At 47.6% G+C, this 69,452-nt stretch overlaps 5 protein-coding genes across 14 annotated transcripts in view; 2 read left to right on the plus strand and 3 right to left on the minus strand.

Moving 5' to 3' along the window:
• Nucleotides 1-8,288, plus strand: part of dzank1 (double zinc ribbon and ankyrin repeat domains 1) — a 9,725-nt gene extending 1,437 nt beyond the window's left edge. For 3 of the 5 annotated variants that reach the window (XM_040010032.1, XM_040010029.1, XM_040010028.1), the window contains exons 2-20: nt 1,549-1,669; nt 1,746-1,893; nt 1,976-2,042; nt 2,134-2,173; nt 2,391-2,613; nt 2,849-2,966; nt 3,055-3,168; nt 3,312-3,395; nt 3,472-3,594; nt 3,671-3,832; nt 3,904-4,138; nt 4,219-4,322; nt 4,443-4,526; nt 4,604-4,706; nt 5,232-5,287; nt 5,373-5,450; nt 5,531-5,658; nt 6,736-6,810; nt 7,047-8,288. In XM_040010032.1, the coding sequence (XP_039865966.1) occupies nt 1,561-1,669; nt 1,746-1,893; nt 1,976-2,042; nt 2,134-2,173; nt 2,391-2,613; nt 2,849-2,966; nt 3,055-3,168; nt 3,312-3,395; nt 3,472-3,594; nt 3,671-3,832; nt 3,904-4,138; nt 4,219-4,322; nt 4,443-4,526; nt 4,604-4,706; nt 5,232-5,287; nt 5,373-5,450; nt 5,531-5,658; nt 6,736-6,810; nt 7,047-7,197 (2,202 nt within the window). In that variant the 5' untranslated portion in view covers nt 1,549-1,560 and the 3' untranslated portion in view covers nt 7,198-8,288. Of the gene's footprint in view, nt 1,670-1,745; nt 1,894-1,975; nt 2,043-2,133; nt 2,174-2,390; nt 2,614-2,848; nt 2,967-3,054; nt 3,169-3,311; nt 3,396-3,471; nt 3,595-3,670; nt 3,833-3,903; nt 4,139-4,218; nt 4,323-4,442; nt 4,527-4,603; nt 4,707-5,231; nt 5,288-5,372; nt 5,451-5,530; nt 5,659-6,735; nt 6,811-7,046 lie in introns of all 5 variants that reach the window. The other 2 variants (XM_040010030.1, XM_040010031.1) reach the window with 2 other exon arrangements.
• Nucleotides 8,289-10,777: 2,489 nt separating this feature from the next.
• kat14 (lysine acetyltransferase 14) lies at nt 10,778-15,543 on the minus strand. The gene is made up of 10 exons (XM_040010027.1): nt 15,254-15,543; nt 14,249-14,370; nt 14,044-14,165; nt 13,788-13,960; nt 13,276-13,710; nt 12,608-13,191; nt 12,368-12,501; nt 11,420-11,595; nt 11,156-11,346; nt 10,778-11,077 (listed from the first exon to the last, which is right to left on the minus strand). Exons 1-10 carry the CDS (start codon nt 15,513-15,515, stop codon nt 10,904-10,906), a joined length of 2,373 nt encoding a protein of 790 aa, XP_039865961.1. The 5' UTR covers nt 15,516-15,543; the 3' UTR covers nt 10,778-10,903.
• Nucleotides 15,544-15,642: 99 nt separating this feature from the next.
• On the minus strand, nt 15,643-16,909 carry LOC120720370 (protein PET117 homolog, mitochondrial). The gene is made up of 2 exons (XM_040010035.1): nt 16,687-16,909; nt 15,643-15,798 (listed from the first exon to the last, which is right to left on the minus strand). The coding sequence occupies exons 1-2, from the start codon at nt 16,780-16,782 to the stop codon at nt 15,649-15,651; spliced, it is 246 nt and encodes an 81-aa protein (XP_039865969.1). The 5' UTR covers nt 16,783-16,909; the 3' UTR covers nt 15,643-15,648.
• An 11,305-nt stretch (nt 16,910-28,214) lies between these two features.
• Nucleotides 28,215-56,792, minus strand: LOC120720333 (CSC1-like protein 2). 5 transcript variants are annotated; one of them, XM_040009967.1, is made up of 25 exons: nt 56,475-56,792; nt 56,345-56,428; nt 47,060-47,281; nt 44,708-44,787; nt 42,944-42,982; nt 41,222-41,312; nt 40,569-40,606; nt 40,282-40,424; nt 39,547-39,598; nt 39,314-39,422; nt 39,166-39,236; nt 38,749-38,829; nt 37,473-37,596; nt 36,953-37,086; nt 36,592-36,729; nt 36,352-36,505; nt 36,075-36,181; nt 35,659-35,745; nt 35,510-35,575; nt 35,273-35,435; nt 35,068-35,173; nt 34,676-34,843; nt 33,274-33,389; nt 33,106-33,189; nt 28,215-31,374 (listed from the first exon to the last, which is right to left on the minus strand). In XM_040009967.1, exons 1-25 carry the CDS (start codon nt 56,502-56,504, stop codon nt 31,186-31,188), a joined length of 2,676 nt encoding a protein of 891 aa, XP_039865901.1. In that variant the 5' UTR covers nt 56,505-56,792; the 3' UTR covers nt 28,215-31,185. The 5 variants fall into 5 exon arrangements, with proteins under 5 accessions (XP_039865901.1, XP_039865900.1, XP_039865902.1 ...); XM_040009966.1 differs by having other exon boundaries at nt 28,215-31,377; XM_040009968.1 differs by lacking the exon at nt 42,944-42,982 and having other exon boundaries at nt 28,215-31,377.
• A 10,247-nt stretch (nt 56,793-67,039) lies between these two features.
• LOC120720334 overlaps nt 67,040-69,452 on the plus strand; it is a 5,801-nt gene continuing 3,388 nt past the window's right edge. Inside the window, exons 1-4 of one of the 2 annotated variants that reach the window (XM_040009972.1) lie at nt 67,040-67,357; nt 68,808-68,833; nt 69,143-69,228; nt 69,377-69,409. In XM_040009972.1, the coding sequence (XP_039865906.1) occupies nt 68,827-68,833; nt 69,143-69,228; nt 69,377-69,409 (126 nt within the window). In that variant the 5' untranslated portion in view covers nt 67,040-67,357; nt 68,808-68,826. Of the gene's footprint in view, nt 67,358-68,807; nt 68,834-68,888; nt 69,229-69,376; nt 69,410-69,452 lie in introns of those variants that run through there. The other variant, XM_040009973.1, reaches the window with a different exon arrangement.

Below are 69,452 nucleotides of genomic sequence, written 5' to 3' on the forward strand. Positions count from 1 at the left end.
AAAAAAACAGTGAAAGTAAGAGCAGCTTCAGTCAAACTAACAAAGAGACGGTAAAGACACGGGGACCAATCACAGGCTTTGTTCAGGTAAACCTTCAGGAAAACAGGAAACCCTCCCAGAAACCTGAGATGTTAACACCTCAGTCCTCTCAGAGGACTCACACCAGTAACTTGCATGCCCCACTGGGTCACGGGTGGTGGAGACGAGTGTCAGGCCTGATGTAGAAGGCTGTGAGACCCGCTGTGATGTTTGGAGACGACAGATGAGAAGACAGACAGACGGTCACCGGGAGCAGGGGCGCATCTAAAGACATGTTCTTAGGGTGGCATGGAAATCAGATGAGGTGGCAAAATCAAAGCTGTTTCTGTCCACAAGTGTTTCATTCTGTAATATGTATTAAATGTGGTTAAATACATCAAATGCAGTAAGCATACATGTGGATATATACATAGTCTGTTTAATTGGCTTTACACCAAATAATGAAACATCTCAGTTACTTAAAACGTGAATTTAGATTTTCAGTGTTGTATAGTCTGTATGATAAATAAGTATGTAGCCCAATGAGGATAACATCCAGAAAGCTACACGACATGTTAAAATTAAATTAATGTGGTGGATCAGCTAGAACTTTACACTCTTTTTATCAATGATAGATCATTTTAACAAACAACACAAAGAGTCGGGCAAGCATCTGCTGGGTCTAGCTCAGAGGATGGCGACCAGCCTCCAGGAAAGGCTGCAGCGCCTGGCAGTGGGTCAGCACTGGCTTTGTTCTTCCAAGTAAAGGTTCTGGATCAGGACTGTTCAGTGGGGGAATCACTCCAAAGCAGTTTTATGTGGCCGCACTGAGCTGCTGAGAACTGCAGAGCCTGAAATCTGACGGAGGTGTTTGCAAACCGCCGTAAAGGTTCAAGGTTCTTTATTTGTCACATGCATAGTTATAGAAGTATAACACACGGTGAAATGTAACCTGACACGCTCCTCGACATGTGCAAAAATGGGGGGGCGGGAGAGGAAGAACATTATATATATATAGTTTATACATTAGGTGAATGTGCAGTAATAGCAGCAAGCAGGTGAATTCTGTACTACAGAATAAAGCTACAGGAACATGAGCCACCACCTATGCGGCCCAGGTGCACGTCGATATCCCGCCCTCCTGTCGGACACCGCTCTGGGAGTTCGTATCCATCAGGCTCCTGCCTCGTTTCATGGACCGATGCTAGAGCGACCAACGCGTGCTGCGTGTTGGTCGCCCGGCTTCTGTGTACAGAGGGTTCATTATCGCACCTGTTGTTATGATATGAGGTTCTCTGCTCTGTGCAGCAGGCGGTCGGTTCTTTGCTTTGTTCTCTGTGCTGTGACACAGATTCAGCTCCATCCATGTATTTTACAGATGCATGAGACAGTATGAGGCTACTCAGCAGAAGTAACTGAGTAAAAACATGAATGAGTGAAACTGTATGTTGGGACAAAGCCGGCGAGGACGTCTTACTGTCTGAAAGGGAACCGAACAACTGATTTATTGACTAACTGATTGGTTGGCAGACGGTTGTTGTCATGGCAGCAGGGGCAGTGTCAGCTCCGCTCATCATTCCCATCATCCACCTGCAGACTCATCGAGCCAAGAACCACATCGACACGAGCACACCTGTGTCCATCCAGTCAGGTAGAACACCAACCGTCTGCTCATCCACCCAGCATCCATCCATCCAGCAGGTCATGTGACAGGTGTGTCTGTGCAGATTCTGCAGGTGTTCTGATCTTTTACACTCTGGATGGTTCAAAGCCGGGGGCGGGGCATCATGGAGCAGCAGGCAGCAGCAGGAAGTACAGCCAGCCCATCCTGCTGCCTGCAGGCCGGGTGACAGTCCGAGCGGTGGCTGTCACCAGGTGAGTGGTCACCTGACATCAGTGCGTACCGGAAGCAGATTTTTTCACAGTGTAGATCAATAAAGTTTATGTTTGTCTGCAGTGACGGCAGAGAGAGCTCCATAGTGACCAAGGTTTTCTCTGTGGATCCTTTGGACGACTTCCTGCAGGTAATCGCGCACCTGCCTGCTGCAGACCATATTTCCCAGCTGCCCCTGCACACACCTGATGATTCACAGAAATGCTTCCTTTGCCTTCCAGCCACCGCCTGAAGGAACATCCTTTCTTGCTGAGAGCTCAGGTGTGTTCAGTTAAATTCACCTTTATTCATAATACGGTACATTACAACAGCTACCTCAAGTCTTACCGTACTGACAGGTAAAGACGTACAACATTACAGAGAAAACATACCAATCAGAGGATACTGTGTGGGCAGACAGTCAAAATGAAGAACTCCCCCCTTAACATGGGGCGGTGGGGAGTAAACCTGCTCTTTCTCTTCATCTGACCAATCACAGAGCTTCACACTTCCTGTTTCCTGTGTCCAGAGCCAAGGATGATGGGAAATCACTCCCTTCAGTCAGGCCCTCGTTTTCTGAACGGTCGTCATGGCTCTGAGATCGGCGCCCAGCTCGCCTCATCTCAGCGCTCCCAACCTGCGGTTTTTAGGGAGTCAGGTGACCTGAGGCAGCTGAAGAGCACGGAGACGACACGAGTGCAGCGAGACACCGACTTCCTGTGGTACGAGCACACGGTACAGCCCTCCATCAGAGCCAAAAGTTTGTGGACGGCTCGTCAAACAGAGCCGGTGAACGTCCCAAGAAGAAGGAAAATGAGGAAAACATTTTCTTTCTTTTTTTAAATAAATACATTCAGTTTGATTGATTTCCACTCATTGCCCAGGTGTGCAGGTGTGTCCACATACTTTTGGCTTCACAGTGTAAACCAGATGAAGCAACAGTTTCTGTGCATCCAGGTGTGCTCGCTGTCTGCATCGCCGCCCCTCCGACCCGCTCGCTCAGTTCTGCGCTCAGTGTGGAGCGGCGCTTCCTCTGCTGCCCGGTCACAGGCTGCCACCTGCTGAGGGAGGACAGGTACTGCATGCACTCACCTGTAAGAGCATTGCCACGTCCAGCTGAACACCTGACATTGAATCTGTGTGTGTGTGTGTGTGTGTGTCAGATGTTGCTGTGTGTGTTCTGTGGGGCTCTAGTCCCCGCCAGCACACACAGCTGTTTGGTGTGTGAAGCTGCCATCGATCAACAGCTGCAGCCACGGGCAGGCATCACTCTGCAGGTACACACACAGACACGCAGACACACACAAAGACACACGCACACCCACACACACACGCAGACACGCACACACACAGACAAACACACACACACACAAACACACACACACACACACACCCTGGTGTTTACCTGTGGTGGATGCAGGGTCATGTGATGTGTGTCTGCTGTGGAAGTGGGAATCCGGCCGACGCCTTCAGCTGTCTGACCTGCGAGAGCCGCTTGCAGCAGGTAAGCAGCTGCTGACCACACCTGTATAGCCTCACCTACAGACAGTTTACGCTCTCTTTACTCCTCATGGCTTCAGGTGGGCGGAGCCAGGAGCGCTGTGCCCTCTGACCCAGGAGTGCACACCAGGATGTTGTCCTGCACCAGATGTAAACGTTTAAACCGGAGCGACGCGAGATTCTGCGACTGGTGCGGCTCCAAGGTGAACGCACACCTGACACCTAAAGCAGTGTGGAGTGAGGCATTGTGGGATTTGTAGTGACACTGTGTGTTTTCAGCCCGCCCACGCTGCCCGCTGTGTGACGTGTCAGCGTTGTGGAGCAAGTGCACACCCGTACGCTTCCTACTGCACCGCCTGCGGCATCTTCCTGGAAGCACTGGTCCCACTCGGATCCTGCGGTGACATCACACGATCGGTCAAGGGCTCCGCCAACCGCCAGGTATGTTGACATCACGTCTTCCACGTGTTTCCTTCGATTCCAGCCAGTCAGCTCCCTCCTTTTGTGTGCAGGTGGGAGTGCAGACTGCCTGTGGCGCCACCTGGCGGGCCACTGCCTCTTTGCACCCTCCGCGAAGTGTGAAGATCGCCACACCCACTGTGGATCAGTGCACACAGACTGTAGGACTCTATTACCCATCAGGCACTGAGCTGCAGAGGAAGGAGCAGCACAGAGCGCTACAGCTCCTCAGGAAGCAGGTGCAGAGCGACCGCCACCCACCGCTCACCGCCATCAGCCCGGGACGAGGTAAAACCCAACTCACAGTCTCAGTGTCGGGGGCGGGGTTACAGAGGCGTTGTTCCGTGTGTGACACCTGTCATGTTCAGGTTACTGGAGGAAGCAGCTGGATCACATATGCGCTCACCTGAGGAGCTATGCCCAGAACAACGCCCCCTTCAGGGCACTGCTGGGAGAGCCTCGTCTGGGCCGGGTAAATCACACCTCACACGCCCTTCACCTGTCCAGCAGTGACATCGCCGTGTGTTAAATCAGAAGGTGGTTTTACACGAGCAGGTGCAGGCAGGTCACTTCCTGTGGTGTTTCCTTGCAGATGGTCTCTGCGGTGATTCAGGAGGATCGCCGTGAGGTCAGTCTGACCGTCAGCTTTGCAGCAGCCGAGCTTCAAGAAAAACAGGTGTGTTTGTAACAGGTGGGCTGAGCGTAGAACATCGTGCTTATTTAACGAGTTTAACGAGTGGGGTGTGGTCTCAGGTGGGTGCTGACGATGACAGCATGGGATCTCCAGGTGGAGGATTTGAGCTCGCCAGCTGGAGCAAGACTCTGAGCAGCGTTGCAGAGCGAACAGGGTGGACAGGTGAGAGCCCATGTGACACACAGACATTCAGCTCAACATTTCAGCCAATTAGATTCCTCGGATTTCACCAAAACCGACCTCAGACTTAGACCTGTGTTGGTCCGATTAACCTGCAGGCATGTTATTGGTCAGATACCTGCTGGGGAGTGCTCTGGTGTTGGCCAGTCAGAACAGAGTAGAGTGTGAAAGGGGCGGGACCTCTTTATGTTGTATCATTATACCTGAGCTGAGCTGATAATCAGTACGTCAGTTAGCAACACGAGGAAAGACAAGGAGGAAAAAGACCCCCCCCACACTGAGCTCCAACAGGGAGATCCACCTCAGCACATGAATCATCACATTTCACAACATGGAAGACGTGAGCTTGGAGGGGGGGTGAGTGTAGGTCTGTGTCAGTGTACGTGTGTGTGTGTGTGTGTGTGTGTGTGCCATGTTCAATCGAGAGAAAGTGTGATTGATTTTTCATTTACATCAGCCAATCAGAAGCTGCTGATCGATCTGTGCTTTTATTTTGGTGTCGGACAGGAAGTGACCAGCTCTCGACTCCACCCTCCAAACCTTACCTGACGCCCAAACCGCCGGTGAGAAATTCCGCCCACAGCTGAGTTCACTTCCTCGCTGATTGTACCTGTTCATGCTCCTCTCTGATTGGCTGTCTGGCTGCAGGTGAAGGACGTTCAGCTGCTGACGGAGCTGGGTCCGGGTCGAGGTGAGGTCGGCGTCATCCAGCAGCTCCTGGACCAGGTACCAGCCTCTGCGTGCACCGACAGCCTGCTCAGGGTCACCTGACGCGCTTTACATTTGTGTGTGTGGTTGTTCGCCAGGGGGCGGATCCTTCCTGCTGCCAGAGCGATGGCCTACACGCCTTGGCAGTTGCCGTGGTAAATGGTCACCATGACGTCCTACCTGTTTTGGTGCAGCGAGGCGCCGACGTCGACCAACAGTCTGGACGGTAAGACCAGGTTTGTTTGTTTTTTTTGTTTTTTTTTACAGCTAGAGCAAGGTGACACATGATCCCACAGGTGTGTCTACTGAGGGCCCGCCCCCAGTACCAGAGCAGCAACCCCAAACCGGAAACTGCTGGCTAAGGGTAAACGTAAATTCAGTAAAATCATAATTCACGTCGGCAGTAATGACACCCGGTTACGCCAATCGGAGGTCACTAAAATCAATATTGAATCGGTGTGTAACTTTGCCAAAACAATGTGGGGCTCTGTAGTTTTCTCTGGTCCCCTCCCCAATCAGAGCAGGAGTGACATGTTTAGCCGCATGTTCTCCTTAAACTGCTGGCTGTCTGAGTGGTGTCCCAGAAACGATGTGGGCTTCATAGATAATTGGCAAACCTTCTGGAGGAAACCTGGTCTTGTTAGGAGAGACGGCATCCATCCCACTTTGGATGGAGCAGCTCTCATTTCTAGAAATATGGACAAATTTATTAAACCCCCCAAAATATGACTATCCAGAGTTGGGACCAGGAAGCAGAGTTGCAGTCTTACACGCCTCTCTGCAGCTTCTCTCCTCCTGCTACCCCCCCAAAAACCCATCTCCATAGAGACTGTGTCAGCTGCCAAACAGACAAAAAACAAACTAAAAACCAGCAACAAACAACTTAAACACAAACACAAAGAAAGAACAATACAGTATCCACATCTGAACCAAAGAGTAACACAGTGAAATGTGGATTATTAAATATCAGGTCTCTCTCCTCCAAGTCTCTGTTAGTACATGACTTAATAATTGATCAACAAATCGATTTATTATCAGCTGATTTCATGCATGATTCTGATTGGCTGACAGTTCTCAGACTCGTGGATCGAGCAGATCACCTTCAAGGTCTTCATTCATCATAACAACATCCCATAGACTCCGCCCACTTCACTATACTTACCTGAAACTTGCCCGCACACTGGTTGCTTCAGATTCTGGATGAGGTGCTGATGGAGCCCTCTGATTGGTCCTTGTAGCTACTAGCTTCCATTATTTAGACCCTGTGATGCTCGTGTGTGGTGACACTCCTCCTCCTCCTCAGGATGAAGAACACTGCTCTGCATGAAGCTGCAGCTCTGGGGTCTGCAGGTGTGCCGTGTGCTGAGGTCCTGCTCAGGTGAGTCTGAGTTAAATGCTGCATTCAGTGTCTCTGTGTAAACACGGCCGCCTGCAGGTGTGTTTCAGAGTCAAAGCTTCTTAGATCTTGAACGAGAGACGGTTGGTGTGGCAACAGTGTGCCGGGTCTGACTGAGATTGAAAGTTCCAAGTTGCTACTGAATGCAGCACAGTACCTGCAGTTGTTGCTCCTCCCACTTGTCATAATGACATCATCCTCTCTGTCCCTGGTTTCAGCTGTAAGGCCAACGTGAGGCGGAGGAACGCTGCGGGTCAGACGGCGTATGATGTGGCGGTGAGCTCGGGCTGCGGCAGCATGGCGTCTCTTCTGGCATCTCAGTCTGGACTGGACTTACTGGGCAAACTGGGAATCATGAACTCAAGATGAAGCTGATTTTTTTCTGATTGGTCTGAACGTGAAGTGATGTGTACAGCTCAGAAAGTGACATCACTTCCTGTCAGCGCAGACATGCAGATTACAGATTTTTGACCCTTTCAGTCCGGCTTCCACCGAGACCGGGTCTCTAGGATCTGTTGGTGGGTTCTGATGCAGGAATTATTCTGTGATCGTTTTGCTTTGTCTCAGCGCATCCTTCGATAGCATTGACCATAAAAACGCTAACAAGCTAACAGGTTTTGGCGCATATATCTGGCTCCACCTTACTTGGTTTTCTTCCTACTTATCAGACAGGAGCTTTACTGTTAGGACTGACAGGTTCGCCTCTAACGTCGCCCCCCAACCTGTGGGGTTCCACAGGGTTCAGTTTTGGGTCCATTATTATTTTCATGCTTCCATTAGCTGCATTATTCAGTCATTTCTTATCATTTCTATGCCGATGACATTCAGCTGCATGTGTCAGCCTGCTCAGCTGGAGTCGCTGTCCACCCTAGTCCAGTGCTTAACTCAGGTTTCTGATTGGCTTTCTAACAACTACCTTGTTTTAAACACAAACCAGACCGAGACAACGATCGTAACTCATCCTGGACTACAATCTGAAGTCAGTCAGGTTCTTGCTTCTTTCTGTTAAGTCAAATATCTGATTCGTCTCTGGGCCTCGACTCTGTAAAATCTCTGTCTCGTTCCTGTTTCTTTCATTTAAGGAACATTTCTAAACGGCGACATATGGTCTCCTCAGCTGATCTGGAAAAGTGTTCATGCATTTGTGTCGTTGTGTTTAGATTATTGTCACGTCCTGTTTACCAGCTTGGACAGATCTTCTCTTTCTTGCCTCCAAGCTGTACAAAGGCTGTTTCAGTTTAAACAAGCCTTCTGTTGATCAACGCCTTTAACATTTTTTTTATTTACATTTAACTTTTATATAGTTTATATTGTCTCTTTTATTACTAACGTTCTGTTTATCTTAACCTTCGCGTACAGCGCTTTGTGACTGTCTACGAAAAGCGCTTAATAAATAAACTTTACTTACTTACGTGTCGAGATGTCTGCCAAGGGTCAAGTAATAAAATATTTCGGGATGAGACTTCTCTTTATTTTAGAGTCTGATTTAACAGCTCCGCCCATAAAACAGAAAAACAAGTACCTGATCTCGTTTATGGTGCGCTGCTTCCTGTTCCTCCAAAATAAACTTCAAAACACCTGAAAGCAGCAAGTAAAGAGTTCACGGAGGTCAGAGGTCATCAGGATGTTCATTTTCTCACAGACTTTAATTCGATCAGACCTCTGGGCAGTCGGCCCAGCTGGAAATTACAGAATGGTTTAAGGTTTGAGACCTTTCTGTGTACTGCTGCTGCCTGCAGGGGGCGACCCGGCGCTTCAGACTGACCTTCATCAGGTACAAGGACAGTCCACACTCATCCTCCAGGTTTGTTTCAGTCACAGCTTACTGTCTAACAGTCTGACAAAGCTAACCATGAACACACCACCCATACAACATTTACTGAACACCTGCACAGGTGACACTGGCAGCATGATTCCACAACCACAGACGGTGAAACGGGCTGGTGTGTTGGTAAAGTTTAGTCCTTGTCTAATGAGGCATTGCTGCATTCATGTGGTCTTGGACCTCAGGTGGTTCCTCGCCAGGGGGATCGTACCTGAGCTCCACATGTCCCTGTCAGCCTCAGCAGAGGGAGGGCGGAGCCTTCATCCCCGGGGTTGTGCATCCCATCCGGCCTGTGACCTGTGTGAAGCAGGCTGCTCTGGTTCATGGCACTAACAGATAAGACTGAATGACTTCTTCACCTCTCGATATCTGGAGTTTCTTCTGGTGACACAAACTTGGCTAAATGTGAAGAGTCGAGACGGCTCTCTGAGCCCTCCAGACTGTGACTGCCTCGGCTCGGATAGCCAGCCGGGTGGAGGTTAGCTACTGTTGATAAAAACTGCTCCATCAGCTGTGTGCACCACTGAGGTTTCTACTGCTGCAGGTTTCTTCCTGTTAAAGGGGAGTTTTTCCTTCCCACTGTCACCAAAGTGCTGCTCATAGGGGGTCATATGATTGTTGGGTTTTGTTATTATTAACTAGTTACACTGCATCAACAACATAAACACAATGGCAAATACCCTGCACACAATCACGTGTCAGAGTTAAAGTGTCCAGAAATCTGTTTCCTGCAGCTCCCCCTGCTGGTGGTTCTGGAAATAAACCAGGTGTCACCTTCACATCTGACACCAGGCTGCCTGACCCCGATGAACTGAGCACGTGCAGGATAGAGGTGTTCACATCTTTCTGCATCAGGAGCGATTCTGGTATCAACCCTTCGGGGGGGGGGGGTTGCCAAACAAAGTGCCTCGTAATTAATATGTGTGATATGTATGTAATCCTCCAGTGAGAAAAAGCCTCTTTAAGTAAAATGGATTTAAAGGTAAACTTACAGTAAAGCATGTTATGATTATTTTACATTAAGATGCCAAATTAAATTTAGATTATCTTACGACTGACGTCCAGTGTGCCGGCTCAGATCGGACGATGAGAGCATGAATTCGCTTCAGTAATTCTTTGTTTGTGCACATGTATAAATGCTGGTAAAACCAGGAGCTCATCGTGGATTACCGGAGGGGAGGCCACGCCCCCATCCACATCGAAGGAGCAGAAGTGGAGAGAGTCAGCTGATTCAGATTCCTGGGCATCAACATCAGCGAGGATCTGAGCTGGTCACACCATGTTGGTGTCATCACAAGAGCAGCAAGACAGCGGCTCTTCTTCCTGCGGCGCCTGAGACGGTTCAGCATGAACCCCAGAATACGAACAACCTATCGATGCACCATTAAAAGTATTCTGACTGGCTGCATCACTGCCTGGTACGGCAGCTGTAATGCTCTGCACCGCAAAGCTCTGCAGGGGGCGGTGAGATCAGCACTGCGCATCACCAGGACTGAACTGGCAGCCATGCAGGATCTGTGCAGACAGCGCTGCATGAGGAAGACGCAGCAGATCCCGGCCACAGACTTTTCACACGTCCAGCAGGAGCATCCAGACCCGCACTACCAGATGCAAAGACAGTTTTTACCCACAAGCCATCAGGCTTTTGAACTGCTGACAGTATACACACAATTACACACTATGATTACAGGACTGTCACTTCAACTAATGCCACTTACATGCTCATTGCACAAGTTTTGCACAGCCTGTAAAAACCAACTTGTCGTAAATTCTCTAAATATTGAATCCTTTTCTCTTTTTCATTATAGTTTCTGCTATTTTCTGCACACTCTCCATATGCTCATGTAAAGCTGAGGAGCACGAGCCAAAGAATTTCATTATGGGTAGATGTGGCTGCTCTGTTTATCTGTACATGACAGTAACACTTGAAACTTGGCGCTCTAACTGAAGCGCTGTTAACGTCTGCGTGCACACCGCGTGGCGTGAGAGCGCACCTGGATTTGAAATGTGCAGGGTAACAGTTCCTGCCTGTCCTGCTCGCTCCCAGCAGCGTGCTGATGGCAGACTGCAGCGAGTGGTTAGGATGGAGGGCGATCGAGTGTAAAGCAGGCGAGAGAGCAGGCGGAGCTTCAGCACTTTGGTTTTAATACCTCAGAAACACAAACAGCAGCACACACACAGTCCCAGATGTTCCTCACAGTACTGACAGCTGCACACCTGCCTCAGGTGCAGGTCAGCTGGGGACGGGGCTCAGCGCCGCAGTCGCAGAAAGAAGGCGTGGCGGCACTCTGCGCTGTCCACGGGGTAATATTTATCATAAAAGTCCAGGATGTACTCCTCGGCCTTGAAACCGAACTTCTGGTACAGCAGCATGGCGGGGTTGCTGGCCGACACGTGCAGCGTCACGTCCTTCCCCATACACGTCTGAAACACGCACAAACACACACGTTAGGATGGTCGCAGCAGCACGGACGCCCCTGACCCGCCCACCTGCAGTCGCACCTGGATCAGGTGGTAAATCATGAAGGTCCCGATGCCGGCCCGCCTCCACTCGGGGTGGACGAGCAGGAAGGAGATGTAGGCCTCGTTGTACTTTACGTCCGGCACCATGAAGCCGAAGCCCACCACCACCTTCTTGTAAAGGACGACCACGCTGAAGTCAGGGTACTGCAGGCACTCGGATAGATCCACACCTGTGGGAGGAGCAGACGGAGGTCTGAGCCACGGCTGGACGGCGCCACGGGGCGTAACGGGCAAGCGTGCTACCTGGCCAGAAGCTGTCGTGACACATGGCGTTGACAGAGGGGATGTGGTTTGGACGGACGTAGCAGTAGTCGATGGGAGCGTCGGGTTCAGGTGCCCAGCCCGGCTCCTTCCTGTGCGGGTACGCTCGGATCTCGGCCAGCAGCCGGAGCTTCGGCGGACGGCTCTCGTAGTCCCGCCTAGACAAAAGAAAAGAAAGATGGAGAACGCGGATGTGGACCTCCATAGGGCTGTTCCATATAACGATATAAAAACATCTATCGTTTGTTTCGTGGTGTCGCAAAATAAACTGTTTACGGTAATATTTTTCATGTTCTGATGTCACTGTAGTTATTATTCATTTCTTGAAGTTCTCTTTCTCTTATATTTAATATAACCACCACGGACGCACAAGCGCCTGGTTTTATGCGTTGTCGTTAGCAACAACGACGGCAAAACCATCGCATGTCCGCTTGTTTATTTTCCACATAAACCTTTCACAATAAAGCTCAAGATCCTGTTGAGACTTTTCAAAATAAACTGAATCACGTGAAAGATGCAGAGTGTTTACGGATGAGAAGCAAAAAAGAGCCGCCAGGTGCTAAAAAATAGACCTTAGACTCAAACGTTAGAGCAGGCTTCTCCCCGCAGCACGCCGTGTAATAAATACTCGCAAAGAAACGGCGCCGTTACAACTTATGTCTAAAAATGTATCGTTTCATGCATCTGTTAAAACACTCGACTCCAGCTACATGACGCGCAGCTGGAAACACTTCCTGCAAGTCGAGCTGCCCGAGATTCACAGAACTTACAGGAAATGTTACGTTTTTGTGATTTATATCGTTATCGGACGATAGCTGTCTTATATCGGGACGTGAGATTCTGGTCATATCGCACAGCCCTAGACCTCCACCTCGCAGGAAGCTCAGAGGACACTCCGACCACAGGTGTGGCTCTGACCCGGAGGTTTACCTGATGTAGGGTTTGAGGAGGCGGGAGGTGTACGGGCTCCTGATGGTCTGCTCCAGGCTTCCTTCGGCTCCCATCAGACGATGCCAGAAGGACACGGACGGCTGCTGGACGCCTCGCCTGCCGGAGACGCCGGTCTGTAAAAAACGGACAGGTGAAGCGAACAGTGTGAACGCTGCATCAGCTGCAGTGATTGGTGCACGCGGGCGCGTCACATGGACGGACAGGAAGTGTGTGCGTTACCTGGAAGCGATCGAGAATCCGCAGCTCCTGGCTGCTGGTACAGTACCTCCCTTTCACACCGCCGCCGATTTGTGCTCCCGCCTCCTGGGCGCCATAGATTCCTCCCACCAGGCTGAGGGTGGCGCTGACCACTCGGTCGATGTCCAGCAAGGGGTGCCTCCTCTGTCGTTTTATCTGGCGAACCAGCAACTTCCTGTGGAGGCGTTTAGCCTGCGGCGTGACGGCCAACGCGAGCGGGCAAGCGTCCAGCCTTCGCAGCAGCATCCTCTCCTCGTACAGACTGAGAGCGGCGTAGCGAGGGCTCTGGGCGTTGCCGGCAGTGCCGGCAGCATTCTCCGGATGAGTCGTCCTTCTGCGCTCAGGTCCCCCGCCACCGCCGCCTGCGGACAGCGGGGTGTCTTCACTTTGTCCTACGGGTTCTTCAAAGTCGTGGTCACGGCCTTCGTCTTCCTCGCTCTCTGCTTCACGCTTGATGTGAGGCGGTGGTGGGCGGAGCTTCTTGCGGGTGCCCAGGTTGGCACTGGCAGGCGGGATGTACTCGGTTCCCGGGTCGATCATCCCCTCCGCCTCCATCTCCTCATCATCTGAGTTGGAGGAAGCAGAACACGCCATCAGCGCTTACATCACATAAAACCACATGACCCTGCACCAATCAGGTGTTACCTCACCGTGGAACAACGCCTGTGGTGGCATGGCGTCAGGGATAAGGTCTGCCTCCGACAGCAGGCTGGGCGTCGCCGAATGCGAGGCTGGCGTTCCCGGGGCAGAAAAGTCAGGTGAAGGCGATGGCGTCGGGCTGGTGAGTGGCGTTCTGTCTGAGGAGCTGAGCGAAGAGAAGTCAATGACCTCGCCCTTCTCCAGGACCAGATCTGGGCGCCGCCCACCGCCTGCACCACGGCCTCCACCCAGTTTGACAGGCGTGGAGGCGGCGCTACGGTCCGTGTATCCGCCCGCCGCCTCCTTCTGGGCCCGCCGGATTTCTTTGGCCTCCTGAGTGCGCGAGCGTTTCTCCTTCAGCTGCATGGCGTTCTCCACGGGGTTCCGAGCTCCGCGTTTGCGCAGACCCTCCACGGTGATAATCGGGTCCAGCACAGGTTTGGACGCTGTGGGTAAATGGCGTCCAAGGTCAGAGGTCAACAGACACCGTCCAGTTGGGAGCCAGCATTCGATCGCGGCTTACCTTTAGTCTTTGTCACGGATTTGTCCACTTCTGGTCGCAGGGTCGGAGGTCGGTTGTGGACCAGCTTCCACCAGCCAGGCTCACCAAACTCCTGCGCTCCGGAGCGGAAGAAGGCGGGGCTTCCGACCGACAGGCAGCCCGCTACCGTGCTCCACCAGGTGGACGTCTTCTTCCTGCAAAGAAGAGCGCAACACGAACGTGAGCGCCGGCACGTTAACGATGGAGAGCAAAACTTTATTGTCCGTCTGCGACCGACCTCGAGCCCAGCAGGAAGTTCCAGTGTCGACCAATGAAAGCGCAGATGTCCTCTTTCCACCTGAAATAGCCCTGCCGGCCCGTCCCCTCCAGAGACAGGTTGTACATGGCCAACATCACCACCTGTCGCAGGAAGAAGCCGCCGTCAGCACGCCGCGTATCTGAGGTGTGTGTCTGTGTGTGTGTGGGCGGGGCTAAAGTCCTACCTGCTGCCAGGTGAGCCTCATCCTCTCAAAGCTCTCCTTGCCATCTTCGGAGCAGTCGGAGCAGACGAATTTGAAGAAGTTGTCTCCCTTCAGGTAGCTCGGCTGCTCGCCGCGGAGCTGAGCTGGGGACGATCACAGGTACAGAGTCAGCTGCTGCCGCACACCTGCTGGGGGTCTCCTAGGTTACCACCAGTGCCTGCTCTCAACTGATGAAGCTGCAGACGAGCTGGACTAACAGCTTCCTGTCTGGCTCCACCCACACCACATCAGACCTCACCTTTACTCTCATACCTGCTTACAGCACGGTCAGAGGTCACATTAGGGCTCATATCATGTGATTGTCCATCGCGTCATGTGACACTTAACCGAGAGCACGCTCACGCCGTGTTCTGGAGCTGGGCTAAACGGCGTTTGTGCACACGCGAGGAGGAGCTCGTGCCTGAAGGTGGGGCCACGTGGAGGAAGCTACCGCGCGCAGAGGTGCAGATTGCGCTTCAGAGTTCAGCGGGTACGACCGTTGATTCGCGTGACAGCTTTAATGAGCGCCATGTGAGACGGACCGGCCAGCACGCGGTGGGAGCACGAACGCAGCGGAGCGTCTGGATCACTTTTGTTCCCGCCATAACGCTCTCAGCATATCGTCCTACCCCGTAGCTACAACTGTGGTGTCGCCGGGAACCCACAGACTTGATTGCGTTGGGTTGTTATAGCAACAAGGCCGAGCATCCTGTGACATCGCTTGTGCGCGACATGAACGAGAACGAAGCAGGACGCCGAGGCGATGGCGTGCCTCCTGCTCGGTCTGCGGCGTTTTGTCAGACTCGTGGACTCCCGAAAGACTCGCTCTCATGACTCACAGAATGACACACCTGACCAGCCAATCGGTGGCATGCGGTCTGCTGATGTCACATTTTCAGATTGCTCGGCAGCAGGTAGCGCCACCTACTGGAGAAGGTAGTGACGTCGGTCACGTCAGAAACGGAGCGCTGCGATTGGCCAGCTCACCTGCGGGGATCCACTTGTGGCAGCGGTCGCAGTAGAAGGACATGTCCTCGCAGGCCCACCCCCCGTCGGTGTCCTCACCCACGTCACTGGTCAGGGAGTCGCCGCTCTGGTCATGTGACAGGTCCACAGAGCCCTGGTCCTCCGACTCAACAATCAGCAGCGTCTCGCCCTCCACCTCCCCCTCTTCCAGACCGTCCGACGCCGACGTGCAGGCTGCCTCGTCCTCCCCTCCCACCAGCTGCTCGCCACTGCTGTCCATCATCCTGCTTCAGGTACAGCACACCTGGGCAGGTGACCGCTGCAATCTACGCAAGAGCAGAAACATTACAGGTGACCCAGTCATAAGGAGACTCGGGAACGCGATAGCGTAGGTCCACGAGAGTGTTTACCTTTTCTCAGGTGTCCTGTGGGTGGAGCCTGGCCTCCCTGCGGCGTCTCTCCTCCTCCAGCTGTCGGGTCAGCAGCCGCTGCTCCTCCAGCATCCGCAGGTTCTCTTTCCTGCGCTCGAGCCGTTCCAGATCCCTGACCACGCCCTCACGCAGGCGCTGCACGACAAACACAAAGACCACTCATCGTTGATCAAGCTCTGGGGACATGTGAGCCCCGCCCTCATGAATCTCCACTGGTTCACTTACAGATCCTGCTTCTCACTCATTAATCCCTCAGTGCTCCGCCCCTCAGCACCTGTACACAGTCCGGTCTGCTTTCTGTCCCTTGCAACAGAACCCTCAAAGGTGGAGTCTCTCCCATAGGAGGAGTCGTCGTTCAACTTAAACACACAAACTTAAACCTTTGACCTTTTTGACTTGTGTTGCGAAGCATTCTTGGGTTTCTTGTAAGGTGCTGGAGAAAGTGATTATTATTGATCACCGATTACTGAAACAGGTGTCACAGGTGAGATGCCTCCAGCAGCTTCCAAGCTTTGTTCTCATGGTGCAAACACCTTAAACCCAGGTGTGGGATTTTCTGTTTCTTTGTTATTTAAGAGCAGGACTCGAGACCTCACAGAGGTCACACGACAGAAAACGCACCTCCAAAATAAAGGCACACCTGTAAGCGTCACAGAATCAGAAATGAAAAATCTGACCCCACTGCAGTTCTGTCAGTCACGTGTTCTGCACTCACCTGAGCTAAAGTTAACTCAGATAACGCCTGATTAGCTAACTGAGCCATAAATGTAAGGACTCATTGTTTACCTGCCAACTGAGTCTTTTATTTTGAAAAGCGTTGGAGGAAGCGGTTGTTGGCTGCTGTTTATCGTCATTATCGTGTTTATTTATTATTACTCTTTTAACGTCTGTGTGACGTCACCTGTGTCCGTTCAATTGAGTTTAACCACCACCTGTGCTTTAGCGTTAGCCTCGTTAGCCCCCGTGACCCGTTCCGGCACACGCAGGCTAGATGTTAGCCCGGCTTGCCCCGGCCCGGCTTACCTCTCTGTCCCAGGCCTGTTTGAGGTGCACCGCAGCCACGGTGCTCACGGTCAGAACCACGGACACTCCCAGGACCACCTTAGAGACCGCAGACATCACGCTGTCTCAGCTCCGGCTAACGGCGGGTAGCAGCGGGTAAGGTCTTCTTCTTCTTCTACGCTCACCTGAGCTACACCGCCCCCACCGGCCGGAGTGTGTGACACACACGCAGGCTGTGTCCCAATTCAGGGTCTGCACGCTTGAAGTACGCATTTTTTTTTTTTTTACTTTTTTTTTTTTGACACTGTAATTTTTATTGATAGTTTTGTCACAGTTTAAACATAGACATGTATTGCATTACAGGAGAAATAACCATGCAAGCACACAGTCAAAACAAACAGAACTAGTCAAGTCAAGTCAAGTCAAGTCAACTTTATTTGTCAATTCTGCCACATGTACAGGACATACAGAGAATAGAAATTTCGTTACTCTCAAACCCTAGTGATTAAAAAATGCAAATAAAATAATTAAAAAGTAAAAATTTAAATAAATACAATATAATTTTACGTATAACAAAAAAAAGCTATGCAATATACAATATTCAAGTAAGGAGGCATAGTAGTGCAAATAGGCAGATAGTGCAAATGGAGATTTAGTAGTATGCGGTAAGAGATAGTGTAACAACAAAGTCTTATGAGGTAATGGCAGTCCAATGCTCCACAAAGTGAACTAAAGCGAACAAAAGGTGTGGGTGCCAATTCTAATCAACTACCGCAGGGGTGTCAAACTCAAATACACAGTGGGCCAAAATTCAAAACTGGAACAAAGTTGCGGGCTAACACTAATATTTATTGAAAAAAAAAAAAAATCTTCCTCTAGATATAAGAATGAATCTTTTCTTATGGACTCAAACAAGTTTTGCTGAAAAACTGAATATGGAACAAGCAAAGCTTAATACTAAACAATATATATATTAGCTGTATAATACCAGTAGGCCAGCTCTAATAGTAATTTGGTATGGCTTCGCGGGCCAAATGTAATTAGGCTGCAGGCCAAATTTGGCCCGCGGGCCAGAGTTTGACACCTATGAACTACCGTATGCATGCCTGCCTTTACTCCGCAGCATACATACTCCAGCTTAGATACGTACTTTTATACGGGCATGCATCAATAGATATACAGAGTTATAGACCTTAAATGTTTTGTTCGTTCATTAATTTTCCTTGGTGCCATATAATGTCCACTTCTCCCACTTAGCAACGAAAATATCTTCCTTTAATCTGAGAATGTAAGTCATTTTTTCCATTGCATAGATTTCTCCAACAATATTTAACCAGTCTTTTGAAGAAGGCGGATCCAGTTTGTACCAGTTTCTTGTTATAGCTTTCTTTGCAGCTATCAATAGGATTTTTGTCAAATACAAGTCGTCGTACAGAACATACTCTTTAATATTTCCAAGATATACAGTTTTAAAATTGTGTGGTAATTGATAGCCCAAGATATTGCCTATTACAAGAGTCACGTTCTTCCAAAAATTATGCAGTTTCAGGCACTCCCAAAACACGTGCGTATGGTGTGCTTCCATGTTACCACATCTTCTCCAGCATGGCAAACTGTCTTGAGTCTGTTTACTTTTGATTTTTGGTGTAATATAGAATCGAGTAAGGTGTTTCCATCCAAATTCTCTCCAGCATCTTGAGTTAGTCGTTGTGTTCTGGGTTTCACACATATCTAACCATTCCTCAGTTGAGATATCAGTTTTTATTTCCTGCTCCCATTTCTTTTTTATGTATTCAGTTGATGTTGCCGTGTTCTCTCTTAGATTTTTATATAGTACAGAAATTTCCTTGAATTGGAGGCCCCTGTATGATTTAATTATACAATTCAGGATGCCATAAGACTTACGCGAACTTCGTAATTGAAGTACGCATTTTAAGTGCGGTTACGTCACCGCCACGCGACGACGGCTGTCCCAATTCGAAGTGTACTTCAAATGCATACTCCAAATGCGCCCTCGATTTCCCCAAATACCAAGCGTGGTCCGGTGCCAAGGCTGGACTGGGACAAAAAATCGGCCCGGGCATTTTGACTAGAGACCGGCCCACCAGGATAAAGATTGAAAATGTGACGTCATTCAGGGGTAAAACCGCAAAGGATTCTGGGAACTTGTGGCAAGCGGTACTAGCGCATGCAGGCTTTCAATTGAACTCAGTTACACAGCGATAAAAAGAAACACAAAAAATGGCAAGAAGCTGTTGTATTATTAACTGCAATAGCCGGTCGCATGACAGCCACGGGAAGCCGACGGGTAAAGAGATCGTTTTTTTTATCGGATTATGTCTTGAAGAGAATTTTTTTAAGCCATGTTTCCAAGTAAGAACCGACGGATGGTCTGGATATACCAAATATAACGTCCCAGAACACTCCAGCTCACATGTTAGTCTGCTCCGAGCATTCCCACAAAGGTCAGTGTTTTGTAGTAGTTAATATGTCATTTTTCTTAACATAATTGGTGATATAGGTTACAAGCAAGTCTGGCGCTGAACAGAAATTGTGGCGCTATGCTCCTTTGTTTATTGTGCATAAATAGTGAATTGTCCTGACACAATATTGCGTTTCGCTTCTGTTATTACCATGGTACACTGACAAAAACATATACTTTTATTCACAGGATAAAACAGTTGTTTTGTATCACTAATTGTCCAGTACGATTACAGCATACAATATTATTGTCACTGCTACATTTCTGTGATGCTACCAGAAATTATTTCCACTACTAATTAATTACCGTTGAGCTCAAAGGTTATATTAATAAACGGTTAACGAATGTGTATTTATGACGACGATTTGTGAGACTGGTAAACTTACCTTTGTTCGTACGATGGTCTTTCGTTCTACACGGTGCATTTCAAGGTCCTGCACCCATCCGTCGGTAAACTGTACCTGGGCTTGTTGCAGTGACCTGAAGTTACTAAACTTCATGAGTGTATGCACTCACTCCAAGAACCGTATGATTATAAATATGAGTGTGGTGAAAGTTGGGCAGCACGCTAACGTCTTTTGTCCACTCTGTGTGCTCGTAAGGGTCTGACCCTTTCACTCCTTTGATTTTTCCTCGTATCTTTTCTTTGTCTTTTCGTCGAGTCTGTCTTTGTACGGACCGGCATTGTTCTCCTTTTGTTTTGTACATTCCTTTTTTGTGCGGCAAAGAAAAAACAAGAAGGTATTGGAACCGGAGAATGAACGTTTTGCGGTGCTGCAAATGCTTGCATTTGATGCGGTACTTGGATTGTTTTGCCACTAATTCCCGGCATGCAATGCGCGAAAATCACGTGATTGCTAAACAAGGGGGAGGGTGCATCCGGCCTCCTCGGCTGTAATTGGTCCAGCCCAGAGTCGATCATGACCAATTGGCCAATCCAACACCTTTCATTATATATACCCTTCCTAAAAATAAATAAATAAATCCATCGGCCCATAAAACCAAAAAATCGCCAGCGGCCCACCGGGCAAATGCCCGGTATGCCCGATGGCCAGTCCAGCTATGTCCGGTGCACGCTTCGTGGTCCCATATATCCCACAATTCATAGCGCGGCGGTGGGTGTGGATAATTTTGCCGCAAAATACGGCAGAAGGGAGCGGCCGAAGAGGTTTTTTCTTTTTTTTTCCCAAAACTTTATTGAAATTATAAAGCGAACAGTCAGTCATTCCAGTTCAGTTTGTACAGTAGAAATACAAGGCAAATAAGAGTAACAATATACAGTACAATGAAATAAGAAGGATAAATAAATAAAGGATAAAAAAAGAAAAAAAAGGGGGGAATGTGACAGACTTCATAACAACTTTGTACTTGAAAGTTGTGACAGCTCATTCCTTAAACATGTCTGAATGAATTTCAATCAATGATAAACCTTTTTTATTGGAAGTTAATTTAAGAGAGTTTAAGTAATATTCAATTTAAATCAAAAACAAATTAAATGATGGGGTTGAGTCTTGAAATTTACATTTATGTATGTGGAATTTCCCTAATAAGATGGAGCGGCCGAAGAGTGAACTGTCAAAAGTACTGAATATGACGTCACTTATTTATGTGCGAATGTTTAATAATTAAAGTCAGTCATATATCCACAAACACAACAAGCTGAAAGTCAGTGATATATATATATCTCATAATAATCTGACAATACTATAATATTGGCCATATTATATTTACATTACCACAGTGAGATGGCTTTAGTCTCATGAACAACATCAGCTAATTGTTATTTACTAGCTAATCTTAAATGACTGTTCAGCACAGAAATGAAGCCCAACAATCATGTTTTACAGTCCCGTGGTCTCAGCCTCAGATACTCAACTAAAGTGATGTCATGACAAAAATGAATGACCAACAAAACATTTTTCTCCTTCATTTCTGTCACACAAAGCTGTATGTAACGTGTCTCGCGGTTAGTATCATGGTTGCTAGGCAACCTGAACAGCGCGACGAAGCGTATACCGTCCCATTTCACAAGCCTCTCACTTCCGCACTTCTCGTACTTATAGTACGCACCGTACTTCAAGCGTGCAGACCCTGAATTGGGACACAGCTACTGACTCGCGTCAAAGAACCAAAGAAAAATAGCCAAAAATGTTCGTTTGTTTCTATTTTAGGTGAGAACCAGGACCTCACCTGTCCTCCCTGTGTCACACTTGCAAGGTGTGTTAGTGTGTTGTGAAGTACCTCCTGTCTCCTTTCCTCACCTCCTGCTGAGGACTTAGGAAAAGAGAAGTGGAACGACCTCACACTCTCTCCTTGGCGGTGTGAGGATGTCCGCCGTGTTGAAACTACAACGAGCAGATGGACTACAAAGGCGTTGGTGTGGTGTTAGGGAAACATGTATTTCTTAACTGCAGAGGCATGATAACCACAGGAGAATGATGAGGGTAGAATTGGGAATCAGGGGGAACTCAGGTTTGAAAAGGTGGTTGACTGGCTAGGATGTCATGAACGGAAAGGAGTGGTTCTTCGGTTTCTGAGAAGAACGGGGTTGTTTAAGAGGATTTAAAGAGCTAAGTGCAGTCTAAGTAACACCAGAGGGTGGCAGTAATGCAACTCCGATGGATGCAAGCTGCCGTTAAACTGGAGGAAGAAGAAGAAGACTACAAACACGCATCGTCCTCTGTCTCAGCGTGTTCTGTTGTTTGGTGGCGGTCATATAAACAAGAACAGCCGGTGTAAATGTCCTGCACCGCAGAGGCGGGAATTTTAAAGCCGGAGGAACATTTAGGGTCCGATTTACTGGCTCACAGAGACAAACAGAGTCTGTGCTGACAGCTGTGAACAGCAGCACTTTGGGCCTTATGCATGTGTTTGCTTCACTCCCAGGAGAGAATTTTAAACGTCGCTTCAAACTCTGTCACACACAGGTTACCTGATGGTTTGGTTCACGTAGGTTCCACAGGTGAGCCACCTGCTGCTCCTTGGCAGGTGAGGTGCAGTATTCCGGTGTTGGTCAAAGGAGCTTGGAAAGAAAAACGTCTGGACTTCTTCAAGTTGCTTGAAGACGTTTCACCTCTCATCCGAGAAGCTTCTTCAGTTCTAAGGTCAAATGGTGGAGAGTCCCAGATATAAACCTAGTGGGAGTTTCCCCCCACAGAGGGACAAAGGACCCCCTGATGATCCTCTAATCGCCTGAGCCAAGGTGGGAAACTGGGTGTGGGTCCCAATCAGCCAGGGTTTCGGGTGAGCTCATTGTGAAACCTGGCCCCACCTTATCATGTGATGTCCTGAGGTCAGATGGCCCAGGATGTGAGTGGGCGTTAAGGCGTCTGGGAAGGATCTCAAAACTGGATTATAGATGGCAGACAGTTGGTGTCGTAAACCCCGCCTCTGTTCAAAGATGGTCGCTCACAGTGGACATAGATGCTTCTTTCACTCCTCTTTCAAACCATCTGTCCTCTCTGTCCAAAATGTGAACATTGGCATCCTCAAAGAGTGACCTTTGACCTTCAGACGCAGATGGACTGCTGAGTCTTGTCCTGTGGAGGTGGCTCTTCTGTGTTGTGCCATGCGCTTGTGAAGTGGCTGTTTGGTCTCTCCGATGTAGAGGTCTGGGCATTCCTCGCTGCACTGTACAGCAAACACCACATTGTTAAGTTTGTGTTTTGGAGTTTTGTCTTTGTGATGAACCAGTTTGTGTCTGAGTGTGTTGCTGGGTCTGAAATGCACCAGGATGTCATGCTTGGAGAAAACTCTCCTGAGTTTCTCTGATACACCGGCTACATAGGGGATGACAATGTTGTTGCGTCTGTCTTTCTTATCCTCCCTCGCTGGTGTCTGATCTTCTTTTCTGTGCCTCTTTGCTGACTTTAAGAACGCCCATTTAGGATAGCCGCACGTTTTGAGTGCTTCCTTTACATGTGTGTGTTCCTTCTTTTTCCCTTCAGGCTTAGAGGGAACATGTTCTGCCCAGTGGTGTAGGGTCCTGATTACTCCAAGTTTGTGTTCCAGAGGGTGATGGGAGTCAAACAGGAGGTACTGGTCCGTGTGTGTGGGCTTCTGGTAAACTTGCCGTTCTCTTCAATGTGCACAGCGCAGTCCAGGAAATGCAAACAGTCGTCCTCTGTGTCTTCCTGGTGAACTTTTTTATCCACAGCGTTAATGTGCGCAGTGAAGGATTCCACTTCTTGTGTTTTGATTTTGACCCAGGTGTCGTCTACGTACAGTGGCCTGCAAAAGTATTCGGCCCACTTGAACTTTTCCACATTTTGTCACATTACAGACACAAACATGAATCAATTTTATTGTGGAATGGAATCATGTATGATTTTCATTCCACTTCTCACGTGTGCACCACTTTGTGTTGGTCTTTCACGTGGAATTCCAATAAAATTGATTCATGTTTGTGGCTGTAATGTGACAAAATGTGGAAAAGTTCAAGTGGGCCGAATACTTTTGCAGGCCACTGTATCTGTACCAGTGGCTGGGTACTCTCCCTTTAAAAGAGCCAAGAGCCTTTCTTTCCACTTCTTCCATGCAAAGGTTGGCCACAATAGGTGACACGGGGGAGCCCATGGCACAGCCATGCTTTTGTCTGTAGAAACCCTCGTTGTATTTGAAATATGTAGTGGTGAGGCAGGGGGGTCATCAGGGGGTCCTTTATCCCTCTTTGGGGGGAAACTCCCACTAGGTTTAAATCTGGGACTCGCCACCATTTGACCTTAGAACTGAAGAAGCTTCTTGAATGAGAGGTGAAACGTCTTCAAGCAACTTAAAGAAGTCCAGACGCTTTTCTTTCCAAGCTCCTTAGACTACAGGGAGTGCAGAATTATTAGGCAAGTTGTATTTTTGAGGAATAATGTTATTATTGAACAACAACCATGTTCTCAATGAACCCAAAAAACTCATTAATATCAAAGCTGAATGTTTGTGGAAGTAGTTTTTAGTTTGTTTTTAGTTTTAGCTATTTTAGGGGGATATCTGTGTGTGCAGGTGACTATTACTGTGCATAATTATTAGGCAACTTAACAAAAAACAAATATATACCCATTTCAATTATTTCTTTTTACCAGTGAAACCAATATAACATCTCCACATTCACAAATATACATTTCTGACATTCAAAAACAAAACAAAAACAAATCAGCGACCAATATAGCCACCTTTCTTTGCAAGGACACTCAAAAGCCTGCCATCCATGGATTCTGTCAGTGTTTTGATCTGTTCACCATCAACATTGCGTGCAGCAGCAACCACAGCCTCCCAGACACTGTTCAGAGAGGTGTACTGTTTTCCCTCCTTGTAAATCTCACATTTGATGATGGACCACAGGTTCTCAATGGGGTTCAGATCAGGTGAACAAGGAGGCCATGTCATTAGTTTTTCTTCTTTTATACCCTTTCTTGCCAGCCACGCTGTGGAGTACTTGGACGCGTGTGATGGAGCATTGTCCTGCATGAAAATCATGTTTTTCTTGAAGGATGCAGACTTCTTCCTGTACCACTGCTTGAAGAAGGTGTCTTCCAGAAACTGGCAGTAGGACTGGGAGTTGAGCTTGACTCCATCCTCAACCCGAAAAGGCCCCACAAGCTCATCTTTGATGATACCAGCCCAAACCAGTACTCCACCTCCACCTTGCTGGCGTCTGAGTCGGACTGGAGCTCTCTGCCCTTTACCAATCCAGCCACGGGCCCATCAAGACTCACTCTCATTTCATCAGTCCATAAAACCTTAGAAAAATCAGTCTTGAGATATTTCTTGGCCCAGTCTTGACGTTTCAGCTTGTGTGTCTTGTTCAGTGGTGGTCGTCTTTCAGCCTTTCTTACCTTGGCCATGTCTCTGAGTATTGCACACCTTATGCTTTTGGGCACTCCAGTGATGTTGCAGCTCTGAAATATGGCCAAACTGGTGGCAAGTGGCATCTTGGCAGCTGCACGCTTGACTTTTCTCAGTTCATGGGCAGTTATTTGGCGCCTTGGTTTTTCCACACGCTTCTTGCGACCCTGTTGACTATTTTGAATGAAACGCTTGATTGTTCGATGATCACGCTTCAAAAGCTTTGCAATTTTGAGACTGCTGCATCCCTCTGCAAGATATCTCACTATTTTTGACTTTTCTGAGCCTGTCAAGTCCTTCTTTTGACCCATTTTGCCAAAGGAAAGGACGTTGCCTAATAATTATGCACACCTGATATAGGGTGTTGATGTCATTAGACCACACCCCTTCTCATTACAGAGATGCACATCACCTAATATGCTTAATTGGTAGTAGGCTTTCGAACCTATACAGCTTGGAGTAAGACAACATGCATGAAGAGGATGATGTGGACAAAATACTCATTTGCCTAATAATTCTGCACTCCCTGTACGATGACCTGGATGACTGAGAACCTTCACAGACATTCTGGTGTTGGAGGTGATGGTTACAGACGGGTGAGAGCAGCACTGAGCCGTACGTTCATTAAGTATGAATAGAAAAGCTGCTGCTTCTATTTATTATAGTAGAAACCAGCTCAGATTACAGAGAGAAAATGAACCAGGCCCAGGTTTCAGTGACCGCTGCCCCCACCTGAGCTGGATAACCTTTGAACCTCACTGCCACAAAATCAAAACTGTCACCTTCATCTCTGGAATATTTATTATTTTAATATTGTGCATCTATTAATAGAAACGCGGAAGCTGCACACATCCGTTCCCTCGGAGTTTAATGTGCTCCACAAATTGCACACCGGACGGTTTGTCAGGCATACGTGTGATATCAGCACAGCTCCACAGCACCCCCTAGTGACCGCCAGCCGCGGGCTGCCCTCAACACCCGCTGAACCGTGACGTGCTGCTCAGGTGTGGCACGGAGTGAAACGGGCTGATGTGATTGGTCAGAATCAGCCGGAGTTCAGCTAAATCTCAGCGCAGGCCGCTGCCAGCACTAGCAGCCCAATATGAATAGTGATCGTTTATTAACCCTTTATCTGTCTGGGAATCACAGCTGACCTTTGGCTCCGCCCTGACACAGGTGCGTGAACCGGAAACGTGTAATGAGACAGGATGCGTGACGCACAGCAGCGTGTGAACTGCAGCGCTGTGAGGGAACCCTGTGATCACGGAGCTGAACCTGCTAAAGCTGCGGTCCTGAACTACGTATAAACTGTATAAAAGGGGTCACAGCACGAACATGCAAACATGGAGGGAGCATGCTCTTTGAACAGCTCCTCCTCCTCCACCATGCCTCAAAAGATGTGAAAGTGGTCACATGACCACGCCGGGCACTTAGAACTTGAGCTGTCACACCTGAGGCCACCTTTATCTAACATTACCACGTCCTCCTCCTGCCTGTGGGTGGAGGGAGGCCCAGATGCTTCACCTTGCATCCAACTCAGGGGGAGTCCCTGGTACGTGCCACTTAGTGAGGTCGTGACCTTTGAGGCGGTCCTGAGAGTCGTTGACTCGACTGTCATGTGACTCTTTGGAGTAGAAATGGCAGTTTATTCCACCTCTGAGGTGGAGGCCTACACAACCAACCATCGGCAGGTGATTAACGCTCACTCACACCACCTGTGAAACAACTGAATTCAGCTCAGATCTTCTCACGCCTGATTGGCCGATCAAGTCGGGCCAGTCATATCTGAGCATGCTCACCACGGGTATTATAGCTTTTACCCCTCAGCTGTAGAAGACGTCATCCACAGAGAGGTGAGGCAGGGTGGAGCGGGTGGAGATGAGTGTGACAGGAGAGCAGCAGGAGTCAAACTGAAGGTTTGGAGGTGGAGGCAGATGGAGTAAAATCTAAACTTCATATTTAACGTTTAGGCGGCTCCGATTTCAAAGTCCAACATCTGTAAACATCTGTAAACATGAATGTGATTAAAATAACAACAGACTGGAATCAGCAGATGGAGCTCGATCCATGACGGTCACTCAGCCGGTTCAGGTGCAGCAGGAGGGGAGGAGTCTGTGTCCCAAAACGGCGGCCGCATCCTCCAGAGGACCCGGCCTTCGTGGTCTATGTGGGCCGGGTCCTTTGAAGACCGAGAAGGTCAGAAGTGCGAGGCTGTGAAATGGGACAGTCTCGCCTTCAGATGAGCGTCACCGCGGTCTCGGTGGAGTTTAATAAACTCGGCCGTCTGCTCCTTGCTGTCTAAAATATAACAGGACACTGGAGTAAACTCTCGACCGTCTCACACTGCTGTTTAATCAGTTTTCTGTTCGACGTTATTGTGAAAACCACCCGGGGGATTAATAAAGTTTTATTTAATCTAATCTAAGCTAATAACTTTAATCTCAGCCAAACCGATTTACTCACGAACAAATAAAACACCGAAAAAAGCCAAACAATAACATTTTTAAGTTATCTGAGTGGCTCATATATCATGTTTAACCTGAGTAGCGAAAGACAGCGGGGGTCTGAAAAGGATGAAGCCGGGTGTCCGCTGCTCTCACCGGGTTGAGTGACCATTGAAACCCCCGGTCAGCTATCGAGCGGGTGGTCTAACAGACGTCTCCGAAAACGTCGGCGCACTTTTGCAAATATGTGATGTCTTGATAAAAACAAGCAGATATTTGATGTTTACGCAGCTACGTTCTCACCTGAAAATATGTTCAAAGTTTATTTTGTGACCCAGAAAGATTAATAAGAGTAATATTAAAAACTTAGTAGCGGCCGCCATTGTTGGAAACTGGAATTGGCTGGGCCGCGCTATGAATCCTGGGATATGGTGGGCCACGAAGGACACACCCGACCCATCCTTCAAATTCAGGGAAATGAAGGACGCATTTGTCGGCCACATTTGAAGGAGTTGACGAATTGGGGACAGCCTTCGTCGCCTGGCTGTGACGTAATTGGCCTTCAAATGCGGCCTCCGAAGGATTCAGCCGACGTTTTGGGACACAGCTCCAGAGACAACAGCTGACGTCCACGGTCTGTTACCATGGTAACTGACTCAGAGTTTCAGTTAACCCTAAAAGTGTTTATGAGACGCGCTCGCTTCATACCTGCCATGCGCTCACTTCTCCTGCCTCAGGTGTTTCAGGGCAGATCCATGTTCAGGTGTGACAAACAGAGAGCACGAGAGCACGGATGAAATCAGTTTTATTGATCAGGAACATAAATAAGACGAAGGTGTCACTGTACACAAACCAAAGTCCAAATAAATAAGAGTCACAGCAATAAATTAAAGCAGGACGTGGACGACAGACTGCAGTTCGATGGCTATTTACACTTGTTTTTACACAGTTTGTCGCTTGCTTCACGCCTCGCTTCACGCCTCGCTTCACATTTTTCTTCTTCACATTTCAGGAATTTTATTTTTAAAAAAAGAAAAAACAAACAGCACGAAGCAGCGGCTCGCTTCCAGAAACCTTCGAGTCCCATTTTTCCACACAAACAGTCCCAGGGCTCCCGCAGGCTGTGACCGCCGAAGCCCCCGAGCTCGCGTTTGGTTCTGCCGGGTCTGTGCGGCTCCGGTCGAACTTCAGCCTCTCTTTCTGAAAATGATTCTACGCCGGTGCCCTTACACAGACAGGAACAGGAAGCAGGTCGTTTCCTGCGAGCTGCCGAGCTGAACCTTGAGGATCAGGCTCGACTCCACCTTCAGGTTCATCTGTGTACAATCATGGGCGGAGCGGCGGGGAACATCAAACAGAACACGACACCCAGACACGAACGCTGCAGAGCTCCAGCATGCAGCCGCCCGCCAACGCCAGCGAGCCAGCGGCTGCAGCTTTCATAGTCCAGCTCCGTGTCCGCACACGCACACACACACACACACACCTGGCAAACAAAATCTGATGTAAACATTGTTTTAGAAAAAAAGGAACAAAACAAAACACACCTGAGACTAGCTCCTCCCCATTCTGTCGCTAAGCACTTATGTTACTCTGCAGAAGCCACACCCCTTGACCTGTCTTTGTGATGATGTCACCACCAGCCAAGTCAGTTGCAACTTGATGTTTTCTACATCCCTCCACCGGGAGGCAGATCGGCACCACGACCACATGGAGCGTGAGCTACGAGCCTGCTCACCTCTGACAGCCGAAGACACAATCAGGTGTAAATCAACTGGTTAACCAGACGACTGGTTAACCAGACCACTGGTTTCACCACTGCGTCCCTGTGGCGTGGCCCTGCTAGCATCACATGCAAAACAGGGGAAAGTGCTAGCTTAACTAAACCATCACCTCTTCATTGTTGTGCGGTTTCAGACCATTTAGTCTTCATTTAACAGAATGCGAACCCCGGGCTAGCAGGCTAGCGCTGTGTTAGCCTGCGTGCTAACAATTAACAGTGCATCATTCCTATGTGTCTGAGTTGTGTGCTTGAAGCTAACAATGACTCAGCAGTTCTGTCCTGGTTCTAAACCAGCCGTCGGTGTGAACTAGAAGCTAGGAGTAAGTTCAACTTTACACAGCTTCATCCCTGCTAACGAGCTAATCAGGTGAGTTTTATTAACTGGAGCCAGAGCTAGGCTAACACTGCACTATCGGGACGACAAACTAAGTTATTAGCTTTAAAGACACGAGCTAACAGGACAAAGGGTCAGTATCTTTTTTCATGGACTGAAACATCCTGATTATTAGTCGCTTGCTCTAGCTAGCCGAGGGTTAGCTTCAGTCAGATAAACCCAGCTAATTAGCTAAAAACAGTCATTATAATATGATCATTAGCATGAAATAAACAGTGATTATTTGTTTGATGGACCAGCGGCACATCTAGGAAGCTGTGGCTCATTATTGGATGGAGGGAGCTCGTTGTACCGCGGCAGAGATGAAACCATCGATTCGCACCAGTCGGACTCTATCTAAAACTTTATTGATGCGCGTAGAGACCGAGACGGCATGATTATATGTTTCTAAACTTTTGTACGAAAGTGAAAGAAAAAAAATGCTGAACTGATTCTACAGTAGATGGATGGCATTTTCATCAACGCCTGGTGAACCCTTTGTGATGTAGTCTGTTTATAAGGAGCTAACACAGACAGACGGACAGCACACATCCTTCAGTACCTCCAACTTCAGGTGTTCAGGTAAAAACATCCCGACGAAAAGCGCTGCTCTTCTTCATCTACCCGAAGTCGAACTACCTGCTGCTGAAAGTCATCACAAAGTTCATCCCACCTCTGAAAAGAGTTCAGATTGCTAAACCTACACAGACACAAACATCCCTGTTCCCTTTGTCAGGTGTTCATGATTTAAGGTAGTTCAGGTGAACTCAAACCAGAAAAGAAAGCATTGTTGCATGGAGAGTTGTAGTCCGACGGCGAGGAGCGGTCCAACTGAAGCCAGCAGGCGAGAGGAAGTTTAACATGTTCGCTCGGCAGCACAATCCGGCAATGAATGACATCGTCCAAAGGTGCGACGGTTTAATCCAGACTGCACTCCTAACAGCATGCAGGTACAAAAACTAAAAAAACAAAAGCCCCACACTCCAAGGTGATTCGCTGAATGTACTGGCATTCAGAGCCACAGAACGGAGGCGAGGACGGGCCAGCAGAGAAGAGGGATGACGATGCGTCTGCGTAAGCGAGGTTTCTAACACTATGAGAACTGGCGGTTGGCGAGTTGTTTAACGCTCTGATTCTGGAGTACGGTGATGACGCAACAGGCGCTCACTATGCGGAGAAAAAAAGACAGCGTCAGCATCAGCTTGGACCCCTGGAGGGGTCGGGTTCAGGTGACCCGTAGTGGGATCAGAAATCAAGACACGAGTGCGAACAAAGAATCCAGCCCAGGCACAAGTTTTTAAAACCCACCCACCCAACCCAAGAAAAAGAACTTTTGGCTTTGTGGTTATATACAGTGATTTCCTGTGGACACAGTTTGATGTCCATTAAGGATCCACAGGCGTGCAGGACTGGATGTTGGCGACCCGGCGCCGGCATCAAAGGTCAGGGTCAAGTCTTCAGGCCAAGAGGGGGTGGAGCTAACCGTGAATCTACTGTACAAGTGTTTATGGGTGTAGTGATTTTCCAGTCAGCTTTATCTGTAACTGTTGTGTGGGTATGACCCTCTACTAGCTCCGCCCCCTTCCTCTAGCACCACCCCCAGCTACTGGTGCACTTCGTTGGCGATCAGACTGTCCTCCCCTGACTGGAAATCCGCCTCATTGATGCTGTTCCCTCCATTCAGCATCTCCTCATCCTGCGATGACCCTCGGTCCTCCTCGCTGCTCCCTCCGCCAGGCTCGTCCGAGTTGGGGTCCTGGAGGACCTGGGCGATGTACATCTGCTGCTGCTGCTGCTGGAAGGAACATAAAAACAGGTCAACCACCAGGAAGAGACACGACCACAAAGAACTGTGACGTGATCCGATTTCTATAAAAACGTGTTGTTTGCTATCTTCTTGATGCATGCTCAATCATCCAGGTGAGTAAATCTCCAAAAGTCAATTCTGATTGATTGTTGATTCTCAACAACCACTGATCAAAGACCATGGGTACCATTCACAGAGAGTTGGGGAATGGCAGGTTAGCCTTCTTAGACTGTGAGATTTCCATCAGTAATGGGGGACATCTACAAGCTGACGTGTACAGTAAACCTACACATACAGATCAGTATTTAAGGTTTGACTCCCATCATCCACTGGAGCATAAACTGGGCGTCATCAGGATGCTACAACACAGAGCGAACACCATCCCCACTGACACAGCAGCCAGGGAGGCAGAAGAACATCAAGAAGGCCCTGAGTAAATGTGGTTATCCCAGCTGGACTTTTGTCAAAGCTGGGAAGGCGCCAAAAGAAAGCTCCAGCCGATCCAGGAGAGAAGGACAACCGCTGCCCAAGTGAAAACCTGTAGTGATCCCGTACGTGTCAGGAGTATCAGAGCAGCTGAGACGCATTTTTTCTAAACACCGCGTCTCTGTGGCTTTTAAACCCCAAAACACGCTGCGCCAAAAATTGGTCCACCCCAAAGATCGGGTCCCCCGACACAAACAGAGTAACATAGTGTACGCTGTTAAGTGCAGGAGGATTGGCAGGATTTATACATCAGGGAAACCAAACAACCTCTGGCTACAACACAGAAGAGCCACCTCGTCAGGCCAGGACTCTGCAGTATATTCACACCTACAGGCCAGTGGACACTCTTTCAATGATGAGGATGTAACATCCTGGACAGGGAGGAACGCTGGTTTGAGGGCGGAGTCAAGGAGGGAAAGACCATCTCTGAATCAAGGAGGGGCCTAAGGGTACATCTGTCACCATCTTACAATGCTGTGATTGCAGCCATTCCCCAACTCTCTGTGAATGGGACTCATGGACATTGATCAATGGTCATGAGAATTTGCATAATTAAGATTAAGGAGCTGACCTCCCAGCCCATTGTTCCTTCAGTGGGCTGGTTTCAGTCATTATGCAAATGTCCTGTTTATGAGATTGAAACCTGCAGTCAGCTGAGACTGAAGAAGTCACCTGATGAGTGACGAAACGTTTCTCTCACTGAAAACGTCCAGATGAACAGAATCAACTTTTGGAGTGTTGTTTGCTAGTTGTGATTCATAAAACTTGTGTATCTCAACAAGTAGGGAACCATCGGTAACTTAGGTTCAAGGTTTTCTAGAGAACTAGAAAGAATGTTTTATTAGCTTATGGATAAAATCAAGAACTACAAATCTGTTCTCCCTTCAGTGCAATGATTGAGAGACAAGTTAAATAAGGTAAGAGCAGATCTTTGAATTTGAGCTTGGTGCTTTTTGAACCTTTCAGTGTTTTATGAGCTGTACAGGAGGATCAGTCCAGGAAAGGCATTCTGATAAAATCTCACACCATCTCCTAGTTTGTCTTAGTTTTGGTTTGCTTTGGTGAGTCTGCCTGACTTTCTGGGCCCACAGACTCAAACAGCTGTGAGTGTGTCTAAGGCGGACTAACCGAAGGCCTCAGCGGCCCCGATCTCCGGCGGTACTGAGACCCGTTTGATGAAAACCTGGGGGAGTGGTTTGTTGCAATCCCAATAAAGACAACATGCGTCACCTGAGATTTGGTGGTGGGTGAGGACGAGGGACGAGCTGGACGTCCGTTCTCGACAGCGTCCACGTCGTTCTCCTTTGTGTCGATCTGAAATGGAGATGCTCGGAATAAGACGCTGGCGTTCACACACTGCACACTAACCTTCACTGCTTCACTGCACTGCTGTCGTACCTTGTAGTTGTGAGCGCTGAGGTACTTGAAGTGTCCGAAGCAGACGTGAGACAGACAGACCACAATGGTGACGATCAGCACCACGAGCGTGAACATGGAGGTCGGCGTGTCGAAGCCTGAGAGCACATTAGCAGTTAGCTATGGTCAGCAAATAACAACTTCCTGTCGCAAATACTAACACATCGTTTTTTTAGTTCTGCTGGATTTAAAACAGCTCATCCTTTCACCGAGGGTGTGGTTAACTTCACTAAAGGAGTCACCTCAGAAAACTGCCTCACGTTACCCCGGATTTATCGCCTATTTGTATCCGACCAGGTGAGAGTGAGGTTGAACCATGACCCACAAATGTCCTCTGAAAACACCGGGCAATCAGATGTGAGGACAAGTATGGTTAACCACATTTACTCGGCGATGCTATCGAACGCCATCCACGGAGACGACATCTTGTTATCAGGGTGATAATAGCCAGTACCCACTGGCAGGACTGTCAGACCCCCCCCAAAACGATAGAAACATTTAAAAAAATCCCCCCCCGCCAGAGTTTTACTTGGTCTTGGTCTCGACCTCGACGGACTTTGGTCTTGGTCCCGCTGTCTCCCTCTTGCTGTCTGAGATCGACATAGTGGTCGGAGATTTGGAGTCAACAGTATCCATGACACACAACGAGAGTGCTTAGAGAGCGCTTTGCAGTGAATCAGAAGAGTCGACTCCCATTGAGCGAGAGCCGGCAACTCAATTAATTTCCCTCCATATTGTGGCCAATCACATGCGAGGATATAGGATAATATCATTATGTGAAAAACAGAGAGGGTGATGGACGTGACGGTCACGTGGAGCGTGCGTCTGTCCTCTCAGTGAGTGAGACAGTGGACGGTGGTGAGGAGGGCTGTGCATCGCAAAAACACATAAATGTGCCCGAGACCCGTAAACGAAGCAGCATCTGGCTGCAGTTTAAAGACTTTTTTGTCTCGGTCTCGTCTTGACTTCGTCTTGGTCTCGATACCCACTGGTCTTGGTATTGTCTTGTTATAGTCTACCCCCCCCAAAAAAAGCAACATGTCAGAAACTGCCTTTCACTGTCAGCACTTGTTATCAGTGACAAACGACCAGAACTGTTCAACCTTCTCATTGATCCACTAATAATGAAAACTACAATTAACTAGATAAAAGAGAAATTCAGGGATTCAGAGGGTCAGGAGACTCGTGGTGTCCCAGACACTCAGGGATGCTACTGAGCTCTGCAGCTTCTTTCAGAAACATCCTGCAGTCATGAAGGGCGTCTCTGCAGAACAGCTACTTGCACCACTCGCATTACTTTATTGGACTCATCAAACGGTCTAAGCGGCCGTCCTAGGCGGCGCGGCAAGGAAGGTCTGACACAGCTGTGGTGGGCGGGGCTTACCTGTGCGTACAGTGGAGAAGAACAGCAGCCAGAAAAGGCAGAGGATGGGTGCTGCCACCACTTGGGTGACGGCTCCAGAGTGGATCTTCTTGTCCAGTTTGGAGGGCAGGTAAGCGTAGTACATGTTGTATCGGTCCACCAAGTGTTTCAGCAGCATGTACATCAGACCTGCGGGTGAACAGGTGAGCTGAATACCCCTGACGTCATGCTGGACCTGCTTTTATTCTGACTTGAGACTTTACGGGAACAGGAACTAGACTATTTTCAGCCACCGTCACACTTTACACTGACTTGTATGACTTCACCTGGATGCTAGTACTACTACTACTTCAACACCTGTACTGTTACTCTAAACATGTACTGACTAACAGTTACTGCAGTGCTGGACTGACCGAAGGGCACGATGATGGGGCAGGTGATGCTGTAGGCCATCACCACTGTGAAGACGTTCATCATCCAGGCATACGCTGCTCCGAACTGAAACTCGTAGGCCTGATGCTGTAGGGACGACAGACAGGGTTACAGTCAGAGCAGCGCCCCCTGTGGGCTGAAAGCTTTACCGCACCACCATAAACTTCTCAGTGAGTGTGTCCTCACCCTCTTGACGTTGCGGCGGTCGGCAGCAGAGCGAGCCAGGCACAGCCGGATCATGTACATGAGCAGGCCGGGGATCCTCAGCAGGTCCATGGCATTTCCGATGAATGCGGAGGCGATAACGTAGTTGACGAAGAAGGCGCCGTTATCTGGCAGAAAGACGCACCTGCAGAAACACAGTGGTTTTCAGTGAGCGGTAACAACCGTCAAACTGTAGGCTGGAAACAAAACATAACTCACTCAAATCGGACTTTAGCATCAGCCAGGAACTTCCTGTCAAAGAGCCAGCGGAAGAAAACGTCCAGACTGGAAAGCACAGACAGAAACGCTTTAGTAGAGGTCAAAGGTCAGTCAGGTTTCACACTCTTTAGAGCCACAAGATCTGTTACCTGCTGAGGCCGAGAGATGGCAGCAACAGAACCATGAAGATCAGGAAGGTGTAACACTTATGCATGGTTGTCCTGTTTTCTCCAGACCTGCACACACCGACAGGTGAAACAGAAACTGTGAGATGGACGGAACCAGGAGCAAACCACGGGCAAACGGGGACAAAGCGTGGGCAAACGGGGACAAAAAAAAAAAAGAAAAGAAAAATGGGATGAAGCGTGCCCAATAACGCAGGGGATAAAAAACAAAACATGGCAAACACTGAGGTCAGATACAAGCGTCACTCGACTTTAATCATCACTGGGACTCTACAGGAAATGACTTTAAATGGGACCTTTGACTTATTTATTTCTAGTTTCACAGTGTGTGCTACTCTCAGAAATAAAGTGATGAAGAGCAGCAGTGGAAGCAGCTGTACCTGGTCCAGTGAGCCTCGAAGAAAGCAGAGTAGTAGACGATGGTTGGCAGCAGAGCAGAGAAAGCCCAGAGCAGCAGGGTGGGGAAGAACTGAGTGACGATGGGGTTCTGTTCAAGAAACCAAGAAAAACAATTCATCCAACCAAACATCCACCCAATCAACCCAAACCATTCACCAACAAAGCATTGATCCAAGCACCCAACAGACAGAGAGCACAGAGTCAGAGCTGAAGGAATCGGCCTGAAGCCGGACTATACACCTGCTTCACGCTTCTTACATTCAGATACTCGACGGGCTTGGTGACGTTGAACTTGTCCATGGTGGAAATGATGATTGCGGGCGTGGTGAGGAAGAAGAGCAGAATGAAGAGGATGCAGTTGATGACAAAACAACGGATCCACCAGGAGATCCCGCCCAGTGAAAGGTGTTCCCTACAGGAAGGAACACAGAGTCAGCTGATCTCAAAGGGCGCATTTATTTGTCCAAAGTTTCAGGTGGGCGGAGCGTGCGGACATACCAGCGGACATTCTGTGGGTCGGGTGCGTACGAAACACTCCAGTTATGAACGTGAAGAACCTCGCTGAACTGAGAGGAACGTGGCTCCTGGCGACATCGACACCCCTGAACCTGACAGGCGTTAAAGTCCTTCAAAATGCTGAGAAAAGAAGAGCCGTGAGCAGAGGTGAGGTCAAAGACATGACAAGGATTCGAATGTGAGGGGTGTGGCTAATGTGAGGTGGAGGCAGGTGAGACATTTCGTTAGAGAAAACTATAAAAACCATAAAATATTTAACGATCGCCAAATGAGAAGTTTTTGAGGAGAAAAATAGGGGGAGGAGTCTGAGACAGATAAAGAGGAAGTGAAGCGAGTGGCTTACATGGCAGTCATGGCCTCATTCTGGAAGGTGACAAAGGCCATGCCCAGAGGCTTGGTGTGGACCTTTTCCTTCTCCTTCCTGTACTCCTCCTTGAGTTTGGCCTCCCTCTTTGTGTAGTAGCTGACCGCCTCCTCCTGCAGACCACAGAAAAGCGTCAACAAACCGCCACCTGACATGCTAACATTAGCACGTTAGCATTTGAATTATGTAAAGTAAAGCTTGGCGATGTCGTGACGACTTGCAGGACAGGTGAAGTAACCCTGAAGTCCAGCTTGCTGCTCCTGGACTCATCATTCTGAGTACCAGCTCGCCATTTTCTGTATTGGCGGCATTTTAACAACGGAAACACCACAACATAACGCAGAGACACGCGACGCAGGACAAAATCATTGCGCAGTCGATGAACTGAAGGGAATGTGCAGAAACGTCGCTGTATAATGAGCCCAGCTAGCTAGTTAGCAGCTGCTGATGTGACCGCGCGCGCACGGTTCTGCCATGGGGGCGATGTCTTTGTTTTTACCTCCTCACAGCCAGCGATGGCGCAACAGCAGAGGTGTCCGCAGGGCTTGGGGTTGATCATGGTGGGAACGTGTTCTTTAGCCATCAGGTCGGTAAAAAACTTCTTGCTGCGCTCAGTCTTCTTCCTGCAAAACACGAATGGAGTCATCAGGTGACGACGTGGAGCACTTTCCTGCTCGTGTCAGATGCTTACTCCTCGGCGCCCTTTAGCAACAACGATATTTGGAATGAATGTAGCTTGTTTGCAGCTCTGGAGGCCAGGATCACTGAATTGGAGACTGGGCTTCACACCCTCATAAAAACCCGTAGTAAGCCAGGCTCCTGTAGCCGGGGCAGCTGAAGGTAACGTAGGCCATGCTAGCAGACCAGACTTGAATTTCACATAAGGAGCAGGTTAGTTAATCAGAAGACAAACAGGTCTGGATAAACCTGCTAAAAGAAAATTAAAAAAAAAAGCTGTGTAGCGACAACAAGCAATGTGAATAAAAACAAACCTGGGTTAAAGTTGTCAGCAATGATTCAACTAAAGTCTGCAATTTGTTTTTCATTGGCTGTGGCTCTGCAGCACAGATCAAATCATCAGTCTTCATGTAAACACCTGTGATTGGTTGTGCAAAAGGTCAAAGGTCTGCTTGAATCAGTTTAGAGCAGCAAAAAATTTCCTTGGAAAACTTAAAAGAAAAAAGCTCCTATTTACAGTATTTTATTTTTCTGATCTCTGTCTCTCTTCCACAGCATGTCTTTATCCTGTCTTCCTTCTCTCACCCCAACCAATCACAGCAGATGGCCCCGCCCCTCCCTGAGCCTGGTTCTGCTGGAGGTTTCTTCCTGTTAAAAGGGAGTTTTTCCTTCCCACTGTCGCCAAAGTGCTGCTCATAGGGGGTCATATGATTGTTGGGTTTTTCTCTGCATCTATTATTGTAGGGTCTCCCTTACAATATAAAGCATGTTGGTGCTCTATAAATAAAATTGAATTGAAATGATTTGACTGCTGGAAATTTATCGGGTCCAACTGGTCGATGTGGAGTCAGAAACAAGGCTTCTGGAGCGGAGCTGAACATGACAGCAGTAATCTGTATTTAGATTACTGCAAGGTGGAAAAGACAGAACGCTTGTGAAGAGCTTGGAGATGTTCACACAGCTCAGGGGTCAAAACCAGCTGATCGATGCATTTCTACTTATAAATGTGATGCGTTCAGAGTCTCACATTTTCATGCATATGAATGATTACTGTGTGGGTGTGTGAGATTTTACTCCCAGCATGCACTGGGCCTCACCTTTCAGCGTTCAGAGCCATCAGTTTGGCCACGTTATAGCAGATCCGAGCCTCAAGGACCGTGCAGTTCTCGTACGCCTGCCTGCAGGACACAGAGGAGGCACACCACCATCAGAACAAGCGTTCGATTCCTGCACCCTCCCACAGCAGCGCTGCAGGACTCACAGCTCATAATCATCCTTCTTTATCTGATGCTGGGCCTCGTGCAGTGTCTGAAACAAGCTGCTTTAGCCCTGCCCCCTTTCACTTTCATCTGACTGGCCATGTGCCCCAGATGACCATATTAGGGACATCCCTTCTGAATGAAACTGTGATAAGCTGAGTGTTCAGGGCAGACTCATGGGGGTTACTCGTCATCAGAAACTCTGAACAGAAGAACAGCTCCGTGCAGTCACTGACAGGAGAGCGTGGAACTTACTCAAAGTGCTGTTTGATCTGACTCTCCTCGGCGTACTTGGAGATGCCGTTGATGAACAGAGTGCGTTTCACCTGCAAGACACAAAACTGGGATTACCGCACGGCTCAGCGCACAAATGCCGCGTCCTCAGAGTTCACGGACTTCCTACCAGGTCGTCCTCCTTGTAGTGCATCTTAGACGTGTGCCTCCTCATGCTGTAGACGGTCAGCAGCAGATACATGAAGGCAAACGTGGTGTGCAGCCAGAGCAGGTTCGTCCTGCAATGTAGCAAACCCCCAGATTACACCTCTCAACAGGAAGGTTCACAAGCTTTTACTCTGAAACATCTGCAGGAAACAACGCCGTGATTAACAAAGCAAAGAAGAAGATATGAAATCTCACCCAGACTTCAGGTTGGCTATCGTCGTGCGTCCGAAGCTGTAGGCGTTGTTTTCTGGAAGAAAGCAAAGGTCACATGAAGCCCGAGTGTGCACGAGTGCTTTTCCTAACATCAGCCATCGCATCACCAGATGTGTGCTGGTGGACTTCCAGTAGTCACGGTGTTTATAGTGGGAAAGCTTGGAGTGGAGTTTTATTGGCTTAAATGTCGTTGTGTTGCAAAGACAGAAATAAAACGCAGCGTCTGAGTCACTGAGCGACGTGTTTATTGATGGTTTTATATGCCCGACTCAGCGTGACTTCTTTAAAGCTTCGTCCACGGGTGTTTCTGAATCCTCGAAGGCCATTTCGCCGAGCGGACGCCCTCCATGTGCGTCTGACAGGAAGAGCTTTTATTGTTGACACCCCGCCCCTGGGTCAGCACAGGAAGTCATCATAGCCGCTTTCCCCTCCTTACCTACCGCCTGTCACTATGACAAAACCACAGCACGTTTCTAACACGGCACTTGTACTACAGACCAGATGGGACCGAGTCTACCATTAGCCACAGTCTACAGGGCGCAGGGCGCCTACGCCTCTGACCCCACCCACTTTACCTTCTTTGGAGGGTGGTCCAGGTGTTCCTCGGCTGAGGAAAGCATCTTTACTGATAATTCGGACTAAAACATTCAGACAGAAGGCGAGAAGGCGGTGAGTGACACATCAAGACCCGAGACCCTCAGACCGAGTTGCTCTTACCCAGAAGGTCTCCAGAGAAGTTCACGGGCAGGACGATGCCGACCGAGAGGACGCCGACCACGACCAGAAGGCCGATGATGTGACGCTGGAAGGACAAGTAGTGAACGGCGTCTTCGCCACACTTCTCACGAATCTCCTCGTCTCTGCGGCAGAAACAGGAGGAGTCACGGTCTGTTCTTACACGGGAAATCTGAGCGTCTGTGATGAGTTCACAGTCTGTGGTAACGATGGGACAGTGGAGCTTTCGGTCTGACCGTGAAAGCGAGAAGCCGTTTCCTCATACTCACTTTATTCTGAAGATGGCCGTCAGCCACGAGCAGAAACCCTGAAACACAAACAGGAAGAAGACGACAGCTTTACAGCAAGCGAAACGACAGTGAAAGCCCCGACTGTGCCTGGGATTCCTCATCCTCACAAGCAGCAGGTGTGCAGGCGAGGCCAGTGGGCGGGGCCTCAGCTAACCGTTAGCGGTCGCAGCTCAAAGTACCCAGAGCTGCCGAGCTGAACAATGGCCGATGGATTAGGAACACAGATCACAGACGTACTCTGAGTGTCCTGCTTTAACCCTGCATGAATTAAATCCTGACTGAGGTTGTCATAATTCATCCGTGACAAGGTTAAATAACAATAATTACAAAGAAACACGTCAAACATCTGTAGTAACATTAAATGACCAGCAGGTGGCAGGTATGGAGGGACACATCAGTGTCCAACGTAGTGGTTTATGTGCAGGTACACCATCAACACTGACACAGATACGACAACAGCCTTTGAATAGCTGTCCACTGTGGTGGCCGCTATGATGACGCCAGATGATGATGATGATGATGTGTGTGCGTTTTGTGAGTTCTGCCCAGTTTGGATGAACTTTGACCCTCTGTCAGCTAACGGCTAACTGTGGCGGAGCAGGAAGAGGAGGGAGTGATGAAGGTGTTCTTACGTTGTCTCTCTGGTCGAAGTCAACAGAGCTGGAAACCGAGGTGAGGCGTTCATAGCGGTCGGGCGTCTCCGAGTGCATCGCCGAGGCAACACTGTGGACACAAACAGGAATGTTAGTATGGGGCCCTCTGACCTTTGACCTCTGTGTGTGACAGCTGGTAAGACTCCAGAGTTCCTTTGAAAATGAGTTTCGAGCCACTAAACACAGACGACGGTTCACCAAGCACAAACCTGGATCGGCACGCCCGCTCGATCGCAGTGACCCCGCGCGCTCGACTGAGCGGCGACCCCGCTGTGGTGGCGACCCCGCTCGCTCGATCGCGGCGACCCTTCACTGGGTTCAAATTGACGGATTTGGGAGAAACTGCTTAGAGCCAAACCGTCGGCTCAGCTGGAAACGCAAATAAAGATCTGAGTCACGTTTATCCAACAAAAGCTCTGTGGCGGTCGGTACAGCAGGAACTTCAAGCTTCAAACCGCTCAGGAACCGGACTTGATCCACCGGACCTGCTGCCTCACGTCTTTAACGGTTTCTACGTGTTTCTGCCTCTACTGTCACAGTTTGCAGGTTAAGGACTAAACAGCAGAGTCGGGGGGGAAAGTTCAGCGATCTGAAGTCTGTAAACGGCGTTACAAAAATCCAGCCGACAGGAGGAAACGCACAGAGGACGACGGCGCCATTTATACTAGGACAGGAAGTAAAACTGAATACAGAACAGGGACAACTAACAAAGTAAAACAGGAAGTAAGCGACAATAACTCGGGAACGTCAGACACAAAAACCTGACACGGGGAAACACACAGGAGGAATGTGAGGGAACTAACGCACTCGAACACGACAACAACACGAAACTAAGAGCCAAACGGAGAACAGCTGACATCACAACACACAAGAACTTCAGAGAGTCGGGGTCCAGAACCGCAGGACCACCACGTTTACACAAAGGTGGGAATCACCATGGCAACCAGTGACCCCAATAATGATCGGCTGTTCTGTAGTGCTGACATCTTTAACGTCGACTACGTTTGCTCTTACGTCTTCAGTTATTATCGTTTTAGCTGCCGACTCTGAGCGTGGGCGTGGCTACGGCACGTTGGGCTACTGAGTCATCTAGCTAGCACGTCACAGGGGTCCACATACGCGGGTAGCCGTTACCTTTTCACCGGCTCATAGTTATCTCTGTCGCGCCTTCGGCTGAGTTTGACACAAACATGGAGAGAAGCGTGGAGTGGTGTTAGCATCACAGCAGGTAGCATAATTAGCCATTTCAATGCTGTAAAAACACAGTGTTCATGTGCTGCGGAGGGCGATTAGTGCCTCACTGACACAGTTCAATGTGCCCCCCCCCCCCGTGGGAGAAATCTGATCCATCTCTTCTTAATAATATAGCGCATGGCAATGAACCATTTTGCCTAAATAGGAAGCCCACTTTGAGCCAAACAAACACAAACACAACAGGAGGATTAAAGTGTTGCAGTTCAACCAAGTGCCAAGCAGTTCAAATGTTATGTTTTTATAATTAAGCGCTTAAATGTAGCGAGCAGGCTGCTGCGGATAGATCTGTGCAGTCTGTTGGCACTAATAACCTTCCATACAGAAACCCAAACAAGTACAGACTGAAATGCAGAAAAGAGGTGTTAGTGCACCAACCAGAGAGCCCGTTAATCAAACCAGAGGAGGTTAGCAGACAAACCAAACAGGAAGGAAGCAACAACAACATACTATTCCCGCTCCTCCAGGTCGCTGAAACGCTTCTTCAGTCTTCAGGAGAGGAAACAGAAAATAACAAGGAGGTGATGCCAGTGAGAGGGAAACAACCCTGATCAGGTCACACAGCAGGAGCGCATCACGCCCACCACCGCGTTTACACATGGACGCTCAAAGATAGACGCAGCCGCCATGATGTCACTGCGAAGCCTCGGGCTGAAGCTTTCTGCTAACGCCGCCTAATCTTACTGCTAAAACACGCTGTTAACCAATGAGCATCGAGTCAACCAATCAAGGAAGAGTCCCGCTGAGTCGGAGGCTCAGTTTCTTCTATATAGTCAGACTTTTTCCCCAACCAGCGTCGCCACCTGCTGGATATTAGTGAGAACGCAGATTTAAGGAGGCTTCACCTGTCAGATCTTGGAGGCTACGTCCATCTTTAATACTGTCGGTGTTTGTTGGGGGTAGACATGTTACTTGAACCGTGTTTTTACTTGTTCATTGTTAAGTCAAATTGTGTTTCTTAAATTTGTAAGTCTGAGTGCAAATCTATAGGATCAAGACATTCCTTTGTCTCCGACCACCTCTCCAGCCACTCGGGGAGGTTTTACTGCAGATGCATCCTATCTGACAGATCTGTTTCTTGTGTGGTCGGCTTCCTGCCCTTCTGTGGCTTCACTGTGTTGTGTACGGTGAACCAATACAGGAAGTGAACCATATATTGGGTGTGGGGGAGATTACCATTTTGTGACTAAGGATGTTGTTAGAAACAGTTGGAAGTCATGCACGCACACACACACACACGTTCTTGCACATGCATACAGATGTTTACACACACACACACACACACGTTCTTGCACATGCATACAGATGTTTACACACACACACACACACACACACACACGTTCTTGCACATGCATACAGATGTTTACACACACACACACACGTTCTTGCACATGCATACAGATGTTTACACACACACACGTTCTTGCACATGCATACAGATGTTTACACACACGTTCTTGCACATGCATACAGATGTTTACACACACACACACACACGTTCTTGCACATGCATACAGATGTTTACACACACACACACACACGTTCTTGCACATGCATACAGATGTTTACACACACACACACACACACACACACACACACACACACACACACACACACAGTGCCTTGTCTTAGAACCATCTGGGGGTTTATGGTGGGAGGTGCTTTTGCTGTGATGTGTATTGTGTGAACTGTTTTCCCAATAAAAGGCAGCAAGCGGAGGCCGGATTTGGGGTCAGTCTGGATTCAGAGTGCTTCCTGAGACACCGGCCGGGGCCTCCCTTGCAGCAAGTAAAAGATGTTCGTCTTGTTTTTGTCGTTAACGAGAATACGTTTCTAAACCAGCGGGTCCTGTGGAAGCGCAGACCCAACATTCATATTCAAATGTGGCTTTAAAGCAGCCAAACTGTGTGTGAGCGCCTCCTGTCTGCAGAGCTTCACTGATGCTCGGGTTAATATAACAGCTCACTGATTTCAATGTAGGAAACCTAAAAACAGACAGATTCTAAACTGTCTTTGGTTCACACATCAGAACGATCCATCTCAGCTTCCAGTTCTTCCTGTCTCACCTCAGGCCTGCACATGTTTATTTGTCACACAAAAAAAAGACTCTGCTTCCTGGACGTCTCCGGCGCCCCCTGTGACGGATTAAGCCCGTGAAGCTGTGGTCCAGCTCTGTGATGAAGAACGTTTACAGACTGATTAACGTTCGTTTACCTGTCAGCATCGGTGACCAGCGCCAGGCGGCCATAATCCCACGCAACCTTCCGTAAAATGGAAAAGACGAAGAGGAGCACCTGAGGAGGAAGAGGAAGGAAAAATGGTAAATGGCCTGCATTTGTATAGCGCTTTACTTAGTCCCTAAGGACCCCAAAGGACTTTATACCACATCCACACACACACACTGGTGATGGCAGCTACATTGTAGCCACAGCCGCCCTGTGGCGCACTGACAGAGGCGAGGCTGCCGGACACTGGCGCCACCGGGCCCTCTGACCACCACCAGTAGGCAACGGGTGAAGTGTCTTTTCCAAGGACACAATGATCGAGACTGTCGGAGCCGGGGCTCGAACCGGCAACCTTCCAATTACAAGGCAAACTCCCAACTCTTGAGCCACGAAATTTCCGGGGGAAAAAAAGCCGAAATTTCACATCAGTGAACACAAGGAAAGCGGCGGGGCCAGACGGCATCACCGGCCGTCTGCTGCGCTGCTGTGCTGACCAGCTAGCAGGTGTGTTCACTTACATCTTCAACGAGTCCCTGGCGAAGTCTGTGGTCCCCACATGCTTCAAAAGATCCACCATCATCCCTGTGCCCAAGAACAGCAAACCCTCATCCCTGAACGATTACCGGCCAGTTGCACTGACCTCGGTAGTAATGAAGGTGTTTGAGAGGCTGCTGAAGAACATCATCTCCTCCTCCATCCCAGACACCACAGATCCGCTGCAGTTCGCCTACAGATCCAACAGATCCACAGAGGATGCCATCGCCCACGTCCTACACACCACCCTCAGCCACGTGGACAAGAAACAGGGTAACTATGTGCGAGTGCTGTTTGTTGATTACAGTTCAGCATTTAACACAATAGTGCCCTGCAGACTGTTCACAAAGCTCAGGGATCTGGGACTTAACAGCCGTCTGTGTGCATGGGTGTTGGACTTCCTCACTGGCAGAACTCAGGTGGTGAGGGTGGGCAGGTGCTTCTCCAACAGCATCACCATCAACACAGGAGCACCTCAGGGATGTGTCCTCTCGCCACTGCTCTACTCCCTCTACACTTCAGACTGTGTGGCCACCCATGGCTCCAACACCATTGTGAAGTTTGCTGACGACACAGTGGTGTTGGGTGCCATCTCCAACAACGATGAGACGGCCTACATGGATGAAGTGAAGAATCTGGCATCGTGGTGCCAGGACAACCACCTCCAGCTGAACGTCAGCAAGACCAAGGAGCTGGTGGTGGACTTCAGAAGGGGTCAGCACAGAGACTACAAGCCCATTATCATCAATGGAGCTCCAGTGGAGAGGGTGCAGTCCTTCAAGTATCTCGGTGTCCACATCTCCTCAGACCTGACATGGGCTGCCCACATTCAGGTCCAGACCAAAAAGGCTAGGCAGCGCCTGTATCACCTACGACAACTGAGGAAGTTCAGGGTCTCTCCAAAGATCCTCAGGATTTTCTATACAGGCGCTGTGGAGAGCATCCTCACACAGAACATGACATCGTGGTTCGGGAACAGCTGTGTGAAGGACCAAAAAGCTCTCCAGAGAGTGATCCGTACAGCAGAACGCTGCTGCAGGATTGCTCTCCCCCCGCTTCAGGACACCTACACCAGGAGATGCCGGACTAGAGCAGCGCAGATACTGAAGGACCCGTCCCATCCTGGCAACAAACTGTTCCAACTTCTGCAATCTGGTAGAAGGTTCCGCATCTTCCGGGCAAGGACAGAGAGACTCAAGAGGAGCTTCTATCCCCAAGCCATCCGTGCCCTAAACACACACACCCGCCCTCTCACATCATCTATAATTGACTGAGACAGGACTCTTCCAGACACTAAACCAAGGCACAATGTACATTTTAATTCCTTTAATTTTAAATATGTTTATATTGTCTATCCTGTAAAATAGTCAGATGTCTATTCATATTAATGTACAGAATTCACCTGCTTGCTGCTACTACTGCACATTCACCCAATGTGTGAGATATATATATATATATATATATATATATATATATATATATATATATGTCACATTTTTGCACATGTCGAGGAGCGTGTCAGGCTACATTTCACTGTGTGTTATACTTGTATAACTATGCATGTGACAAATAAAGAACCTTGAACATCAGACATCTAACGGAAAAATCCTGCATGCTGCTCTCAGTTAGAGTTCAAAGGTCACTGACATCAACATGTCAGGAAGCCCTCCAGCTGATCTGTGATGTTCACACACTTTGGATGACAGTGTTCTGTCACGTGTGAACGTGTGTGTTCACGCCTAACGCCAGTGATGCGAGGACAAAAAGGGAGGCGTGTTTATCCTCCGTGTCTGCGGCGGCAACTCACCAGGAAGCACATGAAGTCGAGGGCGAGCACGGTGGGCACGCCGCCGAAGGGCAGCCCCTGCAGCACGGTGCTGCGGATGCGGGCCGAGTAACAGTAGTCTTTGGACTCGCCGTCGCCATCGGCCGAGCAGTTCTCCTGACCGCTGCACGCGTGGCTGCTGGTAATCGCCATGGTAACGATCAGGGCTCTGAGCATGCTCACTGCCGCATCCTCGCAGAGAACCTGAGGGAGAAAAGAGAAGAGATGTGAAACGCTTGCTCTCATGAGGGAGGAGGAGCCACACGACCGCCTGAGATGAGACAGTTGACCTGCATGCGAGCATGCTCAGTACGGACCGTCAGATCTAACAGCTGTTTTAACACACGGTAAACAAATCTGACCTCTGGTAAACTCGGTGGGATTTTATTCATTCAGCTTTCAGAGGACCGCCTCACGCCACCACCAGGGGACCGCCCTCTCCCCTTCCTCGGCACCCTCTGCACACAGACCTCCATCTTCAGAGGTTTTCAGGTTACTCTGTGGTGGTTGGATGAGTCAGAGTACCCGTGATGTCACGTGATGCAACGACTCAGACTGATCACAAGCTCAGTAATGTTGTGGGGGCGGAGCTGGAAACCCTTAGGGTGGTGTCAGAGAGGCGGATGTTGTCCAAGATAAGTACAATGGTGGACAACACCTCACCCCCACTCCGTGAGGTGCTGGCCAGTCACAGACATTACCCATAATGCACCTCTGAACGACACAGGAAGCCTTTCCTGCCTGTACGCCTCCACTCGATGCACAGCACACGGTGCAGCGGTTACAGCCTGTTTGATATTTCGTGTGTGTGATGTACTCGGACTTTTATAACGAGCTGTCCGTTATAATTTGTATTATTTACAGTAGTTTGGTTGTTACCGTTGTTACCGTGACCACAGAAGGTTAAAGTATCAGGAGCTCTCTGCAGGCCGACCTCATGATGGAGTCCTCCTCCGTCACTTCACCTGCACTGATCCTGGACCAGCTAATGGGATTTTAAGCTTTTATCCGTCGGGCCTCGTTTCGACACGTGCACAAACGTTTCTGTGAAAGGTTCACACGAGTCTCTGCTGATCACAGTTAAGTCACTGAGCCAGCGACGGCCCGAGATCGGAAATCTGCTCTGTTACCGTGTCCCGATGAGATCAGCAGCAGTGGTTCAACGGGCTGAACACACACACACGTTTAAACTCATTAAAGCTTCAAACGGAGGAAGTGACACGGCTCGGTGTCCTCCTTCACACATTGACTCTGCTCCAACAGCTGTAGACACTGGGAACAAAAAACATTTCAGCCAGAAAAATCAAGAAGTGATGCTGCAGGTGACCGCAGGTGTGTGTCGCTCACACCCACCCACACACACTCACACACACCCACTCGTATTTACTCATCATTACCTTCAGCACACTGACGAGAGAAGCTGGCAGAGCTCACTACATTTCCCAGCATGCCCCAGCAGCGTCACAGCTTAGCCTACTGATCCCGTTGCTATGGTTACCTTGACTGCAGTCCTGGCCTAGATTTTACGGCTCAATGAGGGCGCTGTCGCTGATGATGTCACAGTTACATCACAGAGCTGGGAAACAAAGGCGGGCCAGCGTGATTTCACTGCTGACCTGGAAACTGTCTGCTGTGAGGGGCGGGACGAGTCACATCCAATCAGAGGCCCCAGTACAAACAGCGAGCTCCAGCAGAGACGCGTCAAGGTCCTCGGACACGACTGAAACTCGTTTCATCCAGTACCCCTCACTCAGACCCGGGCCAGGGCTGACCCAGGGGCGGGGTGTCGACAATAAAAGCTCTTCCTGTCAGGTGACCTGGGTCAGAGGAAGCCGGGTCTGACCGGGCGACCTCAGACACGCTCAGGTCAAAGTGAAGTAAAAGCAGACGAGTCTAAATGAGCGTTAGTGCCACTGAACCGGGAATCTGAACGTGCTTCACGCACACATGAGAGCACCTGATGAGTCAGAGCAGCTTTTCCCCTCAGCGGCTCCTGATGCTCCCGAACAGGATGTAACAGGAAGTCCTCAGAAAAGACAAACAGGAGGAACTCTGAGTCGACTTTCCAGGAGAAAGACTTAAAATCGAGTCCCCGCCCTAAAAGTGCACCTCTGAGAACATTTTCATGACAATTCATCCAGAAAGTTCTGAAATAAACTGAACCAATCACACGGCATCTTTTCCAGAGCTTTCCAACTTCCTGTCCACCGCGCCTGACGTTTACAACCCCAAAGACGGGCGTAGAACAACAACACGTTAAAGGCAGTAAAACGCTCCACACTGCTGCGCTCCCAGCCTGAGTAACGCACGCCGCTTCAGTCCGAAGAGCTGAGCACGCACGGATGTGTCTGCAGCGTGATCGGCTGTGAATGTGTTTTTAGTGCACACTCTGCTTCCAGGACGAGTTTCCGAGTTTTCCCTGAGACCCTCCGCTCCGGCTTGGATCAGATCCAGAACCTGCAGTGACATCTGCAGCCTGCAGGAGGCGCTGGCTGCTCTGAGCGCGTGCGGTGACGGTCTGATCTGGAAAATTCCTCCGGTGCAGCGTCACTCAGAGACCCCCTCCCTCCCTCCCTCCCTCCTCTCTGTTGCCATGGTGATGCAGCAGCAGCATGACTCATCTGAAGCCTCCATCAGAGCTGCAGTGCAGAAGACATCCACCCAAAAACACCACCTCTGCCTCCACCCGCCGGGGTAAAACAGCTCCTGCATCAGACCTGATTACAGCCAATCCTGTGGGTCTGTCCCCCCACCATCCTCCTCCAGCTGTGTGTGTGTGTGGGGGGGGGGTCGACTCTGGTCTCTCACTCACACACACACACACACACACACACACACACACACGTACGTTGGTTTTCTATCCTCACAGGTGCGCTGTCACGTTCTGTCTCCTGTTTAGTTTCAGTCTGACGGCGTCCTCGCGCTCACATTTCACCCTCAGGTGCACCAGGCGTGCTCTGATGCTTTTTTACAGAGCTACAAAAACAAGGAGAGCACGAATATTATGGGCTGCATCATAGCTTCAATAACACAAAGGGATTCTGTGTCATTGAAGCTGTGATGGTCCACTCGTGTGAGCTCAGGCTGACGATGATGAAGGATGTGCGGCAGGTTCGGAGGTGCAGACACACACTGACCTCCAGCATCAGCTTCACACACACTCAGAGAGCGTTCCTGTTCATGTTATTCTGTCCACCCTCATTTCCCCTCACAGAGCCACAGGAGCAGACATGTAGCTGCAGACGTCTCCATGATGGAGAAAGGAAAGAAACATCTCCACCTTCAGGTGACACGCTCAGGTGATAACGATATAAATCACAAAAATTTAACATTTTCTGTAAATTCCTGGAGTCGAGTGTTTTAACGATGCATGAAACGATACATTTTTAGACATAAGTTGTAACGGCGCCGTTTCTTTGTGAGTATTTATCACACGGCGTGCTGCGGGGAAAAGCCTGTTCTAACGTTTGAGTCTAAGGTTTATTTTTTAGCACCTGATGGCTCTTTTTTTGCTTCTCATCCGTAAACACTCTGCATCTTTCACGTGATTCAGTTTATTTTGAAAAGTCTCAACAGGATCTTGAGCTTTATTGTGAAAGGTTTATGTGGAAAATAAACAAGCGGACACGCGATGGTCTTATCATCGTTGTTGCTAATGATGACGCATAAAAACAGGCGCTTGTGCGTCCGTAGTGGTTATATTAAATATAAGAGAAAGAGAACTTCAAGAAATTAATGATAACTACAGGGACATCAGAACATAAAAAATATTACCGTAAACAGTTTATTTTGCGACACCACGAAACAAACGATAGATGTTTTTATATCGTTACATCGAACAGCCCTACAGTCTCTCATGTTTATTCTTTATTTCTGTGTGAACCTGCCCGCTCCACCTGCCCGCTCCACCTGCCCGTCACTGTGCTCCCACTCATTGACAATATAGGATACTTCTATTCTATTCTAAAGAGGACCCGACCTCTGAGGAGGCGCTGCAGTTTTAACAGCGACGGTACGATTTTCACCTGCAGACAGGTGTGTGATGACGTCAGCGAGCAGACATTCCCGTGAGGCGCCGCAGAGCTGGAGCCACACGTTACCGAAGCACACGGCGGTCTGGTTCTCCAAAGGCGCCTCAGACTGGCGGGCAGCTCTGGTTTTACCCGGATCACAGTAACAGGTCCGAGTGGGTCACGGCCTCTGTCTTTAAACAGGAAGTCAGGCCTGGACAGGAAATATCAGTCAGCTGATTTTTGACCACGTCCTTTCTTCAAACTGTCCACAGGCAGGAAGTGACACGTTTTCCCTGACGTGATGCTTACGATTCATGAATTATTCCCTTTCATTCCAGTGTGCTTAGGCATAATCCTGCTTCTCTCCAACTCAACAACATCCACCCGACCATCCCGCCGGGCCGTAAAACAGCCGCCACGTCCTGGCGAGGCCCACAGACGGCCGTGAGTATCCCACAGACTGCACAACACTGTGATGTCACCCGCTAGCTTGTAGACTTGTGGCAGCCATGATCCCCGCCCACCCCATCCAATTAAAATCAGAATTAAATAGAAGCCATATTATTGGTCAGATGATGTCATTAACATGCTCCGGCAGCTACAGCCACCTGTGTCACCATCCACCTGTCAGGCAGAGGCCCCGCCCCTGACAGAGCAAGCTTTAACATCATTTAAACAGCTTGAGTATCAGGATGTAAACGTGTTTATTTTAACATGGAGTCTGAGGACGGACTCACTGCTGCCTCTGCTGGACGTCAGAGGAACTGCAGGTCACTGAGAGCTTCCTGCAGCTGAGACTTCAGAGGAACGCCCTGTGACCCCCACCTCACGGCCTCTGACTCGTCTATCAGGGCGAGATCAGAACTCGCCGGCGTCTGCGGCCCTCAGATAACAGCTGAGCACGTGCGTGGTTCAGATTAAGCTCCTATGGTTCAGAGGCTGACAGGAAGTGTGGCGCTCTCAGAGATCCTGCACTGGTGTCGTCTGTCGGGAGGTCGTCCACGCAGCAAAACAAGCGGCCCCACTGATCATGTGACGGCGTCTGGAAGCAGATGTTTTTCTGGGTGATAAAAGTGAGCACGGTGAACCTGGAGGTATCAGGCTGCCGCAGAGCCCTCGGACCCCTGCGTGACATCACGGCGAGGCCCATCGGACCTGTCGACAACATCAACGGCCACCAGCAGAGCGCCCGACCTGGGAACCAATCAGCTGCAAGCTGAGCGCACAGCAGCCCGTGACACCTGTGTGCTCCTCCCCTGTTCTGCCTGACCCTTCACAATAAGAGCAGGTGGGAAAAAAAGCATGCAGCAGAGCAGACAGGTGATGTTTCCACGGTAACCTGCTAACAGCCTGTGAAGTGCACTGCTGTAAAGTGTGACCTTCACTTTCTGCACACGTACGCCAAAACATTAAACACAGTTTCTGAGGACGCCTGAATGCCTCACAGCTGCAACTGAGCAACAAACACCTCCTCCTGCTCCTCCTCTGGCCTCCTCCTGCTCCTCCAAAGTTTGTGGAGTCTGAACGCTGCAGCATCGTCTCCATTAGGGACGCGCCTACTCGTCGCTGTCACTGCTCGGTCCCAGACTCACTGGTCGTTTAACCTCATCGGTAACATTTTAATCGATCCCCAAAGACTGTAAATTATTGTCGTAGATGCTACGCAGCCATCTGCCACCAGGTGGCGCATCATTGTTGAGAAACGCCATAAATCTGTGATCTAGTCCTGATTAGAACGAGATCGCAGGTACAAGTGGTGGAAATGAGCTTTCTTTGAACAAAGGACGAGCTCCTCCTTAGCGATAGGCCGAGGAGTCCTTATGGAGGTGCTCGGAGCAGAGCCGCTGCTCCTCCACATCGGAAGGAGACGGCTAAGGCTGCCGCCTCCTGGGTGAGGCGACAGGGAGGTCCGGGCTCACTGCTGCTGCCCCCGCCGCCTGACTTCAGACCAGCAGGAGGAAATAACTGGATGATTTATTGTTTAGTTATTTTAGCGCGCATCATTCATAACTCAGCATTCATCAGTCTAACGTGTGATGTTGGTAACACAGCATCGTTACTGCAGGATGTGATTAAAATGCCTTTTTGATCTTTTAAGTTAACCTTTCTCAGATTGAACGTCGTATCTGAGTGTTTCTGAGTTTCAGACTCGTCGTTAGTCTAGTTTATGTTCCTCCCCTGACCTCCGTCCCTCAGCAGGAGGACTGTGGAGGGGTCCACGTTCTCTACAGTCAGCTCGCCAAGACCCGGCTGCTCCAGTCTGATGAACCACAAACACACGTGTTTCTGGAACTTTGGTTTCACCGCCGCTTGTTCCTGAGCTGCTCAAACGCGCATGTTTCCTGAAACCTCACCAACTCCCCATCACTCTCCTCGGGAAGAAACAAGGAGAGGGGTTTATTCTTCCTGTCAGTCTGAAGAACACCTGGAACATCTGCACGGCCAACACTGAAGGCTGAAGTATTACCACATCAACGCTGTAGTAACACTCAGGTCTGAAGGTTCAGACCAAACTGGGGATTTTATTATTTGTGTTTGACTGTGAGGAGCAGGAGGAGCAGGAGGAGGTGCTCTCAGCACTTCATCAAACCTCTGCAGGCTGTGTTCAAGCTCCTCTCTGCTTTCATAAAATGGGAGAAAATTCTGGAAGAGATGCCCCCGCAGCTTCCTCATCGAGCGGCCCATCATCCTCCTCCTCCCGATCAGCACAAAGAGCCGGGCCTGCCCGATCGTCCGGAGGCTGATCGATTACCACATTTATTGATTGGTGGATATCGGGCCGTTGGCAGCAGCTCCTCCGGCGGACTGCGGCTCTCTGACCTCGTTTGTCTCCGGTTTGCGGCCCGGATGGAGCAGCGGGCCCGGTGCACCTGCAGTCCGGCCTCAGAGCCCCGCAGCTCCCGGACACAAAGCCCGAAACCAGGCTCGGAGCTCCGCCAGGGCCCCACCGGGACCGACGCCCGGCGTCCTCTGCGCACACGTTATATAACCACCTCCACCACCTCCACCAGCACCACCCACCCCACCCCCAGACACCGAGCCGGATGGATGCTGTCCGGGCAGCAGCGGCCTGCGCGAGCCGCCCAGCACATCAAACAAAGCCGCCTCATGATCAATTATCCCGATTAGAACAAAGCCGGTACCTGCAGCTCGGCCTCCTCCTCCTGCTCCTCCTCTCCGCTCCTCTCAGGGTAGATTTCTCCGCAGGAAGCAGCACAGCCGTTAAATCCTCACAGATCCGCCGCTCCGGCCCTCCGCCGAGCCTTCATCCCGCAAACAGCTCAAAGCAGCCGAAGGAGCGGCTCCTCTCGCCGGGTCACAGCCACAGTCCCACCGCAGCAGCGCGTCTCTCCGCTGGCCTCACGGTCCGCTGACAGCCGCTGCTGCTCCGCCGGCTGTCGGTGCTAAAATGGAGGCGGTCTGTCCGGGAATAGAAACGGGAGGAGGAGGAGGAGGAGGGGCGGCGCTTCCACTCGGCGCCGACAGAGGGCGACAACACCCGCCCTTCAAAATAAGAGCGCTCGCTGCTTTTATTTTTCAGACTTTTCTCTGGTTTCACTCACAGATAAAGACGAGAAACAAAACCTCAGCACAGCAAATATTACATTTATGAGACAGTGCAAGCAGATGTGTGAAGGAAAGAGAAACACCGACTCACAGCAGACCTCAGACCAGGGGCGACTCTAGGATCAGAGCTTTGGGGGTGCTGAGCACCCAGAGAGCTGCCCAGCCAGGCAAGATAAACCCGTCTCTGTCAGTCCCTGCATCCTTAAAGCAGCGAGCGCTCTTATTGTCCCGAGTTCCCTCTGACTGTCTCCTTGGTGCATTTACGCCCCTGTTCCTCTCTGTCCTCATCATATGTTGTCTTCATCTCTGTTATCAGTCATCATAATTTTACCATCTCTGTGTAAGTCTGCAAATTTCTTTATTAAATCATACGACTCTTAAATTCATCAAGTCTCTCTGTGCCTGGGTCCTCGTCTCAAAACATGACATCACTGTTTTGCACATATTAACACAATTTAATCCCACATGTGTGAAAGAAAAGCAAAACACTTTTTTGAAAAGTCTGTAACAAAACCATCAAATCTGATCAAGGTTATTTAAATGCTGCAAAAGAAGAATGGATTGGAATAAAAATACATATCCTAACCTGAATTACTGTGAGAATAATGAATGATGCTCACAGTGAGTAAAAAGTGAACTGAGAGCATTTTTTGGACAGAGATTCACTTTTAAAGTGTGTGTATAATATAATACAGACACATAAAAAACACTCCCAAAACAGAATAAATTATTACAAAATATTAATAAAAACTATAAAAATGGAGGCAACTTTGCCTGTGGTAGAATGTATACAATGTATGAAAAAACCTTTACTGCAGATACTAATTTTGTGTTGTAAGATTTATGACTTTCATGCTTTCATAGTGGTCCTTGGGAGAGTTTGACCTTTTCTCAGGTGGTAACACTGTAACAAGTGTGAGAAACACTGATAAGTGTGTGTGTGCTTTTGGAAAACATTTAAAGCTGCTGTACAGAATCTTTGAAACAAGCTTAAAACATTTTTAGAAACAGAGCATCTGCTTCTCTTTACAGCTCCTCACTCCACCAGGGCTGTTTGGCTCTTTCTGATAGTGAGCAAATGTGATGCACGTACTGCGGCAGTCATACAGACAACTGGACGGTCCAAAGGTTGGCTGACCTATTACTGGCTGAGGTTTCAGTAGAGCTGTGGCTGAACCACATAAAAATATATCATTAATTTTAATCTCCCTGATCAATGATAATGTTATGTTGGAATGTTGTTAAAGAGGGTCAAAATGTTTCAGCCCAGTTTGTTTTGCAGACTCTGTACAGCAGCTTTAATACAGGGAGGACACAACTTCCAGACTGTGAGTAAAATCAGGTTTTTTCTCTTTGTCAGTTTAACAGTTTCTGCCTGTCACTGCTCCCTGTCTGTTTCCTTACCTGGTTCTTCCTGACCTTGTACTTTCTCCTCACGTTCCCTCTTTCCTCTCTCCCTCTTTGGACTCACAATCATACACAAATAGATTCAATTAGATAAAAAATTACATTAATATGAAAAAAACTACTATTAAGATCACCAATAAAAAAAAAGTCCTCTCTCAGTGTCCTTTCAACCAAAAGGCAAATAACTAAACCACGTGTACATCTGATAAAGGACATAAACATTGAAACACTGATCCAACATTATCCTTTATTGACAGATGATTTGATTTTACACTTTTACCTGATGTGGCTCCTTTTTTTGATAAAACGTCCTCATATCCATTATGAACCTGGTTGTCTCTGTACACACACACACACACACACACACACACACACACACACACACACACACACACACACACACACACACACACAACAGGTGTTCTAAGGTTAATGGGCATTCAGTCAGTTAGCTAGTTAGTATTTCTAACAGGACAGTGGAAACAACAGCAGGCTACGGAGAATTTAAAGTCTTAGATTTTAAATAGGCTGTATACATTTCAATGGGAGCAACAGGACAGTCAAATATGGCTGATTTTACTACAGAGCAGGACGGATTGTAGGGCAGCAAACACCGTCAGGAAACACGTTTCCAACACTGCAGGTTACCTGGTGTAATGTTTTTCAGCTAAACAGAAACATGGTCTGACTCCTACCAACTATATAAAGAGTAACTGAAGGTTAAATGCAGCTAATATGTCCTGTTTTAAGCCAGACACTTCCACCTCCGCTCCGCTGCGTCTCAGCCACCATCGCTCTGGCAGAAAGGGCGCTAGAGCCAGAGCAGGGGAGAGCTGGAACAAACCATTTTGGGAGGGGGGGGAGTTATCTATACCTTTGTTGTTAAAATGTTCCATCTCAATTAAGTACTGTATGTTTTTATATTTTTAGTAGTGTGTCACACAAACAGCAAATATTGTCAAAAAAGAAAGAAATCTTTGGGGGTGCTGTGATTCATTTTCAAAAATGGGCTAAAATCGCCCCTGCCTCAGACATATTTGTCACCATAAACATGAAATGGATAAAATCAAATCTTTATCTATTCGAACAATCATTAGTTAAGGATTAAATATGCTTTAAATAACAGTAAATTCTAGGAGATCTTCACATTTGACAGCAGAAGCATCCTGTACGACGCAGAGAGTCCTGGGCGTCCTTCTCTTTATGCACCCCAGTATCTCCAGGGTCAAACTGACACTAGAAGGTGTCTGTATGAGTAACACTGAGCACTGCTGATTTTCTAGAAATCAGAATCAGAAAGACTTTATTTATCTCCAAGGGACACTTAAGGAAATAGCTAAAAATGCTAGAAACATTACAGTGTTGTTGTTGTTTTTTTTGTTTGTTTGTTTGTTTGCAAATCTTTGAACTTCACATATTCCTGATATTTACATCCATAACTGAGGAGCAAGTAGTATTGAATAAGATGGTAAGGTCTTCAGTACTGAGATAATGTGTGTGTGTGCTGGGGGGACAAGTTATGGTCAGATTATAAACTTGAACACCGGATGACAACCGCAGGTCGAATGTACGGCCCAGTCTGTGAGATTATAGTCTTCCTTAAATATTGCTCCTGTGCCAGCCGCTCAAACAGGTCTCAGCTTTGATCAGGGCTGGACTGGGGCAAAAAATCGTCCCGGGCATTTTGACTAGAGACCGGCCCACCAGGTATTATAGGAAAAACCATGAAGCCTTTGAATGAAAACAAACGCTGTTGTCACAGGCAGGGCCGTGCAGAGAGGTTTAAAGGGGCGGGTGCTCAAAGTTAAAAAGGGGCACATTGAACCAGGCTGAATAACAACAACACACATTCATCAAGAATCTAATATGGGATCGCATCATACTATATCACTGCTGTGAGGCGAAGCAAACGGAGCCTGATGGGTACAATGTTGCTGTTGAGGGGCTTCTGCTGCTCCTGCTGCTGATGGTGCTGGAGGGCTGTGCTGATCTGAGACTGTAGACATTAAAAAGTCCACAGGAGAGATGGTAGCTGATTAAACAAGTGTCATGAGATAATAACAAAATGCAAAGATTGGTGACAGCGCTTAGGCTCTGCCTGTGAATCACTCTTTGCTTCTCTTCTTCCTTCCATCCCATCTTTTCATATATCACTCTCCACTTGCTGTCCATCTGAGAACAAGGCACAACTTGCTATTGCAATAAACTATAATCTAATTATCCACACCAAACAACTCCAGCACTTAATCTAAATGATGACAGAAAAATGTTATAGCCCTGCCTTTAGTAGCCTCACACAGCTCCTACTGTTTCCTCCTCATGTCCTTACCAGGCATGTCTGGACAATGTTATATCATCAGTAATAATTTAAAATAATCCATCTAAATAAAACACACACATGCACGCACACACAGTGACATTTTAGACCTTCTTCAGAATACTGTATATACTATGGGCATCATGGTGCTGATCCAGAATCCTTACATTATTATTTATTACTAGAGCTACAATAATAAAGCAATGAGGAGGGGGAAGTAATAAATATGAAATAATGTATTTATGATGATTCCATTTGTTTCACTATCCACTCTGTGCAGGGGCAAAGCTTATTACATGTTTAAACTGTAGAGATACAATCATCTTACTGCTGTAAAATCCAACTTTTGTCTTATTTAAAATATAAATCTAATATAATCTGCTTCTTAATGTATGTTCTTTAAAATACAGCGTGTGTTTTTAATATATTATAATTATAATAATGCATAATTATGTGGACATGCATATTAGATCGTTTTTTAGTGAAATATAATCCCTCCAGAAAGGCAGGAAAAGCCCGGAAACTTACTTTAAAACTAAATATGTTCCCTAAAACGGTGACAGAGCTACAGACCCATGACAGCCTTACACAGGAGCAGAGTGAAGCTGACCCCCCACCCACTTGAAACGTAAAGGCAAATAGACGGAGCAGTTAGTGCTACGTTTGTGCAGATTTGTGCAGGTAAAATTAGCGTTTGTGCTGCTACGGTTTTTGAGATATTAAACTTTATTTTATAGGTCATTCAAAGGTCACCATCCCCCCAGACTGCTCCAAAACAAACCAAAATGGTCGACTTTTTTAGTGCTACGTTTGTGCTGATTTGTGCAGGTAAAATTAGCGTTTGTGCTGCTACAGTATCTGAGATATAATGATTTTAATTATTACGGCCTACACTGTATAACACCAGTGTCTGTGGCAGTGAGTTTCAGCAGCTGTGGAGTTTTGCACTTTTTCTAGGCTTGCTGCATATTAACTTTTATTAGTTTACACTTTAGTAACACAATTTATTCAGCGGAAAGGTCGATATTTCTTTTGTTACTAGTGCAGAAACGTACACAAGGTAGGCTAAAGTTTTTATTTTTTCTGTGGCAAAACTGAGTTTCATGTGAAGTGATTCACGTATACCTAAATTTTTTTTTTTTTTTACATACCCAGTTGGCCTCTATGATTTTGTTTTGAATTATATATGTTCATTATTATTAATGTAGCTGTCTCAGAAAAAATGAAGTGTTTGCTTTGATAGGTTGTTACCTACGTGTAGAAAACTGAATATTCCACAGCACCTAGGCAAGGGATCTTCAACCTGCGGCTCTAAAGCAACATGTGGCTCTCCGGCCCCTCCACTGTGGCTCTTATAAGACCAAGTAAGTCATTTTTTTATTATAAAGACAACAAGAAAGGGTTCTGTTAACAGTTTGTCTTTTTTATGAAATATCTGCATTGACTATTCACTGAATGTACAAGGCTTTTAAAAGTGATTTAATGTTTCTTAGGTTCAAATCTGTTTACTGTAATTTTCAAGTTGGTTGCCCATCTTTCCTAATTTTCAATTATTATGGAAAGGACTCACGTAGCTGGCTTCATTTTAACAAATACTTTTTTCCGTTATAAAGCTTTGATGATTCATTGTCTTATCAAATCTAAAAATAAGCATTTTTATTTACATTTCCATAGCTTACACGATACAACAACTCATTTTCTAGATATTTATAGGCTCTTTCTTTTTTTAGGCTCTAGACAGGTTTTGTAGCAGCAGGGGGGAAAGGGGCCCTTTGAAATGAAAAGGATGCTGACCCCTGACTTAAGCCACCAGGTAAACACAAAACAAATACAGAAAAATTATTGACAGAAAAATGGAACGGTTACTTTCAAGGCTACGGGTGAAGGTGACTGGGTGTGTAAAAGCAAATATGCATCAGACTGACAAAGAAAAGAGTGTTAAAAGATTTTTAATTTAGAACTTTAACTTTATGTGCAAAACTGAACTTACTGATAACACACACTATGAACACTTTGAACACATGTAACTGTAATGAACCAAATAAAACAGAAAAATGCAGGCAGCACTCATTATACTGTGTATAACACAGCATGGGGTTGTATTTTTTTCTTTTCAGATGCTCCTGTCACTCCATTTCCCAGGTCATCATAGCACTCCCACACACATGGAGCTCTCCTGCAGTATGCAGTGTAATGCCCCAAACCATCAGTGGTCATCTTTCCATGGAAAGCATTAATGCCCTCAAAGTGAACGACTTTCCTTGGAGAACCAGGTTGGAGGGAAATTCATTCAGTGGAAATTCTGTTTGGTTTGCAAGGTCAGTATCAATCCACACGATATCTCCAATGTTGTAGCTGTGAGTAACTGTCCCTGCACAGAGCTCATTTCCTGTGGTGCTGTCTTCTGTTTTGAATTCTGATGGACACAGAGATGGATTGGAGAGTGGCCTGAGGCAGGTAGACTCAGGTAGGCCAAGTCCTGCTTCCACAGCCGTGCCAAGATGAGCCATACCAGACTCTTTGAGGACAGAGATGGCAGGAGAAACAAATGGCACTTCCCTTGTCATCCCTGTCATCCCACCATAGTATGTCTGTAGCAGTGCTGTGAAGAGCAGTGTTTGGTTAAATAAACACTTGAGATGTTCCTCATTGTCTTAGCAATTACAGCGGAGATATTGCACTGAGCATCGATTTGGATCGCAGCAGACCTTAACGAGACAGCTTCAAACATTACACTAAGCAGCTCTGCTCTCCTTCTGTAGGTTTGTTGGGTCACACCATCTGTGGCAATGGCTTTCACCAGCTGCAGGACTGGGTTTTCACTGTCTTTCAGAACAGCATTTTGAAATGTGGAGCTGTCACAGAAGGCAAAACATAAGCACTGAAAAAATGCATCAAATGCACAGGTATTGAGCACAGAGATTGTCGATTCCCCTAATCTAATAGGCTTATGGAGGTTTCCATTTTTTAATAATCCCACTTTCACTCTTTTGGCCCCAAAAGTTTCATCTGCATGGAGCCATTCGGTACATGAAGAGAGGTAGGAAGTCCTCTTCCTTTTTTTGGGTGGAACAGCTAGGCCCCTCCAGTTCTCAACTGCATCCCCATCAGCCGGAAGAATGTTTGTGGCAGCATCAGATCCCACAAACGGGTGAGCATCCATTTTTATTTTGTCTTCTGCATTGTGAGTCGTCATGGATCCAGAATTGGCATCTGTGACTTTCAGTGATCCCACTGTTGCCTCATCTTTGACCTTTTCTTTTGCAGAACAAATCCGCATATTTCCCTCGATGAATGAAAGATGACGAGCAATGAAGCGATCGACTCGAAGAGGCAAGTTGTCATGTTTGAAAAGGCCATGTTTTATGTTTTTGAACTCAGCTTCAACAGTGGCTGAACTTGCTGTGATGCTGGTGCTTTGGAAGAGAGGGACCATTATTCCTGTCCAGAGTGGCAAGTAACTTGCCAGTCTTATTATATGAGGAATGATCTCAGGGAGAAAGTGAATATTATCTCTATCCCCGTTTGCTGCAGCAAGTGACCTGCTCTCCTCACATATTTCTGTTACCCAATGTCGTAGGTCAGTCTGGATCTCATCCACTGAATCCACTCTCTCACTTTCCTCCGTCTGTTCATCTGGAATGATGATGGAGTCTTGAGCAATTTGGGCTTTCAAGTATTTCTTGCACCTTTCTGAAGGAAGAGGGGCTCCAGAACTGTCATCACCTTCTGCCTCACTGAGGGCCACAACAGTGATAGCATGTAGGAGCTGTTTTGCATGGTCCAAACATTGAGACTGAAGAAGTTTTGCTAATGACCTGACAAAGAAATCTTTAACACGATGTGTTTTCTTCTTCAGGCAGTCCCACTGGCATATCATCTTGATGCAGTGCGCAACATCAACCCTGATATAACAAGGGGGAGTTTGGCAGACTGGGTTCCAAGAAGGACATGAAAGCATTCATTAAGGTAGGACTTCAGATCAGGATGAGGAGTGAAAGCCTTGACCAGAGCTCCCAGAATTGCCAGAGAAAAGTCACTCACAGCTTCCTTTGGCACAGGTGCACCTGCACGAATCCATTCTGTCAACCAGTTTGCGATGGCATTAACATCATGTTTCTCTGACAGCATTTGCACCACTGGGACACTGGGGCAATTGTTTTCTTTCAGAATACCTTGATAAAGGAAGATATGGCCAGATTTGCCATTTGGTCTCAGCAGTTTTTTCACAACTGAACCGGTTGCATCAAAACACACAGTTGGGGGAGATTTTTTTGACAATGTCTTATAAACATGCATCTGTGTTTGACTCCAGTAGTGACAGAAAAACTTGTCCAGTCCAATATCTCGGATGCTACCACTGTGAGGAACACTATATTTTAACAATTGCAGAGATGCAATGGGGTCCTTATCTCCTAATTCCAAGTCTTTTCTCTCTTGTTTGGCTTTTCGCAGTGTGGCCAAATTTGGAAGGTGGCTTGGCTCAGGATCTCCAACATCCATCAGATCTGCTGCCCTCGCTGACCTCCATACAGCTGGTTCCATTCTGCCCTCACACAGCTCTTTAGCGATCTGTTCACACAGGTTTCCAGACATGAACCGCTTGGAGTGGCCAGTGTGCAGAGAAATCTGTATTTCTCATGAAACACTGGAGCACCATTGGACTATTAATTGCTGGCTGTCTGTCACATGACATTTCTAACTGGCCATGACACTCCTTACAGTCGCCTCTGATGTCCAGATAATTATTGTTAACAGTTGGATGGACCTTTGCTCTACGGAACACAAGTGTACATGTATTTTTGATCTTCTTCCATATAAGATCGTTGATGATATGAGTCCAAGTGCCAGGTTTCAAAATTGTGTATTCCCTTTTTTGGGTAGGAGAAAACTTGTCATTGTATTCAACCTTTTCAGGAATAAATTTAACCCAGTCCTCAAAAGGGACTTCTAGTTCAAAAGCTTGACAGTTTTCTTGTCCAGGAGAAATGCAATGTGAATCTAACTCTCCTTCACTATTACTTTCCTGATCACTGATTTCCAAAGCTGACCAGATGTTGTGTCTATTTAGCTTCACAAAAGTGTACAGGGCCTTTGCTGACATCTTGTCTTCTAGCTGCTGACTCAGCTCTTTCCAGGCTGATGCAGCTGGAGTGGCTATTTTGCCATTTTGGACTATGGCCTCTTTTGAATTGCAAAGAACTGCAAAAATGGAAACCTTGTCTACAGATGGCTTTCGAGGCATCTAAAAAAAACAACAACACACTGATTATGATGGAGCAAAATGTGATTTCTGAACTATATATACAGCCAGGAGCAACCCCTCCCCCAAGTTCTCCACCAATCTACACTTTCATATTTTGTGGAATTATTGTTTTTAAGATGGAGCTATTGAATTTGTGAGTTTATTAAACTGAGTCTGAGTATTTAACCCATGTACTGTACAGCACTTTAGTCCAGTGTGCTACATGTTTTAAAGTGCTTTAGAAACTTTTTTCTTGGACATTTTTGAAAATGTTTAACATTGAAAAAAAATCCTTTTGATCCAGACAGTTAGCTATATCATGTATTAACTCAGTAACTAAAACCTCAGTATTTTAAATGTAAGCTTACCTTGTTCAGAAATCAGATGAACGCTGTTCTAAGAATCCTTCAGACACAGTAATGCCAAATAATAGTTTTTTCTGCCAGAAAATGTGTATTTGATGCAAAAGACTGCTAGCTTGTTCGTTTCTCAAAAAGTGTTCATGGGAGTGTAAAATGTTCAAATGTAGTTTTCAATAAAGTTTTTTTAATCCACTCTAAAAAAAATAAATAGCATTTGCATCGTGGTTTCATGAACAAAAAGTGATTGAAGTAAAGAAATTGAAGTTTAAAAAAAAATACACTCATTACAAATTTAGCTGATTAAATACAACAAGAGGGTTTTTTTAACAGAACTTTATTGAACAAGTGAACACACAAAGTGAAAGGTCATTTGAAAAAGACATTTTTCAGCAATAAACCATAACAGGATATCTCAAATCAGAATTACACGTACTGGGTCACAGATCCAGTACCGTGACAGAGGGGATTAAAGTACCAGAGGGCAACATTGCAGACATAGAGGACAGCCACAAGTACCTGGGAATCCCACAGGCAAAGGGGAACCATGAAGAGGTCGCTAGGAAAGCTGCAACCACCAAGTACCTGCAGAGGGTCAGGCAAGTCCTGAGGAGTCAGCTGAACAGGAAGAACAAGATCTGGTGATCAGGCACCCTGCTGGGATAATCAGCTGACCAAAGGAGAAGATAGAAGCCACTGACATCATAACCAGGAAACTCCTTTCACCCGAGGTCCAGCACCCTGAGACTGCACGCTAAGTGGATAGAAGTTGGGCGGAGACGGATGCAGTGCATCAGGAAGATGACCACAACTGACAGTTTAGCAAACAAATGATGAAGGGCTCAAGTGCAGAACCCAGGCAACACAGCGAGACACCGTAATCAGTTCAAGAATCTTTATTCAGTCAGGAGATATCTACACCCGACCTAAAACGAGTAACTCGACTTAAACCAACTAAAACAGAGAAATAAACGTTCCTTGGGCACAAAGGCGGAGCTTAACTAAACACAAGGATCCAGTTACTAGGGAGAGAGACTGGTAGGAGGAGTGGAGACAGGCAGTGAGTGGGCAGAGAATCCAGGAGGTGTGTTTGGTAACGATGTCCACAGAATAATAAACCTTACGTGGAACCCAAGCTAGTCGGGCCTGGGGAGGGTGTAGTGGGAGAAGCCTTGGGTCTGCTAGGAAACCGACGGAGTGCGAGCAGGCAGGTGAGCGTGGGGCGACTCTAAGGCACAGCATCTACAACCAACAGGTGAGCCAAAGCACCTGAAGACGAACGGTCTGAAATGAGTGAATGCACACTGGGGTGAAAGCACTTTGATCAATTTATTTATACAGCACTTTTCACAGGATAACAACCACAAAGTGCTTCACAGTAATATAAAAACAGAAATACATAAAATACATCAAAATTCAAACATACAGCTGTGAAGAATAGATTCCTTCATATAGATCAGAGTTAAAGAGAATATAGTTTGTGATTTCTTTCAACATTATAATATTGTGGTAATGGGTGTAAGGATACAAAATAGGCCTGGGATGGGAACAAAGAACTGGGGTGCAGGGCAGGAGAAGAAGAAGAGAAGAGAAAAGAAAAAAGAAGAAAAAAAGAAGAGAAGAAGGAAAGAAAAAGAAAAGAAGAAGAGAAAGAAAGAGAAAAAGAAAAAAAGAGAGAAGAGAGAAGAAAAAGAAAAAAAAAGAAGCAAGGCAGGAGGACAATCAACCCCCACCCCCAGGGCAGGAAGCAAGAGTTGCTGAGGCTGAGGAGCAGACAAAGGGCAAACGGACACTACCTTAAAAGGAGGTGGGGGTCAGGGTGTCAGCACCCTTGGCCACTGTACTAGTGTATTTCCATTGTGGGGGTGTTTACTGTAGGAGGAGGAGACCAGAGGTTATAACTGTAATTGTTGTGTTCTTTAGGTCAGCCTTCAGCATAGGACTGCAGTGTGCTGATCTCCACATGCATCTGTAAGAATAACGGTAATAAAAGGATTGTGTAAAACATGGAAACATCTCAGCGTGATCTCTACCAGGACCAAAACAATCGCAGAGACCGGCGCTGTCTCAACACAGCACAGATCTAAGTAAAAGCCAATCTCAATAAATGAGTCTTAAATGGTAAATGGCCTGCATTTGTATAGAGATTGACAGACCACGTGACTTTCGCGCATTGCATGCCGGGAACTCGTGGCAAAACAATCCAAGTACCGCATCAAATGCAAGCATTTGCAGCACCGCAAAACGTTCATTCTTCGGTTCCAATAAATTCTTGCTTTTTTTTTGCCCCCCAAAAAGGAATGTACAAAACGAAGGAGAACAATGCCGGTCCGTACAAAGACAGACTTGATGAAAAGTCAAAGAAAAGATACGAGGAAAAAAATCAAAGGAGTGCAAGGGTCAGACCCTTACGAACACACAGAGTGGACAAAAGACGTCAGCGTGCTGCCCAACTTTCACCACACTCATATTTATAATTACACGGTTCTTGGAGTGAGTGCATACACTCGTGAAGTTTAGTAACTTCAGGTCACTGCAACAAGCCCAGGTACAGTTTACCGACGGATGGGTGCAGGACCTTGAAATGCACCGTGTAGAACGAAAGACCATCGTACGAACAAAGGTAAGTTTACCAGTCTCACAAATCGTCGCCATAAATACACATTCGTTAACCGTTTATTAATAGGACCTTTGAGCTCAACGGTAATTAATTAGTAGTGGAAATAATTTCTGGTTCGCATCACAGAAATGTAGCAGTGACAATAATACTGTATGCTGTAATCGCACTGGGCAATTAGTGATACAAAACAACTGTTTTACCCTGTGAATAAAAGTATATGTTTTTGTCAGTGTACCATAATAACAGAAGCGAAACACAATATTGCGTCAGGACAATTCACTATTTATGCACAATAAACAAAGGAGCGACAATTTCTGTTCAGCGCCAGACTTGCTTGTAACCTATATCACCAATTATGTTAAGAAAAATGACGCATTAACTACAACAGCAGACTGACCTTTGTGGAAATGCTTGAGCAGACTAACCTGTGAGCTGGAGTGTTCTGGGACGTTATAATTGGTCTTTGAATGGCTGCAATCCAGGCCACCTGTCGCCTCTTTGTTACTTCGGAAACACGGCTCGAACAATTGGACGATCTGATTTCTTTGTGTCAGAGTTGTTCCCACATCATCATAATTAATGTTGTTCCAGGTTCAACATTGCAAGTGACCAATCACCTTCTTGTGACGTCATTCCTTTGCGACTTCGAAATACCCGCCTTCGAGTATTTCGAAATACAAGTGAAGAAGCGAGAAACGGCCGCCTGTCCGCCGAATTTGAAGTCAATTTAGGATACTTTTCTTTAATAAACGGTAAGCATTACACATAGTGATGGGCAGATGAAGCCTCATGAAGCACTGAAGCTTTTCATCCAATTGGTTCACCCCAACGCGAAGCTTCTTGAAGCTTCATTTGCTCTAGTAGGACACCTACTGGACGTAAAAATATTAGTTGGCATGAATTTGAAGAGTGTGGCATTTTGCACACAGCCTGTAAATGTCAACAACAAAAGGAGTGTGTAAAACATCTATATTGTAGTGATGGCAGTATACTGTGTATATTTATGCTGGCAGTACGGAAAGACAATAAAAACAAAGCACAAATATAAGTATCACACACATAACTTATTACAGCTGTATAATATTGTTATATCATTTAGTAACATTACTGCATGCTATATTATCATTGCATTTGATGGCTCACCTGGTCTTGCTCCACAATCGGTGTTCCCCTTATTCTCATGCAAAGCTCTGTAGTGCCTAAGCATGGATGAGGTGTTGTTGTTATATCCCAGCTCCCTGGCACATAGCAAACACTTCACCTTGTACAAAAGTACAGACAGCTTAACATAGGTTTTATTGCACCATCAGTATTATGAAAATACATCTTCTGTGGAAATTTACATACCTTGTTGGGAGATATAAGCTCAAAATGTTCCCACACAGGGGAGGACATCCTTCTCTTCGTAGCTGGCTCCATTCTCTCCTGACTTTCTCTCCTGACTCTCCTAAACCTCCAAACTCTCTCCAAACTGTCTCTAACTCTCACTAACCGCAACGGTCCACATTTTGAATGGGGTCTGAGGGGTTTATATCGCTGTCATATCTCGCGGCAAAGTTCGAACCGCTTCCTGAACCAGTCACGTGGTACAGCCGGGCAGCGAGGCTTCGGACGTCATCATTTTCAGCTCCTCCCATAAATGAAGCAAGCCTCGATACGCGCTTCGCGGAAACGCCCCCTCCATTACTCGACACACGCTTCGAAGCCTCGATACAGAACGTGACATCACCAATTATACATATGTTCCTCACTTGGCTTGCTGTTTGTTTGCTAGCGATAGGCTACTTGACGACAGCATTAGCTAACCAGTGTTCTCTAGACCAGCGTTCCCCAACTTTTTGGGTGTTTTGTGGCCCAGGTTGTCCCAGGGACATCGTGTAAATGTTGTCCCTGGGACATCGTGTAAATGTTGTCCCTGGGACATCGTGTAAATGTTGTCCCTGGGACAAAGTGTAAATGTTGTCCCTGGGACATCGTGTAAATGTTGTCCCTGGGACAAAGTGTAAATGTTGTCCCTGGGACATCGTGTAAATGTTGTCCCTGGGACATTGTGTAAATGTTGTCCCAGGGACGTCGTATAAATGTTGTCCCTGGGACATCGTGTGATAGCTTGTTAATAATGGAATGAAAATTATTGATTGTTATTAACTTGTGAAAAAGAAGTGTAACAAATCCACATGTTATGTTCTTACACCCTTACAGAAACTGTGACTCCTTCACAATGTCAGGTAAATGTCAACTCAAGTTGAATAATCAACCAATCAAGCCTTTTATTATCACATGCAAAGTTACACGTACAACTGCAATGAAAATTTCACCCTCTTCTGACCATACATATATTGCTTAAACATCACATTGGGAAGACAGGTCAGAAACAGTTAGGAAGGCCAGAAAACAATTTAATTAATAGATGAGGGGAGAGGAGGAGAAAAAACAAGTACAACCAGACAAAGCTCCTACAAGACTGAAATGGATGATGGTTGCAGCATGCAAAAAGAAAATGATATCTGTTGACTACAGCATATGCTTTCTCACAGATTACCTTGTGGGAGTAGCTGGACCAAACTCTATTGGTATTTCAAGTTTGAAATCCCTGTTTGACCAGACTAACATTTCAGATGAGGTACCTCTTGACATAAAAATCCTTTTATGTTGTAATAAAACTAATGTTAAATTCTGCTTTAAATACACTTTATTGTACAATTTACTTAATGAATCATATTCCTTAGTTATGTTTTTATTTATATGTATTTATTTATTTGTTTTATAAGGTAATAGATGGCCTAATCTATTTGCAGTGTGAGGTATGTTGAAAAGCTTGTTTGATCATAATGACATAGCATGTTT

Source organism: Simochromis diagramma, unplaced genomic scaffold (genome assembly GCF_900408965.1).
Source record: "Simochromis diagramma unplaced genomic scaffold, fSimDia1.1 OVJJ01000578.1, whole genome shotgun sequence".
Classification (NCBI taxonomy): Eukaryota; Metazoa; Chordata; class Actinopteri; order Cichliformes; family Cichlidae; genus Simochromis; species Simochromis diagramma.

Excerpts from the sequence above, each read along its gene's own strand:
- LOC120720370 (XM_040010035.1), bottom strand. The coding sequence starts at position 16,782 with ATGTCTGCGGTCTCTAAGGTGGTCCTGGGAGTGTCCGTGGTTCTGACC. Across the intron at positions 15,799-16,686 it reads AACAGGCCTGGGACAGAGAG|CGCCTGCGTGAGGGCGTGGT; the intron begins GTAAGCCGGGCC and ends TTTGTCGTGCAG.
- kat14 (XM_040010027.1), bottom strand. The coding sequence starts at position 15,515 with ATGATGGACAGCAGTGGCGAGCAGCTGGTGGGAGGGGAGGACGAGGCA. Across the intron at positions 12,502-12,607 it reads GGATTCTCGATCGCTTCCAG|ACCGGCGTCTCCGGCAGGCG; the intron begins GTAACGCACACA and ends CGTTTTTTACAG. Across the intron at positions 11,347-11,419 it reads TCACGACAGCTTCTGGCCAG|GTGTGGATCTATCCGAGTGC; the intron begins GTAGCACGCTTG and ends CTCCTCCCACAG.
- LOC120720333 (XM_040009966.1), bottom strand. The coding sequence starts at position 56,504 with ATGCCCATTAACCTTAGAACACCTGTTGTG. Across the intron at positions 44,788-47,059 it reads TCGACTTCATGTGCTTCCTG|GTGCTCCTCTTCGTCTTTTC; the intron begins GTGAGTTGCCGC and ends CTTCCTCCTCAG. Across the intron at positions 36,730-36,952 it reads AATGAGGCCATGACTGCCAT|CATTTTGAAGGACTTTAACG; the intron begins GTAAGCCACTCG and ends TTCTTTTCTCAG.